The 72,089-nt window shown below is 36.8% G+C and overlaps 1 protein-coding gene across 2 annotated transcripts; it reads right to left on the minus strand.

Annotated features, from left to right (window-relative positions):
• Positions 1 to 28,003: 28,003 nt before the first annotated feature.
• LOC112738438 (BTB/POZ domain-containing protein At1g30440) lies at positions 28,004 to 33,198 on the minus strand. 2 transcript variants are annotated; one of them, XM_025788905.2, is made up of 4 exons: positions 32,017 to 33,198; positions 31,246 to 31,315; positions 29,557 to 30,780; positions 28,004 to 28,882 (listed from the first exon to the last, which is right to left on the minus strand). In XM_025788905.2, the coding sequence occupies exons 1-4, from the start codon at positions 32,073 to 32,075 to the stop codon at positions 28,289 to 28,291; spliced, it is 1,947 nt and encodes a 648-aa protein (XP_025644690.1). In that variant the 5' UTR covers positions 32,076 to 33,198; the 3' UTR covers positions 28,004 to 28,288. The 2 variants fall into 2 exon arrangements, with proteins under 2 accessions (XP_025644690.1, XP_025644691.1); XM_025788906.3 differs by having other exon boundaries at positions 29,557 to 30,760; positions 32,017 to 33,197.
• Positions 33,199 to 72,089: the final 38,891 nt, after the last annotated feature.

Consider the following 72,089-nt stretch of genomic DNA (forward strand, 5'->3'; position numbering starts at 1 on the left):
CAAACTCGCAAGTGCTGGGCGTAGTGACAGACACAAAAGCATTACTGGATCCTATTCCAGCATGATCGAGAACCGACAGATGATTAGCCATGTGGTGACAGCGCATTTGGACCATTTTCACTGAGAGGACGGGATGTAGTCATTGACAACGGTGATGCCCAACATACAGTTTGCCATGGAAAGGAGTATGAATGATTGGATGAAAGCAGTAGGAAAGCAGAGGGTCAGAAGGAACAAAAGCAACTCCATACCTGAAATTCTCACTAACGAATTACATAAGTATTTCCATCCTATTTTATATATTAATTATATTTTAATTATCAAATCTCCATAACCATTTGAATCCGCCTGACTGAGATTTGCAAGATGAAAATAGCTTGCTTCAAGCCGACAATCTTCGTGGGATCGACCCTTACTCACGTAAGGTTTATTACTTGGACGACCCAGTGCACTTGCTGGTTAGTTGTGCAAAGTTGTGAAAAAGAACTAAGATTATGAACGTGCGTATTAAGTTTTTGGCACCGTTACCAAGGAATGAACAATAACGATTTTGTGCACCAAGTTTTTGGCGCCGTTGACGGGGATTGTTCGAGTTTGGACAACTAACGGTTCATCTTCTTGCTCAGATTAGGTAATTTTATTTTAAATTTTAAACTTTTTTCTTTTATTCTTCTTATTTTTGAAAAAAATTTCAAAAAAAAAAAAGATTTAAATTTATTCTATGTTCCTCAGAATTTTTAAGAATGAATTCTAGAGTTTCATCATGATCTGTTGAAGCCTGGCTGGCTGTTAAGCCATGTCTAATTTTTTTTGGACCGAGACTTCCACTTATCATGAAAAGAGCTTCTTTGTCTTTCTCAGCAAAGTAGCTGTTGTATGTAATGTTCTGCTAAAGCTTGGCTGGCCATTGGCCATGTCTAGTATTTTGGACCGGAGCTTTCACTGAAAGCTTGGCTGGCTAGTAAGCCATGTCTAATTCCTGGACCGGAGTTTTAGACTAACATTGCAAGATTCCTGGAATTTCTACTAAAAATTTTGAAATCCTTATTTTTCTTTTTCAAAATAATTTTTGAAAAATCCAAAAAATTTTATAAAATCATAAAACCAAAAATAATTTTGTATTTCTTGTTTGAGTCTAGTGTCAAATTGTAAGTTTGGTGTCAATTGCATGCTTTTAATTTTTCTTTAAAATTTCAAAAACTCATGCATGTGTTCTTCATGATCTTCAAGTTGTTCTTGATGATCTTCTTTGTTTGATCTTTGCAATCTTATGTTTTATGTCTTTTCTTGTTTTTCATATGCATTTTCAATTTGTTAGTGTCTAAACATTGAAAATTTCTAAGTTTGGTGTCTTGCATGTCTTTTTTTTCGTCAAAATATTTTCGAAAACATGTTCTTGATGTTCATCTTGACATTCAAGGTGTTCTTGGTGTTCATCTTGACATTCAAAGTGTTCTTGCATGCATTGTGTGTTTTGATTCATAATTTTTATGTTTTGAATCTTTTTGCTATTTTTCTCTTTCTTCATTAAAAATTCAAAAATCAAAAAAATATCTTTCCCTTTTTCTTCTCATAAATTTCAAAAATTTGAGTTGAATTTTTCAAAAATTTTTCAAAATTTTGTTGTTTTTTATGAGTCAAATCAAATTTTCAATTTAAAAATTCTATCTTTTTCAAATCATTTTCAAAAATCAAATCTTTTTCAAAAATCCAATCTTTTTCATTTTTCCTTTATGATTTTCGAAAATTTTAAAATGATTTTCAAAATATTTTTCTTAATTTTATTTCATAATTTCAAAATCTTTGCTAACAATTAATGTGATTGATTCAAAAATTTTAAGAATTGTTACTTGCCTATTAAGAAAGGTTCAATCTTTAAATTTTAAAATCATATCTTTTTGTTTCTTGTTAGTCAAGTAATCAACTTTAATTTTCAAAATCAAATCTTTTTAATTTCCTTTTCAAATCTTTTTCAAATTATATTTTCAATCATATCTTTCAATCATATCTTTTTCAAAACTTAATTTCAAAATCTTTTTCTAACTTCTTATCTTTTCAAAATTTGATTTTCAAATCTTTTTTGATTAACCACTTGACTTTTTGTTTAATTTTAAAATTCTTATCTTTTTCAAAACCACCTAACTACTTCTCTCTCTCCAATTTTCGAAAATCACTAACCATTTTTTTTAAAAAAAAAACTTTTTAATTAAGTAGTTTATTTGATTTTCAAAATTTATTTTGTATCTCTTTTTGATTTTCGAATTCTAACTACATTTTAAAATAAAAATAAAAATATTTTCCTTTTATTTTATTTAATTTTCGAATTCTTCTCTCTCTCATCTCCTTCTATTTATTTATTTATTTACTAACACTCCTCTCCTACTAAAAAATTTGAACCCCATCTTCTTCTCTGTGTTCGAATTTTCCTCTTCCCCTTCTTCTATTCTTCTCTTCTTCTACTTACAAAAGGGAATCTCTATACTGTGACATAGAGGATTCTTATTCTTTTCTGTTCTCTTCTTTTTCATATGAGCAGGAGCAAGGATAAGAACATTCTTATTGAAGCTGACCCTGAACCTGAAAGGACTCTGAAGAGAAAGCTAAGGGAAGCTAAGGCACAACTCTCTGGAGAGGACCTGACAGAATTTTTCGAAAAAGAAGGAGACATGGCCGAAAATAATAACAATGGAGGAGATGCAAGGAAGATGCTTGGTGACTTTATTACACCTTCTTCTAACTTCTATGGAAGAAGCATCTCACTTTCTGCAATTGGAGCAAACAACTTTGAGCGTAAGCCTCAATTAGTTTCTCTAATGCAGCAGAATTGCAAGCTTCATGGACTTCCAATGGAAGATCCTCATCAGTTTTTAGCTAAATTCTTGTAAATCTGTGACACTGTCAAGACCAATAAAGTTGATCCCGAGGTCTACAGGCTTATGCTTTTCCCTTTTGCTGTAAGAGACAGAGCTAGAACATGGTTGGATTCACAACCTAAGGATAGCCTGAACTCTTGGGATAAGCTAGTCAGTGCTTTCCTGGCCAAATTCTTTCCACCTCAAAAGATGAGCAAGCTTAGAGTGGAAATCCAAACCTTCAGACAGAAGGAAGGAGAGTCCCTCTATGAAGCTTGGGAAAGATATAAGCAACTGATCAAAAGGTATCCTACTGACATGCTTCCAGAATGGAGCATCATAAGTATATTCTATGATGGTCTGTCTGAGTTGTCAAAAATGTCATTGGACCATTCCGCAGGAGGATCTCTTCACGTGAAAACCCCTGCAGAAGCTCAAGAACTCATTAAAATGGTTGCAAATAACCAATTCATGTACACATCTGAGAGGAATCCAGTGAACAATGGGACGCCTCAGAAGAAGGGAGTTCTTGAAATTGATACTCTGAATGCCATATTGGCTCAGAAGAAAATATTGACTCAGCAAGTCAATATGATTTCTCAGAGTCTGAATGGATTGCAAGCTGCATCCAACAGTACTAAAGAGGCATCTTCTGAAGAAGAAGCTTATAATCCTGAGAACCCTGCAATAGCAGAGGTGAATTATATGGGAGAACCCTATGGAAACACCTATAATCCTTCATGAAGAAAACATCCTAATCTCTCATGGAAGGATCAACAGAAGCCTCAACAAGGCTTCAATAATAATGGTGGAAGAAATAGGTTTAGCAATAGCAAGCCTTTTCCATCATCTTCTCAGCAACAGACAGATAATTCTGAACAGAGCCATTCTGGCCTGGAAACCATAGTTTCTGATCTATCCAAGACCACACTAAGTTTTATGAATGAAACAAGGTCTTCCATTAGAAATTTGGAGGCACAGGTGGGTCAGCTGAGTAAGAAGATTACTGAAAATCCTCCCAGTACTCTCCCAAGCAATATAGAAGAAAATCCCAAGAGAGAGTGCAAGGCCATAACCTTACTTGGTGTGGCCGAATGCCCAGAGGAGGAGGACGACGTGAATCCCAGTGAAGAAGACCTCTTGGGATGTCCTCTGGACAGAAAGGAGTTCCCTTTTGAGGAACCAAAGGAATCTGAGGCTCATACAGATACCCTAGAGATTCCATTGGACCTCCTTCTGCCATTCATGAGCTCTGATGAATACTCTTCCTCTGAAGAGGATGAAGACACCATTACAGAGCAAGTTGCTAAGTATCTAGGAGCAATCATGAAGTTGAATACTAGTTTATTTGGTAATGAGATTTGGCAGGATGAACCCCCCTTGCTCACCAATGAACTGAGTGCACTAATGAGGCAGACATTGCCTCAGATGAAACCGGATCCCGGAAAGTTCTTCATACCTTGTACCATAGGCACCATGACCTTTGAGAAAGCTCTGTGTGACCTTGGGTCAAGGATAAACCTCATGCCACTTTCTGTAATGGAGAAACTGGGAATCTTTGAGGTACAAGCTGCAAGAATCTCAATAGAGATGGCAGACAAATCAATGAAACAGGCTTATAGACTAGTAGAGGACGTGTTAGTAAGGGTTGATGGCCTTTACATCCCTGCTGATTTCATAATCCTAGACACTGGAAAGGATGAGGATGAATCCATCATCTTTGACAGACCCTTCCTAGCCACAGCAAAAGCTGTGATTGATGTTGACAGAGGAGAATTGGTCCTTCAGTTAAAGAGGACTACCTTGTATTTAAGACTCAAGGTTCTCCTTCTGTAACCATGAAGAGGAAGCATGAAAAGTTTCTCTCAATACAGAGTCAAACAAAACCCCCACACTCAAACTCTAAGTTTGGTGTTGGGAGGCCACAACCAAACTCTAAGTTTGGTGTTGAGAGGCCACAACCAAACTCTAAGTTTGGTGTTAAGAGGCCCCAACATTGCTCTGATTTTCTGTGAGGCTCCATGAGAGCTCACTGTCAAGCTATTAACATTAAAGAAGTGCTTGTTGGGAGGCAACCCAATGTTATTTAATTATATCTATTTATTTTCCATTGGTATTTTATGTTTTCTTTAGGTTGATGATCATGTGAAGTCACAAAAACTACTAAAAAATCAAAAACGGAATGAAAAACAGCAGTAAAAATAGCTCACCCTGAAGGAAGAGCTTACTGGCGTTTAAATGCCAGTAAGAAGCATCAAACTGGCATTTAACGCCAGAAAGAAGCATCAAGCTGGCGTTAAATGCCAGAAACAAGCACCAGACTGGCGTTTAACGCCAGAACAGAGCATGGAATTGGCGTTAAACGCCAGAAACAAGCAGCAAGCTGGCGTTTAACGCCAGACATGCATTCTAAGGGCGTTTTGCACGCCTACTTGGAGCAGGGATGCTAAGTTCTTGACCCCTCAGGATCTGTGGACCCTACAGGATCCCCACCTACAACACCTCTTCTTCTCTCCTCTTCATACCTTCTCATAACACTCTTCCCCAAATACCCTTCACCAATCACCTTATTACCTCTTCCCCAAATACCCTTCACCAATCACCTTATTACCTCTTCCCCATAAACCCCACCTACCTCCAAATTCAAATTCCTTTCCCTCCCAAACCCAACCCTAATGGCCGAAACCTAACCTTCCCTCACCCCTATATAAACCCCTTAACACTACTCCATTTTCACACATCACAACCACTACTTCTCCCCCTTGGCCGAATACACTCTCTCACTCCATCTACTCCATTTTCTTCTTCTTCTACTACTTTCTTTCTTCTTTTGCTCGAAGACGAGCAAGCCTTTTAAGTTTGGTGTGGTAAAAGCATTGCTTTTTGTTTTTCCATAACCATCAATGGCACCTAAGGCCAGAGAAACCTCAAGAAAGAGGAAAGAGAAGGCAATTGCTTCCACCTCTGAGTCATGGAAGATGGAGAGTTTCATCTCAAAGGTCCATCAAGACCACTTCTATGAAGTTGTAGCCAAGAAGAAGGTGATCCCTGAGGTCCCTTTTAAGCTCAAAAAGAGCGAGTATCCAGAGATCTGACAAGAGATTAGAAGAAGAGGATGGGAAGTTCTCTCTAATCCTATTCAACAAGTCAGAATCTTAATGGTTCAAGAGTTCTATGCAAACGCATGGATCACTAGGAACCATGATCAAAGTATGAACCCAAACCCAAAGAACTGGCTTACAATGGTTCGAGGGAAATACTTAGATTTCAGTCTGGAAAACGTAAGGTTGGCGTTCAACTTGCCAATGATGCAAGAAAATGCACGCCCCTACACTAAAAGAGTCAACTTTGATCAAAGGTTGGACCAAGTTCTCATGGACATATGTGTGGAAGGAGCTCAATGGAAAGTTGACTCAAGAAGCAAGCCGGTTCAATTGAGAAGACCGGACCTTAAGCCTGTAGCTAGAGGATGGTTGGAGTTCATCCAACACTCAATTATTCCTACTAGCAATCGGTCTGAAGTTACTGTAGACCGGGCCATCATGATCCATAGTATCATGATTGGGGAGGAAGTGGAAGTTCATGAGATTATACCTCAAGAACTCTACAAGGTGGCTGACAAGTCCTCCACTTTGGCAAGGTTAGCCTTTCCTCACCTTATTTTCCACCTCTGCAATTCGGCTGGAATTGACATAGAGGGAGACATCCTCATTGATGAGGACAAGCCCATCACTAAGAAAAGGATGGAGCAAATAAGAGATCATGGACCTCAACAAGAGCATGAGGAAATTCCTTATCATGAAATCCCTGAGATGCCTCAAGGGATGCACTTCCCTCCACAAAACTATTGGGAGCAAATCAACACCCCCCTAGGAGAATTAAGTTCCAACATGGGACAACTAAGGATGGAACACCAAGAGCACTCCATCATTCTCCATGAGATTAGAGAAGATCAAAGAGCTATGAGGGAGGAGCAACAAAGACAAGGAAGAGATATAGAGGAGCTCAAGAGCACCATTGGTTCTTCAAGAAGAGGAAGATGCCACCCTCACTAAGGTGGACCCGTTCCTTAATCTCCTTGTTCTTATTTTTCTGTTTTTCGGTTCTTGAGCCTTATGTTTTATTTATGTTTGTGTCTTTACCATATGATCATTAGTGTTTAAGTGGCTATGTCTTAAAGCTATGAATGTCCTATGAATCCATCACCTCTCTTAAAAAAAATGCTTTTAATCACAAAAGAACAAGAAGTACATGATTTCGAATTCATCCTTGAAACTAGTTTAATTATTTTGATGTGGTGACAATACTTTTTGTTTTCTGAATGAATGCTTGAACAGTGCATATGTCTTTTGAATTTGTTGTTTATGAATGTTAAAATTGTTGGCTCTTGAAAGAATGATGAAAAAGGAGAAATGTTATTTGATGATCTGAAAAATCATAAAAATGATTCTTGAAGCAAGAAAAAGCAGTGAATAGAGAAAAGCTTGCGAAAAAAAAAAAAGAAGGCAAAAAAAAGAAAGAAAAAGAAAAATAGCAAGCAGAAAAAGCCAATAGCCCTTAAAACCAAAAAGCAAGGGTAAAAGGGATCCAAGGCTTTGAGCATCAGTGGATAGGAGGGCCCAAAGGAATAAAATCCTGGCCTAAGCGCCTAAACCAAGCTGTCCCTAACCATGTGCTTGTGGTGTGAAGGTGTCAAGTGAAAAGCTTGAGACTGAGCGGTTAAAGTCGAGGTCCAAAGCAAAAACAGAGTGTGCTTAAGAACCCTGGACACCTCTAATTAGAAACTTTAGCAAAGCTGAGTCACAATCTAAAAAGGTTCACCCAATTATGTGTCTGTGGCATTTATGTATCCGGTGGTAATACTGGAAAACAAAGTTCTTAGGGCCACGGCCAAGACTCATAAAGTAGCTGTGTTCAAGAATCAACATACTGAACTAGGAAAATTAATAACACTGTCTGAATTCTGAGTTCCTATAGATGCCAATCATTCTGAACTTTAAAGGATAAAGTGAGATGACAAAACTGTTTAGAGGCAAAAAGCTACTAGTCCCGCTCATCTGATTGGAGCTAAGTTTCATTGATATTTTGGGATTTATAGTATATTCTCTTCTTTTTATCCTATTTGATTTTCAATTGCTTGGGGACAAGCAACAATTTAAGTTTGGTGTTGTGATGAGCGGATAATTTATACGCTTTTTGGCATTGTTTTTACATAGTTTTTAGTATGATTTAGTTAGTTTTTAATATAATTTTATTAGTTTTTAAATAAAAATCACATTTCTGGACTTTACTAGAAGTTTGTGTGTTTTTCTGTGATTTCAGATAATTTCTGGCTGAAATTGAGGGACTTGAGCAAAAATCTTATTCAGAGGCTGAAGAAGGACTGCAGATGTTGTTGGATTCTGACCTCCCTGCACTCGAAGTGGATTTTCTGGAGCTACAGAAACCCAATTGGCGCGCTCTCAATTGCTTTGGACAGTATACATCCATGGCTTTTTAGCAATATATAATAGTCCATATTTTGCCCGAATTTAGACTATGCAAACTGGTGTTAAACGCCAACTTCCTGCCCTATTCTGGAGTTAAACGCCAGAAACAGGCTACAACCTGGCATTTAACTCCAAAAAGAGTCTCTACACATGAAAGCTCAATGCTCAGGCCAAGCACACACCAAGTGGGCCGAAAGTGGATTTCTACATCATTTACTTATCTTATGTAACCCTAGCTACTAGTTTAGTATAAAAACTACTTTTAGTGATTTATCTTTGGATCAATCGTTTGACCATCTTTAGGATCAGACTCATGAGCCAGGAACCCAAGAGATACTCACTCAATCTAAGGTAGAACGGAGGTGGTTGTCAGGCACGCGTTCATAGGTTGAGAATGGTGATGAGTGTCACGGATCATCACATTCATCATATTGAAGTGCGAATGAATATCTTAGATAGAAACAAGCATGTTTGAATAGAAAACAGAAATAGTTGCATTAATTCATCGAGACACAGTAGAGCTCCTCACCCCCAACAATAATTTTTTTTTAAATCCTTATTTTCACTTTTTAAAATTTTTTGAAAATTTTTATAAACTAATAATTGATATCCTGACTAAGAGTTACAAGATAACCATAGCTTGCTTCAAGCTGACAATCTCCGTGGGATTCGACCCTTACTCACGTAAGGTATTACTTGGACGACCCAGTGCACTTGCTGGTTAGTGGTACGAATTGTAAAAAGTGTGATTTACAATTTCGTGCATACCAAGGGAGAGGGCTAGGATCTGAGGGTAAGCGTTAGTTCAATCACCATACCTTTCCTTATTTAGTAAGGGAAAATCGAGTGAGAACAACAACCTTTTTACACCACATTTGAGAAGATCCCAACAAGGATAGAAGTTCCATTTAATCATTCCCCCAGTCAAGGCCTTTTATTCAGAGTATCAATAATTATTCTTAGTTTATCTTTATTGCCTTAATTCACAACTATTTTAATTACTCATTATCAAACTCGACTTTTTGGAAATTTTCTGATTAATAAATTAGCACTCTTTCCTGCAACTCGTTGGGAGACGACCTAGGACTCATACTCCCAGTATTTTATTTCTAAAATTTGTGACAACCCTTTTTAAATTGGTGAGGCAGATCTTAGTGGGTTAAGAGCTATACGTGCAACGCTGTTCTCTTAATTGAAATCTCTTAATTGGTTAACTTCTGCCACGCATCATTCTCTATTCGAGACTTTAGCCTGCCCATTTGTCTGTGGATGATATGGAGTTGCCACTTTATGGTTAATTTCATACCGGACTAGAGCAGAGTCAAGCTGTTTATTGCAGAAATGAGTGCCTCCATCACTGATCAGTATCCTAGGAACACCAAACCTGCTGAAGATATGCTTCTGGAGGAACTTCATCACTGTCTTAGTATCATTAGTGGGTGTTGCAATTGCCTTTACCCATTTAGATACATAGTCTACTGCCACCAGAATATAAGTGTTTGAGCATAATGGTGGAAAAGGCCCCATAAAGCCAATACCCCATACATCAAATAACTCAATCTCTAAGATCCCTTGCTGAGGCATGGCATAACCGTGAGGCAGATTACCAGCTCTCTGGCAACTGTCACAGTTACGTACAAACTCTCGGGAGTCTCTATAGAGGGTAGGCCAGTAGAAGCCACATTGGAGAACCTTGGTGGCTGTTCGCTCACCTCCAAAATGTCCTCTATACTGTGATCCATGGCAATGCCATAGGATTTTCTGTGCCTCTTCTCTAGGCACACATCTATGGATCATTCCGTCTGCACACTTCTTAAAGAGATAGTTCATCCCACAAGTAGAACTTTGCATCAGAAATCAATTTTTTCGTTTGCTGCTTAGTGTACTCCTTGGGTATGAATCTCACAACTTTATAGTTTGCAATGTCTGCAAACCATGGTACTTCCTGAATGGCAAAGAGTTGCTCATCCGGAAAGGTTTCAGAGATCTCAGTAGGAGGGAGGGACGCTCCTGTTACTGGTTCTATTCGGGACAGGTGATCAGCTACTTGGTTCTCTGTCCCATTTCTGTCTCTTATTTCTATATCAAACTCTTACAGAAGCAACACCCATCTTATGAGCCTGGGTTTTGAATCCTGCTTTGTGAGGAGATATTTTAGAGCAGCATGGTCAGTGTACACAATCACTTTTGATCCCACTAAATAAGATATGAACTTGTCAATGGCATAAACCACTGCAAGCAACTCTTTTTCTGTGGTTGTGTAATTCTTCTGTGCGTCATTCAGAACACGGCTAGCATAGTAAATGACGTGCAGAAGCTTGTTATGCCTCTGTCCCAATACTGCACCAATGGCATGGTCACTGGCATCACACATTAGTTCGAATGGTAATGTCCAGTCTGGTGCAGAAATGACTGGTGATGTGACCAGCTTAGCTTTCAGAGTTTTAAATGCCTGCAGACACTCTGTGTCAAAGATAAATGGTGTGTCAGCAGCTAGCAGATTGCTCAGAGGTTTTACAATTTTTGAAAAATACTTTATAAACCTCCTATAGAATCCTGCATGCCTTAGAAAGCTTCTGATTGCCTTAACATTGGCATGTGGTAGTAATTTTTCAATTACCTCTACCTTAGCTTGATCTACCTCTATTTCCTTGTTTGAAATTTTGTGCCCAAGGACAATTCCTTCAGTCACCATAAAGTGACATTTTTCCCAGTTTAAAACCAGGTTAGTCTATTGGCACCTTTTCAGAACAAGTTCTAGATAGTCAAGACAGGAGCTGAATGAGTCTTCGAATACTAAGAAGTCATCCATGAAGACTTTCAGAAATTTCTCTACCATATCAGAGAAGATAGAGAGCATGCACCTCTGAAAGGTTGCAGGTGCATTGCACAGACCAAATGGCATCCTTCTGTAGGAAAATACTCCAGAAGGACATGTGAATGCTATTTTCTCTTAGTCCTGAGGATCTACTGCAATTTGGTTGTAACCTGAGTAGCCATCCAAAAAGTAGTAGTATTCATGACCTGCTAGTCTCTCTAGCATCTGGTCTATGAATGGTAAAGAAAAATGATTCTTTCTGGTGGCTGTATTGAGTCTTCTGTAGTCAATACACATACGCCACCATGTAACTGTTCTTGTAGGAACCAATTCATTCTTTTCATTATGAACCACTGTCATGCCTCCCTTCTTGGGGACAACTTGGATAGGGCTCACCCAGGGGCTATCAGAAATAGGATAAATAATCCCAGCCTCTAGTAACTTAGTGACCTCTTTTTGTACCACCTCCTTCATGGCTGGATTTAGCCACCTCTGTGGTTGAACCACTGGCTTAGCATCATCCTCCAATAGGATCTTGTGCATGCATCTGGCTGGGCTGATGCCCTTAAGATCACTTATGGACCACCCAAGAGCTGTCTTGTGTGTCCTTAGCACCTGAATTAGTGCTTTCTCTTCCTGTGGCTCTAAGGTAGAGCTTATGATCACAGGAAAAGTGTCATCTTCTCCCAGAAATGCATATTTCAGGGATGGTGGTAGTGGTTTGAGCTCGGGTTTAGGAGGCTTCTTCTCTTCCTGAGGAGTTTTCAGAGGTTCTTCTGTTTTCTCTGGTTCCTCCAGATCAGGCTGAACATCTTTAAAAATGTCCTCTAGCTCTAATTCGAGACTCTCAGTCATATTGACCTCTTCCACCAGGGAGTCAATAATATCAGTGCTCATGCAGTCTTTTGATGTGTCTGGATGCTGCATAGCTTTGATAGCATTCAACTTAAACTCATTCTCATTGACTCTCAGGGTTATCTCCCCTTTTTGGATGTCAATGAGGATTCATCCAGTTGCTAGGAATGGTCTTCCTAGAATGAGAGTTGCACTCTTGTGCTCCTCCATTTCCAGCACTACAAAGTCAGTGGGAAAGGTGAATGGCCCAACATTGACAATCATGTCCTCAATTATGCTTGATGGGATTTTAATGGAGCCATCAGCAAGTTGGAGGCATATCCGAGTTGGTTTTGATGACAAGTCATCTTATGCTAGCTTTTCAAGCATTTTTCACTTGTTTCATTAGGTTTTATGCACTTTCTTGCATTGTAAGTAAGTGATTTAGAGTGGATTTGCATGGTTTTGTTGAATCAATCAACCATCCTTTATTTGACACTAAATCATGAGGTTTAAGCTAGAATTAGTTGGTTTTTGAATGAATTATAAACCTTGTAAATTTGGTGATACTTTGATTGGTTGTTTTAATTACTTGTAGGTGAAGAAAAGAAAGAAACAAGGAAAGCGTGCCTATTAAAGCATGGCCCAAGGAAGGAAAAAGCGTTGCGCATTGACAAACCCTATTTTGACGGTTTATCTTGTATTGATTTTAAGGGATTTTATCACCTTTTACCCACATGTATTCAATGAAATAGCATGGTTTTGTGATTGTCTCCTTATTTGTACCTAGATGTGAAAACATGCTTTTAGACCCTTAATTTGATGGTTTTCATTCACCTTTGATTCCATAAGATGCCTTGATATATTTGTTAGTGATTTCAGATTGAAAAGGCTAGGAATGGATCAAAGGAGTGAAGAGGAAAGCATGCAAAGTGGAGAAATCATGAAAAGTCAAAAAAGTTGAACTCGCCCATGGACGCGCGCGCGCACTTGGCGCTTGCGCGCACCTGCGAATCACCCCATGGACGCGTACGCGTGCTGTGCGCGTACGCGTCGGTGCTGGTTTATGATTTCTTAATGAAAACGTGACCAACGAATTCTCAAGGGTTGTGGGGCCCAATCCCAACCAACTTTGGCGCCAAAGATGCTATTTAAAGCCAAGGATTGAAGAGCAAGGGAGAATTCCAATCATTCACACTCATTAGGATTAGTTTAGAAGTAGTTTCTAGAGAGAGAAGCTCTCACTTCTCTCTAGAATTAGGATTAGGATTAGGTTTAGTTCTTAGATCTAGGTTTTAATCTTTGCTTTCTTCCACTTCTATCTCTCAATTCTTTGTTGCTACATTCAATCTTCTTCTATTCTTTTGTTGTAACTTCCTTTATGTTGTTCTTATATTTTGTTGTAGATCTAGTATTGTTCCTTCTACATTCTTCCAATTCAATAAGAGGTAATTCATAATAATTGCTCTTCTTTGCTTTTCTATTGTTGATCTCTTGCCTTTGTAGTTGTAGATTCCTTTAATTCTTGCAATTAATAATGTTTACTTCTATTGCACTCTATGTGTTTGTTGAAATGCCTCTTCTAGATATAGTGTAGATTTTGTTCCTCTTGGCCTAGGTAGAGTAATTAGTGACACTTGAGTTATCTAATCCCTTTGTTGATTGATAATTGGAGAGATTGCTAATTGGTTTGGAGTGCACTAAAGCTAGTCTTTCCTTGGGAGTTGGCTAGGACTTGTGGCTCAAGTCAATTCATCCACTTGACTTTCCTTTAATTAGTAAGGGTTAACTAAGTGGTAGCAACGAATAATTCTCATCACAATTGAGAAGGATAACTAGGATAGGACTTCTAATTTTCATACCTTGCCAAGAGCCTTTTATAGTTGTTAGTTTATTTTCATTGCCATTTACTTTTCATGCTTCTTATCCAAAACCCCAAAATAACTCATAACCAATAACAAGACACTTTATTGTAATTCCTAGGGAGAACGACCCGAGGTTTGAATACTTCGGTTATTAATTTTAGGGGTTTGTTTTAGTGACAAACAACTTTTTGTATGAAAGGATTAGTGATTGGTTTAGAAACTATACTTGCAACGAGAATTCATTTGTGAAATTCTATACCATCAAAAATCCATTCATCAAAATGGCGCCGTTGCCGGGGAATTGCAATGGTGTTATGTTATTGGTTATTGTATATATGTGAATAGTGTGAATATGTTTGCTTTTGTTAGCTCTTGCTAGTTTTAGGATTTAATTTTCTTGCTTCTTATTTGATTTTGTTTTCATTTTCTTCTTGCTATCATGAATTCTCACCTTGGCTATGAGTTTGGTTATCAACATGTTGTAGGAAATGAGGACTATAATGAAGATGTGTATCAAGAATGGGATGACCAAAGGTGGGAGGAGCCATATGCTTATGATCAATCCTCATGGCAACAACCCCCACCAATGCACTATGAAGAAGAGCCATTCTATGATGCATATCAATCCAATGGCTATGGTGAATCACCTTGTGACTTTCAAGAACCACCACCATATGCCTATGAAGCATATCCTCAATATAACTCTCAACCATACTCACAAGCCCCTTCTTACCAACCACCTTCATATGACCCTAATCTATATCCATCCTACCAACAACCATATGAGCCATATGAACCACATATAGAGCCACCACAATTCCAACATCAATATTTTCAAGAGCCACCTCCTCCACATTATTACCAAGATGAACCACCTCCAATATATGAAAATTTTCAACCACAAGAGGAACTCTACCTTCCACCACAACCTCACATGGAAGAATATTCATGTCCATCGATCCAAGACCCATATGATCCCTATCATGATATCCAAGCGGAACAAGAGTCAAGGGATCGTCTCAAGGAAGCATTGGATCAATTTCAAGCAACCATGGAGTGTGTTGTGCAACAAGTGGAAAGAGTGGAGAATATTGAACCACCAAAACTCTACCAAGAAGAACCATCTTCCTACTATGAACCCTTCCCCCAAAATGATGAATCCTTCCATCCACCCCAACCTCTAATGGATGAAACCCTTGGTGTTCTTGTTCAAGGGCAAGAAGAGATGAAAATGGATGTGCAAAATTTCATGGCCACCTTGGATGCGGTAACAAATCAATTAGCCTCCCAATGCTTGAACACTCAAGGAACTTCCATGGCTACATGTGGAGAATCAAATGAAGAACATAGCATGAAGGAGAGATTGGAAACTCCGGTGGAAAATGAGGGAAGTTGCTTTGTATTGGAACAATTGGAGGAAGCTTTAATTGTTGAAGACAAGGAAGAAGTGGTAGAAGACTTAGGAGATGCGGAGCCTCCATGGGAACATAGAGTTGAAGAAAATCCCTCCAAGATGATTGAAATTGATGCTAGGGAGGAAAGTGCACACCTTCCAAGGCATATTCCATATGAAGACTTGGATGGGATAGAGCAAGAATTGAGTTCCCATGGCAATGAAGAGCAAGCATCAAGTCCTAGTGGTGGAGAATCCTTTGAACTTGAAGAACCTTCTCCCGGTGCATTTGAAAATGTTGCGGAGGTAAACTTCTTTCACCCTCCCAATTATAGTTTGATTAAGGGAAAAGGCTTAGATAGTATTAATGAACAAATGATTGAATTAGAGAGATCTTGTGAAGAGGTGGAAGTCCTTAGAAATAGAAGGATGGGAGTGGAATATGCTCTGTCAAGATCGTTGGAAGCATCTTTGCCTAGGTTGTCATCTACCCCTTCACTTGAGTGGGTAAAATTCATTTCTATTAGCTTTATTGTCCCACTTGAGTATGGCTTGCTTGAAACGGATGGTCAACTTAGGATGCTTTGTGGGATGAAGCGTAAGCGAAAGATGTTTCGTGGTTGGCGTTGCAAATCAAGGCTCATTTTGGTTGATACTTCAAGAGTTGAATACAAAGGTGGGAATAGTGCTCAAATAGATAGGTCTAGGAGGATTGTTGGGCATTTCATAGAGAATTCATCTTGTTCACCACCCGGATGGATTAATAATGATGATCAACTTCAAGACAGGTGTGAAAATAAAGTGTGGGATCCCGGATTACAAGAAGAGGATCAACTTTGGGAGCCCCAAGCTTGTGAAGAACTCCATCAAGACTTGGCTCAATCCATGAAGAATCTTGGGGCACAATGGAGAACCAAGCATTGGTGGGAGTTCCAAGATGAATACAAGCACAAGCCACCTTGATGAGGAGCTCCCCATAAGTCCAACTTAAGGACAATAAACAAAAGTGCTAGGTGGGAGACAACCCACCATGGTAAAATCCTTTCATTTTCTCTTTTGTACATATTGATAGAATTAGTTTAATTTCATGTTTTGTTTAGATAGTTGAGTTTAATTGGTAGTTTAGTATGTTAAATAAGGTTTTAGGGTGTTTTGGTAGATGCTTGGAGGTTTAGAATGCTGAGATTGGTACAAAAACAAAAAAAAATTTTAAAAAACAGAGCACCATTCACGCATACGCGTACATGACGCGTACGCGCACTTCAAGCATTTTCGACCATTTACGCGTCCGCGTACATGGCGCGCACGCGTAGATGCGGAAGTTCCACTCCCCGCTAGCAAACCCGAGAGTTAGGCCTTCACTGTGCGAATGTTGAGCCCCAGGCCCAACACCATCCGCGCGTCCGCGCACCTGGCGCGTACGCGCCCATCATGCTGAATTTGCAACACACGCGCAAGCGCACATGCCGCGCGCGCGTCGATTAGGCCACTTGCACTTCTGGTACTTTTACCAGAGAGTTGTGCCAACTCTGGGCCAACAGTAGGCGGCCGGCCTGGCTAGCCATCCACGCAGACGCGCAAGGTACGCGTCCGCGCCCATGCCCACATCCCCATCTACGCGCGAGCGCAGAGTACGCGTCCGCGCCTCGCTCTCTATTCCACCACCTGCGCGCGCGCACCTTGTGTGCGTACGCGCGGATTTCTTTCTCCCATCCACTTTTCTTTTCTTCCCCTCTTTCCATTTCTTCCCTTCTCCTTTCTTCTTCCCTCCTCCTACCCCTCATCCAACACTTCCAAACACCATCAATAACCAATTATTTTAGTTACCTAGTTAATTAGTTAGTTAGTTAGTTGATTAGTTAGTTTTAGTTTAGTTTTCATTTTATTTTCTCTCTTTTCATCATAAGTGTTGGAGTATTGACTTTGTTTACTATACATTGCTATATCCCTTATTGCCTAAATGCTATTTTAGCATGAATGTTTTTAGATAATCTTTGTTGGATTCTATGATTGAGGTTATATTTTGTTACTTGGTTTTGAGTTCTTCATGCTTACCTTTTGAAAAATACCAAGTGATGAGAATTGTCTTCGAGCTTATAACTCTTTTGAATTGCATGTTGTAGCTAGCCACCATGTGATTTGAACCGTATTCTTTGATTAGGCAATCTCTTGATGGATAATGTTGCGCATTTACCTTAATGCATTGTATTTCATGATTATATCCATCCATATGTTTGACTTGAATGCTTTCATGCTTCTCTAATGCTTGTCTTACCTTACAAGCTTACTTAAAGCATCTCAAGCACACTAGAATGAGTACAGTGCATGCTTCTTTTGTGACATAGCTCTTTATACTAATGTGTGTTCTAAACCACGCAATTTAGAATTCACACACTTACTTGTCATTCATGTCACACTGATTCACTCACTCATTTCTAGTGATCTATCTCATTCCAACAATGTATGCTTCTTTGCTTTTATATCTTCTCATCTTATGGTGTTATATTTTTATTTTTCATGAACAATGCACCACAAGCACACATGGAAGCAGAAGAAAGAACATGCAGCAATCTGGAGATTCGCCGTACCCCCTTGCTCATCTTTGAGTGCACCGAGGACGGTGCAAACTTTTAAGTGTGGGGAGGTCGTCCAACCGGTCGGCGATTTTGGGTGACAAATTTCTAATCCCAACACTTTTGCATTTCATTTTAGGTTTTTTGGATTTTTGTTGCATTTTCTTATTTTTGCATATATATACACAATAAGCTTAGTCAAAATAATGAAATTTTCCAAGGATTTCTATCTATAGGGCACCAATTGATTTGAGTGGAAAACTTTTCATAGAACTTGCTTGAATTATATATTTTGTGGAACATGATTTATGAGCTAAGAACACAAGCTTGTGAGATTTGAGCCTAACAGTGTGGTTACATCTTATAACCACTTATTTTTCCTTCTTGTGTGCATTAGTCTTTTTCTATGATTGTAATCTTTGATTTGTTTGATTCTTTATGTCCATTATTTTGTGTATTCATGTATTTATATGATTGAGGCCATCATTTCATTAGCTCACTTACCCAAATGGCCTTACCTTTTATCTTCCTTTGTTAGCCAAATTTGAGCCTACGCTTAACCCATTTATTCTTTAATTTAGCACATTACTAGCCTTAAAGCGAAAAACAATAAATGTCCTTAATTTGGATCTTTGATTAGCTTAGGCTAGTGTGTGTGAGTATCATTCAAGTGTGGGAACCTTGGGACATTGGGTGAATAAAAGGGTAGTTTTGTAATGTTATTGGAAATATTGGGAATTGGGTACATACTCATGTATTGATCAAATGTAAAACCTTATGCATTGAGGTTCTTGTATATAAAAAGAAAAAAAATAAGAAAAACAAAAGAAAAAGAAATAAAAGTGAAAAAGAAAAACAATATGGAAAAGAAAAGAAAAAAATAGAAAAAGAAAGAAAAAAAGAATAAAAATAATAAAAAGGGGACAAAATGCCCCAAAGTGAAGCTCAATAAGATCAATGCATAAGTGCTGTGAAATTAAAAGAAAATGCATGAGTATGTGAAAAAGTGAGAAAATGGGTAGTTAGGTTAGAACTTAATTGTATAGGATGTCATAGGTTAGGTGGGAAGTCTAAGTTTATCAAAAATTCAAATTTTAAGCTCACTTGACCAAATATGCATCCTACCTTGACCCTAACCCCATTACAACCTAAGAAAAAGACCTCATGATAGATGTATGCATGCATGAAATATATGTTGATTGTTAGAAGAAGAACAAATCTTAGAAAGCATGATTAGGAGAGAATTGAGTGAATCAACCCTAAACACTTGAGCGAATAGAGTGCAAACACATCCGGTGAGGGTTCGATGCTCGATTACATGTCTCCACCTATGATCATCTCCTTTCATGCAAGTTTGTGAAAATATTTAATAGCTCAATTCAATTGTGGATTAGACTTGCTAGTCCTTAGCCCTTGTGCATATATGCTTCTTGGGAATTGATTTATTTCGACCAAGCAATTGTATTCATTTAGATAGTTGCATTTAGGTAGATTGCACTTAGTTAGTTTCCATTAAATAAATGCCATGCCCTTTACTTCATTCTTGGTTTAAGCATGAGGACATGCTTGGTTTAAGTGTGGGGAGGTTGACAAACCCTATTTTGACGGTTTATCTTGTATTGATTTTAAGGGATTTTATCACCTTTTACCCACATGTATTCAATGAAATAGCATGGTTTTGTGATTGTCTCCTTATTTGTACCTAGATGTGAAAACATGCTTTTAGACCCTTAATTTGATGGTTTTCATTCACCTTTGATTCCATAAGATGCCTTGATATATTTGTTAGTGATTTCAGATTGAAAAGGCTAGGAATGGATCAAAGGAGTGAAGAGGAAAGCATGCAAAGTGGAGAAATCATGAAAAGTCAAAAAAGTTGAACTCGCCCATGGACGCGCGCGCGCACTTGGCGCTTGCGCGCACCTGCGAATCACCCCATGGACGCGTACGCGTGCTGTGCGCGTACGCGTCGGTGCTGGTTTATGATTTTTTAATGAAAACGTGACCAACGAATTCTCAAGGGTTGTGGGGCCCAATCCCAACCAACTTTGGCGCCAAAGATGCTATTTAAAGCCAAGGATTGAAGAGCAAGGGAGAATTCCAATCATTCACACTCATTAGGATTAGTTTAGAAGTAGTTTCTAGAGAGAGAAGCTCTCACTTCTCTCTAGAATCAGGATTAGGATTAGGTTTAGTTCTTAGATCTAGGTTTTAATCTTTGCTTTCTTCCACTTCTATCTCTCAATTCTTTGTTGCTACATTCAATCTTCTTCTATTCTTTTGTTGTAACTTCCTTTATGTTGTTCTTATATTTTGTTGTAGATCTAGTATTGTTCCTTCTACATTCTTCCAATTCAATAAGAGGTAATTCATAATAATTGCTCTTCTTTGCTTTTCTATTGTTGATCTCTTGCCTTTGTAGTTGTAGATTCCTTTAATTCTTGCAATTAATAATGTTTACTTCTATTGCACTCTATGTGTTTGTTGAAATGCCTCTTCTAGATATAGTGTAGATTTTGTTCCTCTTGGCCTAGGTAGAGTAATTAGTGACACTTGAGTTATCTAATCCCTTTGTTGATTGATAATTGGAGAGATTGCTAATTGGTTTGGAGTGCACTAAAGCTAGTCTTTCCTTGGGAGTTGGCTAGGACTTGTGGCTCAAGTCAATTCATCCACTTGACTTTCCTTTAATTAGTAAGGGTTAACTAAGTGGTAGCAACGAACAATTCTCATCACAATTGAGAAGGATAACTAGGATAGGACTTCTAATTTTCATACCTTGCCAAGAGCCTTTTATAGTTGTTAGTTTATTTTCATTGCCATTTACTTTTCATGCTTCTTATCCAAAACCCCAAAATAACTCATAACCAATAACAAGACACTTTATTGTAATTCCTAGGGAGAACGACCCGAGGTTTGAATACTTCGGTTATTAATTTTAGGGGTTTGTTTTAGTGACAAACAACTTTTTGTATGAAAGGATTAGTGATTGGTTTAGAAACTATACTTGCAACGAGAATTCATTTGTGAAATTCTATACCATCAAAAATCCATTCATCACGCATCAAGAGGCCAAGGCATAGCGCTAACTAATTGAGCGTAGCGCTCTCTATTTGAGTGCTAGAGCAAAGGCCAAGGGAGCAAAGGCATGGCGCTAAGTGAACTCTCTTAACTGAGCGCCCAAGGAACCCAAGAAAATCAATAGCGCTCAGTTAACTAAGTTAACTTTATCGGGTTCCATTCAGAAGAAAATGCAAGGCACAGCTCCAAAATAGAGCCAACCAAGGTTCGAACCTTGCACATGAAGCATAAAAGAAAGCACTACAAGCAAGGAAAATCATAGTGCAGCACACAAAATGCATTCACCAAGGCTCGAAGGGGAAGCTTCCATTCAAAACAAAGGACGCTGCGTGAAGTCTCTTCACTGAGCGCTACTTTGCACTGCTTGGCACAAGGGAAATTGGCTTCAAAATAAACTAAGCAAGGCTCAAAGGTGGGGTCTCCCTCCAAATCAAAAGGGGCGCTGCGTTTAGTGAGTTAACTGAGCGCTACCTTGCACAAGAAATGGGCACAATTGGGAGCCACCATGACTCGAATTGGAGTCCCACTCAAGCATGTAAGCGCTGCGTGAAATTAGTTCACTGAGCGCTATGAGCAAGGCTTGGACGCAACAAAACAAGCCCAAACACAAAGCAAAGGGAGCGCTACGTTAAGTTACATCATTGAGCGCTCCCCTGGAGGTGCCTTGGTCCATTTCCAACTTCAATAGCCATTTTGGATCCAATTATTCACCAATTTGAAAAGCCCACTCCAAATTCTAAAGATCAAAAATAGAAAGTGTATAAATAGGAGTTAGTTTGATTTGTAGAGGACGTTCTTTCTTCTTTTTCATTTTCTAGTTTACTCTTAGCTCATTTTTCATTTTCTTTAATTTTAGTTTTCATTGAGAGCTCTGAGACTTGAGATTGGATCTAAATCTTGCTCTCTAGTTTTCATTTTACTATCTTCTGCAACCTCTACTTTCTGTTTTGGAATTTTGGATTGAGATTGAAGGAATTCTGTTTCAACTCTTGATCTGAAATTCATCTTGTTCTTCTTCTACAAAAATTCTGAGAATTAAGAAATTAGATTTAAATTTCATTTACTGTCTTCATTTACATTTCTTCTGCAATTTATTTTCTGATCGAGCAAAGGAGAATTGAGATCCTGATCTGCTTCCTGAGTTTATTGCACTTCTTGGATCTTCAAATTCTCTTTTAGATTTTACAATTGAGCTAAGTTTCTTTCTGTCTTGTTCTTCAAGCAATTTTCCATTTCTGTTTAGATCTACTGCACTTACTTCATCTTCTACTTCTCTGCTTGATTGCTCTTTACATTTTCTTGCGTCATTTTGAATCCCAACTCCCCAAATCCCTTTAATCTTTCAGCAATTTAAGTTTCACAGCAAATTAGATTCAGTAGTTCACATTTCTTTCACTTTAAGCTTCAGTCATTTACACTTCTTGCAATCTAAGTTTCAGTTATTTACATTACTTGCACTTTAAGATTCAGCTCTTTTACTTCTTCTGCTCTTTAATTTACTGTCAATTCTCCCTCTCCCTTTACTTTCATGCAATTTAGCTTCTGTTAATTACAATTCACTCAAATCATCACTTGTTTGCTTGACTAAACCAGCCACCTAACTAAAATTGCTCGATCCTTCAATCCCTGTAGGATTGACCTCACTCATGTGAGTAATTACTACTTGATGCGACCCGGTACACTTGCCGGTGAGTTTTGTGTTGGATCGTTTTCCACACATCAGGTTTAACTTCATCAACCAAACCAAGCTTTTTGATAGTGGATGCAGGTATTAGGTTGATACTTGCCCCAAGATCACATAAAGCTGTCTTGGTACAAGCACCCTCTAATGTGCATGGTATCATAAAGCTTCCGGGATCTTTAAGCTTCTCTGGTAAGCTTTTCAATATGACTGCACTGCATTCTTCAGTGAGGAAAACTTTTTCAGTTTCTCTCCAATCCTTCTTATGACTTAAGATCTCTTTCATGAACTTAGCATAAGAGGGTATTTGCTCAAGTGCCTCTGCAAATGGAATCTTTATTTCAAGAGTCCTGAGATAGTCTGCAAAGTGGGCAAATTGTTTATCCTGTTTCGCTTGGCAGAGTTTCTGAGGATAAGGCATCTTGGCTTTATATTCTTCAACCTTAGTTGCTACAAGTTTATTTCCTACAGAAGGGGTTGGAGAAGCATGCTTAAGGGGGTTGTTATCAGTACTTGCAGGTGTCTGATCCCTTATTGACGTTTGAACGCCAGAATTGGGTGCTTTTTGGGCGTTTAACGCCAGGTTGCCACCCTTTTCTGGCGTTTGAACGCCAGAATTGGCTATCCTTTGGGCGTTTAACGCCACTTGTTTACCCTTTTCTGGCATTTGAATGCCAGAATCATTCCTCTCTGGGCTCTTACTGTCCTTAGAGGGATTTTGGGCAGTGGGTTGGTCATCCTCTGTCAGTTGTTCCTTTCTTGGCTTTCTGCTGCTTTGAGTTAAGACATTCAATGTCTTCCCACTCCTTAATTGAACAGCTTGCCATTCTTCTGCTATCTGTTTAGATAGCTGCTGTATTATCTGATCCAATTGTGCTTCCATATTGTGGTTAGCATTTTTAGTGTCTTGGAGCATCTCTTTGAATTCTGCGAACTATTTTGTTATAATAAGCAATTGCTGATTGAGTTCAGCAACTTGTTCTTGAGGACTAAGTTCAGTGGATACTGCTTTAGCTTCTTCTTTCATGGAGGACCCACTACTTAAGTATAGATATTGATTTCTAGCAACTGTATCAATGAGCTCTTGAGCCTCTTCAATTGTCTTTCTCATATGTATAGATCCACCAGCTGAGTGGTCTAGAGATATTTGGGCCTTTTCTGTAAGCCCATAGTAAAAGATGTCCAACTGCACCCACTCTGAAAATATTTCAGAGGGACATTTCCTTAGCATCCCTCTGTACCTCTCCTAGGCATTATAAAGGGATTCATTATCCTCTTGTTTAAAGTCTTGGATGTCCAGCCTTAGCTGTGTCATCCTTTTTGGAGGGAAATACTGATTCAGGAATTTGTCTGATAACTGTTTCCATGTTCTTATGCTTGCTGTGGGTTGGTTATTTAACCACCTCTTAGCTTGATCTTTTACAGCAAATGAAAATAGTAATAATCTGTAGACATCCTGATCTACTTTCTTATCACGTACTGTGTCAGCAATTTGTAAGAACTGTGCCAGAAACTCAATAGGTTCTTCCTGTGGAAGACCGAAATACTGGCAATTTTATTGCACCATGATAATGAGATGAGGGTTCAGCTCAAAATTGCTGGCTCTTATGGGGGGTATACAGATACTACTCCTATATGCAGCAGTAGTGGGGTTAGCATATGACCCCAGAGTCCTTCTGGACTGTTCATTTCCACTTAGGTCCATGATGGAGAAAGGGAGATGATGTGGATTGCAAATAAAATATATTTCTATTTTTATTTAATTTAATTAAGGATAAACCGAATTAAAATAGGATAAAATAAAATAATTGGAAACTAGAATATAAGTTTCGAAAACTAAAAGAAAAATATAAAATAAAAAAATTCGAATACTAAAATGATTAATTAATCAAAAAGATTTGAAAAATTTTGGATATGATTTTCAAAAAATTGAAGAGAGAGAGTGGTTAGGGAGTTTTGAAAAAGATATGTCTTAAAAATTAAAGATACTTGTAAAAATAAATAAATAAAAGAAAAGATTTGAAAAAGATATGATTTTAAAATTTTAAAGATTGAAACTTTCTTAACAAGGAAACACCAAACTTAAAATTTTTCAATCAAAATAATAAAATAAGACAAGTAATTCGAAAATTATGAATAAGAAAAGAAAAAAGATTTTGAAAAATTTTATAAAGGATTTTTGAAAAATATAAAAAAAAAAAAGAAAATTGAAAAAGATTTAAAAAGATAAATTTTAAAATTGAAATTTTAACTTGACTAAAAAGAAACTACCAAATTTTAAAATTTTGACTAAGTCAACCTGGGTAATTCGAAAATGATGAGTAATTAAAGGAAACTATATTTTTTTGAATTTAATGAGGAAAGAGAAAAACAATAAAATGACACCAAACTTATAATTTTTAGATCAATACAAAGAAAATAAACAAGAAAACCTTGAATGTCAAGATGAACACCAAGAATACTTTGAAGATCAAGATGAACACTAAGAACAAATTTTGGAAAATTTTTAAGAAAATAAAAACACAAAAGACACCAAACTTAAAAAATTTTATACTTTGGACACTAATAATTTGAAAATGCACAAGAAAAACAAGGAAAGACACAAAACAAAACAAAAAAACTAAAAATCAAACAAGGAAAATAAACAAGAACAACTTGAAGATGAAGAAGAACTAAGAACATATAATTTGAAAAATTGAAAGAAAAATAAAAGCATGCAATTGACACCAAACTTAAAACTTGAAACTAAACTCAAACAGAAGACTCAATTATTAGTGACTCTAAACCAAAAAGATAATGTCGCAACATCGTGGGATCAACATCAACAGGAATATGCTACATCCGCTCTTTCATCCATGTCATCTTAATGGAAAAGCTTTCCTTCTTGTCCTCCGGCTGCCACGGTGCCATGGCTCCTTCTCGCCATCTCTCAACAAATGTGAATATCATACTATTGTCAAAATAGAAGTCCCTGAAATACGTTGCATACTCAAACCCAGCCTCCCTAAGATATGGCATCGGAATCTCAAGAGGAGCCATCGTATGGCTATACCACCTAGGATGAAGCACTCTTGACTACAAACATATATGTCTGAAGTTTAGTTTTTTAACAAAATCAACATTAACAAAAAATCTAACTAATTCAAGTCAATTACAACAAAGTTATTAACTAATATAAACCTACCTAATGTAATAGAATCAATAATAATATAATTCAAAAAAATTATTATACTAACTACCTAACTAATTACCGAATAGACTACTTATAATAGATATAATTTGTACACTAAACTAAATTTATTATTACCTAACCTAAATTAAGAAAATAAATTTAACAAAAATAAAATTGAGATATTAAATTAATTGGTTACCAATCTCATGGTCAAACACTCTGGCAATGTGAGTGGTCGCATTCAATCGGTTGATGTCTACGAAACGTAATTTTATATATATATATATATATATATTATGAATGTATCTCGTCTTCAATGGGGACAAGATACGTTCAAATTGTAGCACGTGCCTTATCCTATCTGTAGTGGCAATACATTCTTAATGTATCCTTACTTATCTTGTCTACACAGCCAACAAAATAAACACATAACGAAATCATCCTCTTTGAGGACAAGATATGTAACAAAAGGGATCATCGTAAATTCTCCTAAACGTGTCTATATCTTTAATTTATAGATTTATTTTATTTATTTAAAAATATCCCACTTCACTTTACTATTTTTTTGTTTAAAATATCTTTTTTTTTTTAATGTGTCTATCTCAGATTAAGATTGCTCTTATTCAAGCTTAGGCTCTGTCTCCTCCCATCTATGCACAATATCGTCGTAAACAAAGTCCAAAAGAATATTAACCGAATTAGAAGATAAGATAAATAAAATAGTAGATTATGGTCTAACTATGCTTAGAATGACTAAGGTGGCTATATTGTTCACCATTCAATGACATAGTGACAAATGTCAAAAGTTACTATGTTAATTTATTTTACTAATGTATTAAACAAAGCTAATCCTTGTTTTACTATGTGCATAACGATGTAATTTCACATTGATTTGTAATAAAAATAAAAAATAAAAAAAAATTAAAAGTATATCATTTGAAAAAGCATACAACCATTATAACATTATTGAAGATAGAGATGGCAACAGAGCAGGGCAGGAGTGGGGGATATCTCCTTGTTCTCCATTCGACACTCTCAGATTTGCTCTCCGTTCTTCATTGTGGGAGAATATTACTCTCCATTTTTCACAGGGTTTCGTTCTCTACGGAGATTCAATTTTTTATCTCTCTTATAATTCTGACTAATTATTAATTTCTATAGAAATAGAGGTATAAGTATCCATCCAATATAAAAACAGCAAGATTTAATACAAAAAGTCTAAACGACAGGACAGTGACTATCCAAATGACAAATGGGAAGCTCAACCTTATTGCACTCTAGAACATAGCAAGCTTTATTAGTGGCCTCCTCATCACAATTCAACTTAACGATTGCTGATTTTTAAAGTTGATCTTCAGTCCTGACATAAGTTCAAACTCCTTAAGCAACCTCCTACTGTTCACCACTTCACCACTGATGTTAGATCACATGAGCAGAATAAAATTGTGTCATCCGCAAACAGTAAGTTGGATAACATGACTTTATCATACCCCACCTCCAAAGGCTTTATGCTACATTAATCTCTAAGCCTAGGCATAATTAGTTTGTCGAGCTTTTAATCTCTTTATATTTTTTCTGTTTTAATTCTTATTTAGTAATATTATTATATTAAAATTGATATTTATTTTTATTTTATATATACTTATCTATCGTCTCCCTCTTTTAATTTTTTTTTCTTCTATTATTATCTTTTTTTTTCTTATTTTTCTATTCTTTTTACTTTCAAATAACTAAAATTACCACTATGACCATTGTATTTACGATTTTGTCGCTAATTAAAAGAAAATCATAATAAAGGTATTTTTAAAAAAAATTTAATTAAGACACTAAAATAACACAAAATAAAAGATTTAAAATAAAAATAAGACAGTATCAAATTTACTTAACTCAAACATTAGAAATTAAAACGGTATTTTATCGCATCGTGGTTCAAGCATGGTCTTCCTCTTGGTCCCGGAGCTTCCGTTTTCGAAAAGTCAATATTTTCTCATTTTCTAAATACTTCGTCGAAGGAGATCGAATTCCTATTTTTATATATTTCGTTCAGATTGTGTTTTAGCCAAACTAGATACGAATAAACCACCGCTCACGGAGTAAGTTTCAACAGATTGGGAAGAGAAAACAAGAATGTACAGAAACTCAGTAAGAAACCAACAAATGTAAGGAGAAAAAAGACACCAATTTCTTTCCATAGACAAATAATAATAATAGTAATACTAATAATATACGTGTTAAAACAAACAAATTCAGTGGAATGGATCTCTAAGGATACATCCCTCGAAATTCAAATAAATGAATTTTGTTGTAGAGAATATTAATAATGTGCATAAAGATTTTATGTGCACGGTGGAAGTGAGAAAAAGAATAAAAAAAAAAAAAAAGCTAGTTCTACGGTTTCAGTTACACACAGACTGGCCTTTGTTTCCAACCCAATTTTACTCGGGATGCAATTACAAAGAAACTGTGAATCCAATATGGCACATTAACATAAAAGCAAATAAAAAAATGTTATTAGTAAATGGACGAGTCGTCACTTAGAAGGAACAATTGAAGAGACCGATGCTTTGTCACTAATAGAAGAACTTCTCTTGTGCTTTGAATGTCTATCCTTCAACTTCTCAACCTTAATATTTCCACTGTGATTATTATTCTTATTGTTACTAACTGATCCTTCTTGAGCACTGCACATTTGAGACTTCATCTTAAACCCAAGCTTCTTAGACACTGCACCCCAAGCGCTTGATCCCTTTGTGCGAGCCAATTTCTCGATTTCCTGCCTCATGTTTGAGCACTCCATCTCAAGCTCAGATACCCTCATCCGCATGTTATCCATTCCAACTTTTAATACCTGGTTTTCCTTCACGGCTGATGCCCAGCCACCCTCGTTAGATCCAACCAAATCACTTCTTAGTTGTCTCGATCCGTCGAGATTATCAGAAACTAGGAAGCAACCCGCGATGGAAGTTCGAAGCTGGAGCTGCTCGAAAAATAGGACTTGAACTATTATTCTGATTGGTAGCCTCTCATTCTGTGCGGCGTGAGTGCAGGCTTCTAATGAGAGCTTCTGGCAGTCCATCAGCCGACACAGTTGCTCTCTCTCAGACTCCACCAACCATGGGTGAGACTGCAGTTGTGACAACAGCATGAAGTCAGTGCAAAATTGTTCGGACTTTGTACAGAAGCATGGTAGTGACAAGGTGCATTTCACAATAGGCAAAATGTGTTAACCTTTTTATTGCCACAAAACCATGTAGCAGAGTGCTAAATGATACATGTAGGCAAAGCAACAAAAATAGTTAACTATAAAACATAAGATGAGATGTTTGGTTTGTTTCTTGTCTTATGTCACTTTATATGTTTATCTATATATGGAGCATCAAAACGTCATGTTTGCGAATGAAATGATAAAAATAATGGTGGTTTCATTATTTCCACTCAAATACCTATTTAAACAAAAACCAAAATTAAACCTAATTAATTTTTTTTCCATTATTAAACAAAATATTACAATTTGATGCAGAACATAAAACACCACCTAACTATCTAGAAAGTGACATAGAAGTTTGTGCTGTTGATACAAGCATACTTGGGGTAGACCATACCCACTCAAATGAAGGAGAGGGAATATATATGAAATAATTGCCTAGATGTGAAGTTCAATTAGAATCATATTGTAACAAACCAATATATATATATATATATATATATAGTAGAACATTTTATGGTAAAATTTAGGTCACAGCCTTTGCATGTTATGCAATGAAAATTAGTTTGTGAGAACTTGCTATACATAAGTACCTTCAAATAAATGTCAATAGCACGATATAAACCATCATCCAAAGGTCTGGCATAATCTGGAACAGCAGCAGCAATTGCTTGAAACTTTTGAAGTTTTAAGTTAACATCTGGTGCAACCTCTGCCAGGTAACCATCAATCAGCTTTGCTACCATGGTGATTGGAGCCAATGAAGGTGATCCAATCAATTGGCCATCATCAACTGAACATGGAGAAGTGGCACCGGTAACCTGATCCGTGGCAAGGAAATGATCAAGAATTCTTTGCACACAATCAACATTGTAAAGTGTCTCCATTGAATATGAGAAACTAGGCATCAAGAGATCCTCCAGATTAGCTTGATCAAGCTGCATACCAATCCGCTTCTCCAAATTTGATATGCAACTGGGGCTCACTTTTAGAATCATAGCTGTTCGAAGTAGACCAAAAAGGAATTTTGTTTGGACCAGGCCCTTTTGCACTGGGAGTAGCCGATCAATCTCTTCCAGCAGAATCTTCTGGTCTTCTTCAGACGGAGGAGATCCCAAAGCCAATGGTGCCAGATGGCTGCTGGTCTCGCCAGAAACCTTACGTCGGTTCAACCCAGGCAGATACTTTTGAGCATAGGAAGCAAGAGAACCAGCAATGATCTCCCGCCTAATTCCTCGAGATTCCATGACAGTTATCAACCTCTTATAAATTGGTAAACTCAAACTTGTTACATCCTCATACCACCAATCTGAACTTGAATTCTTTGGCCTCGCCCCAGTACTTATCCCATTCCACAAAACACTTCCACCAGGGCTTTGCATGGGTCCACCATGCTCCAGCACGGGCCACCCAAATAAATTTGGGTCAGTAGATGCCTTTGCAGCAAGTGATTCAATGCACCTTTTCACAATGTGGAGCTCTTCAGCAAATGGCAGAACATCATCACAGGTTTGAAGTGCTCTGAGAGAGTCTTTCCAATTTCGGAGGACCACTTGATTGAAAAAGGTTTCAGCTTGTGAAACAAGATTACCTTCACCATATTCCTCAGTCATTTCAAGATTCCCGGCAGCGCACCACAGGTACACAACATTTGAAGCTGTAAGTTCAAGTTTCACACCATAGCAGAATTTTGCGACAAGTTCAAATGTCTTGGCCCCACCAGGAATGTCAGGTAGGTGTATGACAGATTCTTCCTTAGACTCAGAAGCTTCTGCAATCAGTCTCTCCAAAACCCCACTTTTAGAGAGCAAAGGGAACTGCATCATGTGTTTGAATTAGCTTATTTATATTCAAGTTTATCAACATCCTTAGATCAAAATGGTACTGAGGGCCTGCCTTTCAGCTAAGAAACTATTTTGTGTAGAATTACAGCACCAAATACAGTCCCTCACTACATTAAATTTTACAAAATGGCCCATGAACACAAGAAAAGATGATAGTTCTTTCTTTTATGTGCAGAACTCCCAAACGATTTAAATTTCAACAATACCAATAGCAACATGAAAATTGACATCATACATCATAAAATGTTAACAAAAATATAATACCCATGTATTAATATAAACATTGCTATGTCTGTCTTCATGTCAACTTCTGCTAATTTTAAGTTAACCAAAACTTTCAGCAAGAACTATAGACCAAAGCAAACTACTACTGATCCTATGGGCAGTACATCAACTAGATATAATAAAAATATATTAAAAGAAATAAACATTATATACCTTATGAAGATGGAAGGACATTTCACCCACTTCAACAACAATGTCACTGGGAAGCCCAGTTGTGCAGAACCTAAAGTCATAAGGGCAATAAAAGAAATGCTTACACATTATGTAAAAGTGGCAAAATTTGAATAACAATTCCAAAAGACACAACACAACAGAGTCTTTTGAAATGGTCTAATTTGAATATCCAAGGCAAGAAAATTATCATCATTGGAAACATTTTTCGAACAAATTCCATTGAGCAGTAATAAAAGAAAAGAATGAAAAAACTTGAAACATAGTAATAAAGTGTGCATCACAAGGCCATTTAAATGGACTGCTGTTGCCTATAATGCAGAAAATACATGCAAATTAAATAAAGCAATAAGCTATGATAATTAGAGGCAAAATCAAATGAAAAATATATGGTAATCTAGACTATCTTAGAGCAAACACTGAAAAAAGGAAGTCATGAAACACTTGTGTGTTTCCATTTTACATGTTGGCTTCAAGTACCAAACCCAACTTCAACATACTTTATCCATAACCAGATAAAATAAGACCTCCACAAAACGAATTATTCATCCTGTATCAAATTACTACAGAACCGTCTTCCTAACCCTAAGACTTTACGATGCACAAACATGTAAACGAAAGATATAACCTACAAAACACAGATAAAAAACATCAACAAAACTGCAAAATCCTTTTTTTTCTTTTCTTTTTCTTTTTTTGAGCTTACGAAAATTACAATTTACCACTCAAACACATCAAGAAAAGGGTGTATACCATGCTTGCCCTTGACGTTGGAAAGCATCAGGTTTGGAACCCAATTTCACACAAGCCATTTCACTCAAATTCCAAGAAACAGATACAACAATTCAGAAACCGAGCTCAGAGAAGATCAGAGGTAAACTGAAACCCAACGAAACCCTTAGATCACTTTATCAAGCTGAATTCCTTAATAAGCACCAAAACTGAAGCTTCTAATTCTGATAAACACAGTGCATTTGGCCCAAAAAGCCCAGAAAAAAAAAATAAAACTTCAAAAAATTCCCCCCACCAACTGGTAGCAAACTTTCCTCTTTCTACAGCCTCGAAATTGATTCAAAATGCAGCTTCTTCCAAATCTCTTCCCCAAAGACAGAACTTTTATAGCACAATTCCCAGCAACACCCCAAATTGGTAGAGTCGATTGCACCTGAAACCCTAGAACAACTCCAGCACAATTTAGTGCATACGCAATTTCCAAAACCACTATGAATTGCAGCGAAAAATATAATCCAACTAGTTTAGGTCAACAACCCCAGTTCTCTTCTTCCCACCCGAAAGAAATTGTAAAAAAAAAAAAAATGAAAACCGAACCATTATAAAAACAAATCAAGCCGCGAGAGACTAGAGTCCAAAACCATCAATTCCTCGTCAAAGAAGCGAGAAAAAGATAAAACAGATGCATAAACTTGTCACTATGCTGGTGAAATGAAAGTCTCAATGGAAAAATATAAGCCCATACGAAAAAGCATTGACGCTATATAACCCAAAATGTTGCATGCCATGCCATGTGTGTGAAAATTGAAAAACGATTTTTTTTTATTTTTTTAAATAATTATAGTACACTATGAGCATAGGGCAATGTGGTGTCATTAATAACATTGGAATCTAAAACACCAAACCCCAGCACATGTGGGGTCCTTGGCTTGAAACACACTCATTGCTCTTTTCTCGAGCTTAGGATCTCTCTACTCCTAATCCAACCAATTAAACTCGATTTGACTTTGTAACAGTTGAAAGATGGAAAACCGTTTGGTAAATTTGTGCTGATTATATTTATCGAATATGGAATGGAAGGGTTTGGTTTTGTTTTATTTATTGCTGGTGTCGGTTTCTTTGTATGAAACACAACAGCTAGACCATGTGCATGCGTTACCAAACACAACTACTGGCAAAGTGTTGTGTGTTGAAAACTGAACCATTTAGATTATTCCCGGTTGCCTTTGTTTTAAGAACAAGTGCCGCACGAGTAAGGGTACTATTAATATATTGATTTAGCTAAAAGAAATGTTCCAACGTTTACAATAATATCATTCATATGAAAACATTTTGAATAAATAACTATTTTTTGCAATAACAAATTTCATGGGCTGATGAATTTATTCAGGAAAAAAATAAGAGAGTGGTTACATATTCAAGTCTTTTTAATAATTAAATATAATTAAATTGGTCAAAATTTAATAAAAATTAGTTTCATTAGTAGAATGTGAATACACGTTTCAACTATATAAATGTTTTAGCGTTTCTCTTATTCTCCTTTTTCTTCTACTTTTTCGCATTTCTATTTGAAGAAAATCTTATGTCTAAGCTGTTCAAGTTGTGATGTTGATGGTTTGATAAACCAGAAGGGATTAAGAGAGGGAGAAAAATAAGTTATTAATGAAAAATCTACTTAAAAATATGTGTTGAGTTATTACACTTTATATACTATATATTCCTTATGTACTCCCACTAAAAACAAAATTATAACAAATAAGCCTGCATCTACTATTGATAAAAAAAATAATATAAATAACACCCTCCCGTAAGCTAGAATTATATAAATCTAACAATCCTAACTTGGAAAGATTAGTAAGAATAAGAAAATCAGCAAGTTGGTCTTTAAAACGAACTGGCATCAAAAGAATGAGACCAGACAAATATTTTTCACGAACAATGTGGCAATCCACTTCAATGTGTTTGGTTCTTTCATAAAGGATGGGATTATTGGCCATGTGAATGGCTGACTTGTTGTTATAGAATAAAGTCATAGACTTTTGAAGCGGCAAACCAATGAAATCCATTAAGAAAGATAACTAACTAGCTTCACAAATGGCAACAACAAGATACCTATATTCAGCTTCTATAGAAGACTTGGCAATTGTGGTTTGCTTCTTACTCTTCCCGCTAACGAGAGAGGTCCAAAGCATGAAGCAATAACCGAACGACGAGTATCGGCACATGTAGCCCAGTCAGCATCGACAAATTCAGTGAGATGCAGATTAGAAGTACAAGAGAAGAATAAACCAGTTGCAGGTCTGCCCATTAAATATCGGAGTACACAGAAGTGGTTGCATAGTCCAAAAACTGGCTCAAACGTCCCACAGCATAAGAGATATCAGGTCTAGTATTTGTGAGGTAAAGGAGTCAACCAATGAGCTGTCTGTAAGTAGTGTTGTTTGTTAAAATGGTACCGGATTCCTTTGAGAGTTTCTGACTATAATCAAAAGGAGTGGAGAGAGGCTTGCAATCTAGATAACCAAAATTCCTGAGAATGTCTATGACGTACTTCCACTGATAAATATAAATTCTAGAGTTAGAGCGTGCTACTTCCTTTCCTAAGAAGTACTTGAGATCACCAAGATCCTTTATTTTGAATTTGTCATCCAAAATTTGCTTGATGGTATTGATTTCGCCAATGTCATTCCTGGTTAAAACCAAGTTATCAACATATACTAGAATTGCAGTGAAGTTTTCGGATTATTTCTTGATGAAGAGGAGATTGTTTCCTCCTCAAATGACGCTTCAGATTCACCCTCAGATAAGACTGGTGAATTGGTAGAAACTCCTTCACCACCCTCAGAGGCTAACTGACGCCGAGCTCGCCTAATACGTTAAATAGTTTTTTCGATTTCAGGATCAAACGCGGCTAAGCTCGGATTCGGTAGTGAACGCGTCATTCAATGAAAGAAACATTGAGCTTATGGTAAATAAAATATATTAACAATTTTAAACTATAAAACTACTAATAATAAAAAATAAACAAATAAAAATAAAATAAGAATGTAATTATGTAAACATAAAAATATTTACACCAACCAATAATTTAGCACACTGTTGCAACTCCCCGGCAACGGCACCAAAAATTGATGGGAGAAAAATCGTCAGTAAAGAATTTCACAAAAATAATCACGTTGCAAGTATAAATCTAAACCGATAATTAAACCTCAATCAAATTTAATTTGTTTGTCACTTAAGCAAACCTAATAAAATTAACCGAAGTATTAAACCTCGGATCGTCTCTCAAGGAATTGCAGGGAAGTGTAGTTTATTATTGGTTATGGAAAAGTATCTTTTTGGGTTTTGAAATAAGGAACAAGTAATGTACAATAACAAGGAAATAAAATAACGACTAAGCAAAGTACTAGCAAGGATTGATAATTGGAATTCCTATCCCCATCATCATAGTCACTTGTGATGGTAATTGCCTTTTGCTATTGATAAACCACTATTTTATGGTTTATATTGTGTTTAATTGTGTGGTTTTATCATGATCCTTACCCATTTATTCATTAATTTAGCATGCATTTATATTTCCTCCATGAAATTATTACATGATTGAAAACTGCTTCCTAGAGACTTTTAATTATGCATTTTAATTCTTCTTTATTCCATTCGATGCCGTGATCTATGTGTTAAGCGTTTCAGGCTTTATAGGGCATGAATGAGTTGGAGATTAGAAAGGAAGCTAGTAAAATGGAAGAAACACAAGAAATTGAGGAGATAACCAGCGAGAAGTGATGCGGCCGCATGGCTCACGCGACCGCGTGAAAGAGGAGAAATCACAGTGACGCGGCCGCATGACTCATACGACCGCGCGGAATGGAAAAGCACAAGCGACGCAGAGGCGTAGACGACGCGAACGCGTGGCAGGGAAAAACGCGAATGACGCGTCCGCATGGATGACGCGATCGCGTGACATGCGCGATCTGCATAATCTGCAGAATTCATTGGGGGCGATTTTGGACCCTATTTTGACCCAGTTTTTGGCCCAGAATAGCAGACTAGAGCCAGAGAACATGCAGAAATCAAGGATAACATTCATTCTATAGAGTTTTTGGAGATCTAGTTTTTTACTCCTCCTCTAGGTTTTTCTCTTTAGACATTCATAGTTCTTAGGATTTACTTTTCGATTACTCTTTGCATTGGGACACTGAGAAGAGTTATTACCTCATCACGACTTCATCATTCTAGTTCATTTTCTTTACTTGGCCTTACTCTTCCATGTTCTTTGCTTTGTTTAATTTTACCATTGGAATATCTTTTTGGATTATTTAATATAAGGATTATCTTTATTTTTTATTAATTATTTTAATTTTTATTTACAATGTCTTTCTTTAATTCCTTTTCATATGCTATGAATTTTACATTCACAATGAGCGAGTAGTTCCCTAACTTAATGGGGAGTTGATTGAAAGGAACCCTTGAGTTGGAAAGCTTAAAAGATAGATTGTAATTGGGTTTATGGTTGGATTGCCTTCTAGTCACTAACACCAATCTCTTTTAAATAAGTGGATTACAACTTGTGAACAGACGTAGCATTCTAACTTGTTTGACTTTTCCTTACCTAGTAAAGGATAACTAAACAGGACAACCATTAATTGTCAATTAATCTTGAGAGTATTCCAACAATAATAGGGATTCCAACTAATCAACTCCCAATCAAGGCTTTTATTTACATTATTAAAATTCTCCAATTTAATTTCCTGCTTACTCAATTCAAACCTTTTTGAAAACCTCTGATTAATAAGATAGCACACTTTTTTGCAACTCGTTGGGAGACGACCTGGGATTCATACTCCCAGTATTTTAATTTTAAATTTCTGTGACACCTTTCTAAATTGATAAGTAGATTTCTGGCGAGTTAAGAACTATACTTACAACGTATATATTTTAACAATTTTAATTCGCCAATTTCTGCCTGCATCAGCTATCACTTAGTTAACCTCTAACAATTGAAGGTAAGTTAAGTGAGAAAATCAACTTGAGTTCACAAGTCCTAATCAAAGACTAGAGTTAGTGAAGCTCAAGCCAACTAGCAAGTTTCAATCACCAACCAACAAGAGACTTTGACAATTTAAGAGTCTCTAATTACTCAATCTGAGCTAAGAACATAAAAAGTTAATTTAAAATCCAACCAAGCGTTTTATCAAATACTTGGTGGGTACAAAATAAAAGCATAGAAAATTAATGAGAGATAATAAAAGCTAAACAACCAATTGCAAGCATCAATAACACAAATTGAAGAAAGCAATCATAAATAAGAAAAGCACAAATTGAATTAATATGAAAACTGAATCTAACATCAAGAGTGCATAAACAAAAGTGGAAAATAATTAAATCAACAAGATAAACTAAAGTGCTAGAATGGTAGAATGTAGAATAGAAACTAAAATAAAACAAGATGGAAATCTGAATTGAAGAAGAAATAAAGCTAAAACCCTAAAACCCAGAGAGAAAAGAGACCCTCTCTTTCTAGAAAACTATATCTAAAACCTAAAATTATGTGAATGAGTGATGTCCCCCTGATTTCCCCACTCTACAGCCTCTAATATGTGTTTTCGGGCTTGGAACTGGGCCAAAAATAGCCCAGAAATCACCCCAGCATCTTCTGTGTAATGCAGCACGTGACGCTCTGTCACACGTATGCGTCACTGTGCAATTTTCTGGTCACGCGTACGCGTCGCTTGTCTGCCGCACCAGTCATGCGTACGCGTCATACCACGTGTGCGTGTCACCTAACTGCAAGGAAACTATGGCAGATTGCATATCATTTCGAAGCCCCGGATGTTATCTTTCCAACACAATTAGATCCGCCTCATTCGGATCTCTGTAGCTCAAGTTATGATCGATTTAGTACAAAGAGGTCAGGATTGACAACTTAGCAATTCCTTCAATTTCTTGTATTCCTTCCACTTTTGCATGCTTCCTTTCCATCCTCTAAGCCATTCTTGCTCTATAAACCCTAAAAACACTTAACAAACATATCACTGCATTGATTGGTAATAAGAGAGGATTAAACATACCAGATTTAAGGCCAAAGAAGCATGTTTTCAATCATAGCATAAAATTAGGAAGGAAAATGTAAAACATGCAAATTCTATGAATAAGTTTGAGAATAGTGGATAAAATCCACTCAATTAAGTACAAGATAAACCTTAAAAATGGGGTTTATCAATCTCCCCACACTTAAACATTAGCATGTCCTCATGCTAAGCTCAAGAGAACCAAAAGAGTGAAGAGGAATGGTGGAATTTATGAAATGCGACCTATCTATATGAATGCAACTATATGCAAAAATACTTCTACCTACTTGGTTAAAAGTAAAAAAATTCACCAAGACAAACATAAATTTGATTCCACTAATTCAAATCACAAAACAAAGTACAAGTAAACTTGTAAGAAGAAAGCTCGTGAAAGCTGAGAACAAAGAATCGAGCATCGAACCCTCACTGGAAGTGTATACACTCTAATCACTCAAGTGTTTAAGGTCCGATTCTCACAATTCTCTATTAACCTTGCTTTCTAAGGCTTGCTCTTCTTCTACCAATCAACAAAAATTTAATACACAAAATACACATATCAATATGTCTTTTAAGGGTTGTAATGGAGTTAGGGTGAATGTAGGATTCTATTTGGTCAAGTGGACTAAAATCTGAATCATTAATTAACCCAAACTTCCCACCTAACTTAGGACAATCCATGTAATCAAATACAAAACCTAAATATCCATTAACCATGTTTTCCACATATTCATGCATCCTAATTTCGAGTACAGTACATATGCATTGCTTTCACCATTTACTTTGGGGCATTTTGTCTCCTTTTATTATTTGCTCTTTTTCTTTTCTTTTTCTCCTTTTTTTCTTTTTTTTCTTTTTATTTTTCTTTTCTTTTCTTTTGTTTTCCTCAATGCATATGATTAAATTATTGAATGCAATAATATGTGCTCAACTATTGCTTTGCACATTTTCACAAGAATATGCAACACCCAATTCTCAAACCAAATATTAGCAAACCCAACTTCCCCACACTTAAATCATGAATACTTTCACTAGTTTAAGCTAACCAAGGATTCAAATTAAGGATATTATTATTTTTCGCTTAGAGTTAGTGATGAGCTAAAGTAAAGAATAAATGGTTAAAAGGCTCAACATTGGTTTACAAAGGATAATGAAAAGGTTAAGGCCATATGGGTATGTAAGCTCAGTGAAACAAGGCCTCAATCATATAAGTGCATACATACATCAAACAATGGAAATATAGAAATAAGCAAGACAAAGATCACAATTTTAGGCTCAAAATCTCACTGGTTTTGTGTGTTCGAGCTCTAAACCATGTTCCAATATAATATTTCTTCAAACAAGTTCAATAAAAATTTTAATTCAAATTAGTAAAATTCTATAAAATAATTTCTTGGAAAAGAATTCATCGCTTCAACCAAGTATTGGTAGAATATACACAAAATCAAACAAACATGCAATCAAACATGCAAATGCAATAAAACTAACAAATTAAACATTGGTGTTGAGAAAGGAAGTAACTAACCCATGGAAGTCGGTATCGATCTCCCCACACTTAAAGATTGCACCGTCCTCGGTGCATGCTAAGATATGCAAGTGGGCGGGTGGCTACAACTAATGCTTTTCTCCAAAGGTTGTACAGATGGACTTGTTTGTCATCCCATTGAGAAGCATTTCCTTTCCCTTCTCGGTGGCCATCCTGAAAGAAGGGAAAGAGGAAGAAAAGTAACCCAGAAACAAAAATAGGAAAATAAAAAAATATGGGTGGGTTAATGCCAAATAATGAGGGTCTCAACTACATGGTAGCTACAACATGCAAATGAGAAAATAGTAGAAGCAAATGGCATATTAATAGTGCAAAAATTGCAACAATGGGGGAGAGAGAATAAGAAGAGTGGGTCTTGAAATACATTATAAGTGCATATCCATGCAAATGGAATACAAGTGTCATAAAAATTTAGCATTGACCTATGAATAATAATACCCAACAATATAAAACAAGTCACTAAGCACCAAAATAATGCAACAGTTGAATAAGAACATTTAACACCAATGGAAAAATAATAAACTTAGAAAAGAAAATAAAAGTATGCACAAATTTAAAATGCAATGAATGAAAGTATGCCAATGTAATATGTAAAAGATAAGGAAAGAGAATAAGGATGAGAAGGGAGGAGAAGAAAGTGAGAAAGGAAGAAGAAAGAGTAAGAAAGGAAAGAAGAAAGAAGTAAAATGGAAAACGGGACGTGACGCGTGCGCATACATCACGCGTGCGCGTGAAAACAGAAACATCCATGTGACCCATAAGCGTCCTCCACGCGTACGCGTGGATGGCCGAAAATGAACACTGACGCGTGAGCGTCGGTCACGTGTACGCGTGACTACTCGCGTGACTCCAGGACCATGGCCGCACAGCTCTCTGTTCAATTCACTCTTTTACGCCAATTTTCATTTCCACGCGTACGCATCGCTGATGCTTACGCGTGGATAGTGAAAAATGCAGGGGACGCGTATGCGTGGGTCACGCGTACGCGTGGTTTGGCTTGTGCGCCCAACACCCCACTAGCACGAGCCTGGCACAACTCTCTGTCCAGGTCACGCGCGCGCGTCGTTTCAGCATGGTTTCAGCATGGTCCAGTTTTGAGCATCGACGCGTACGCGTCTCTCACGTGCACGCGTGACAGCTTTTTTTTTGTTTTATATAATTTAATTTAATTTAACAGGGTACCGAAGAAATGCCAAATATGATTAAGCAAGTGAAACCATAATGTAAATTAAATAAACATAACTAAAAAAGAAAATGTAACTTATTACCAATGTAAACAAAAGAGAAAATAGGAAGAATATACCATGGTGGGGTGTCTCCCACCTAGCACTTTTAGTTAAAGTCCTTAAGTTGGACAGAGCTCCTTGTCATGGTAGCTTGTGCTTGAACTCGTCTTGAAACTTCCTCCAATGCTTGGATTTTCAATAAGCTCCAACAGTTTCAATTGAATTTACCATGCCTTGATGATGTTCTTCACAAGTTTTGAGCTCCCAAAATTGATCTCTTGTATTTCCGAATCCCAAATCTTGTTTCTACACCCGTCTTTAAGTGGATCAGCGTTGTTCCGACCAGGTGGCAAGCAATCCGAATTCTCAATGAAGTACCAAACTCTTCTCTTAGACCCAATCAATTGATCACTAGTCCAACCTTTACATCTAGCTCTTGAAATCTCAACCTTGATGAGCCTTGATTTGCATCTCCAACCACTAAACATCCTTATCTTACGCTTAATTCCACAAAGCTTCCTAAGTTGGCCATCTGTTTCAAGCATACCATACTCAAGTGGGACAGTAAAGCGAATAGAAATAAGTTTTACCCACTCAAATGAAGGAGTAGATGGCAACCTAGGTAGAGAAGTCTCCAACGATCTTGACAACGCATGTTCAACTCCCGTCCATCCTTTTCAAAGGACTCCCACTTTCACATCATTCTCGAACTCACTCAGAGAAGGTTCTTCATACCCAAGGAGTTCATTTACAGATGTAGATTCATCACTAGGAAGACTTGATTCATGATCATCATCACCAAGGGAACTTACTTCGTGATCTATTCCATCCAATTCTTCACATGGAATATGCATTGGAGGTTGTGCACTAGCCTCCTCAACATCAATTTCAATCTTCTTGGAGGAATACTCTACAATTCTAGATACCCATGGAGGTTCGGCATCTCCTAAGTCTTCAACCACTTCTTCCTCTTCAACTATTACAACTTCCTCCACTTGTTCCAATAGAAAGCCACATTCTTCACTTTCCAACGGAGTTTCTAGTGTCTCTTTTATGCTATGCTCTTCTATTGGTTCTCCATATGTAGCCATGGGAGTGCTTTGAGTGTTGACGTGCAGAGAGGCTAAATTACCTACTACCTCAGTCAAGGTAGCTATGAATTCTTGTGTCGTCCTTTGCATCTCTCTTTGCTCTTGAAGAAGAACACTTAGAGTGTCATCCATTAAAGATTGGGGTGGATATGAAGGTTCATTGCATGGAAGGAAAGGTTCATGATAAGAGGGTGGTTCATCATGATAAGGATATAGCGGTTCAACACTCTCCATATTTTCCACTTGTTGCAAAACACACTTCAATCCTTTGTTCTCAAGTTGAGACATGTTAGCCATGAGAGCTTTGTGTGCTTTTCGGCTTTTCACTCGCTCCATTTGATGGATGGTTGCTTGAAGTTGATCCAGTGTTTCCTTAAGATGATCCCTTGACTCTTGTTCCGCTTGGGTATCATAAGTAGGATCATAGTGCTCTTAGGGTGGAAAAGAAAATTCATCTTGTGGTTGAAAATTTACATACATTGGAGGTGGTGGTTCTTGGGAGTAATTGGATTGGAATTGGGGTGGTTCTATATATGGTTCATATGGCTCATACGGAGGTTGGTATGGTGGATAAGGATTAGGATCATATGAGGGTGTTTGGTAGTAGGCGGCTTGTGAGTATGGTGGTTCAAAGCTATGTTGAGGATGGGGTTCATAGGCATATGGTGGTGCTTGTTGGTAACTACAAGGGGTCCACCATAGATATTGGAGTGATATGCATCCTGGAATGGCTCTTGTTCATAGTACATTGGAGGAGGTTGTTGCCAAGAGGGTTGATCAAATCCTTGAGGTTCCTCCCACCTTTGATTGTCCCATCCTTGATGCAAGTTCTCATTGTAGCTTCCATTTCCTACAACATAAGTTGAACCAAACTCATAGCCAAAGTGATGAGAATTCATAGTAGCAAATAGAAATAAAAACTAATAAAAATAAGCAACAAAGTCCTAAAACTAACAAAAACTAACAAATAAGCAAAAAGCAAATGCATACAATAACCAATAATAAGGCACATATTTGCAATTTTCCAGCAACGGTGCCAAAAATTGACGGGCGGAAAAATGCCGGTTAAGAATTTATAATAAAAATAGTGTTGCAAGTATAGTTCTTAACCGAAGAAAATTCCACTTATCAATTTAAAAAGAGTTGTCACAATTTAGAATCAATTAACTGGGAGTGGAATTCCCAGGTTGTCTCCCAAAGAGTTGACAAAAGAGTGCAATTTATTTGTCAGGAATCGTCTGAGAAATTTTGGAAGTTAAAAACGGAAAAATAAATAAATAGGAATTAAGAAAGGAGCAATTAACAAGAGATGTTGTGTATTTAAATGAAAAGCCTTGGCTAGGAGAAGATCAATTGGAATTTCTATCCTTGTTGACTTCCTCAAGTATAATAGAAAAAGGTTGTTGCTTCTGCTTAGTTATCCTCTAACTAATAGAGGAAAGTTAAGTAGGTAATACTAACTCTAATTCACAAGTCCTAATCACCTCCCAAGGAAGGATAGAGTTAGTAAAAATCTAGTTGGCAGTAATTTCCAATTACATGTCAACACTTGAGGATCCCAACTTAAGGGTTTCCTATTAATCAACTCCAAAGCCAAGTTGGGAGCTCTACTCCATTAACATGAATGCCATTTTCACAGACATATAAAGGGAGTAGATGGGAAATATGGTAATTGAATTTAAATTAACAAAAGAAAAATTAAAACTGATAATTAATTCAGAGAAATTATCAAGCAGTGGAAGTAAATATAAAAATAGTTCCTTATATTAATAAATTCAACTTAACAAAATCCAAACATGAATTGGAACAACTAAATGGAAAAGGAAAGAGTAGAGTGATAGAAAAGCAAACTATAGTAATGAAAACTTCAATCGAAGGTAGTAACTCTCTCAAGATCCAATCCAAAAGCATAAAACTCCAAATCTAAGAAAGTGTAGAACCCTAGAAGAAGTAGTGTTTTCTCCCTAGAATTCAAAAACAAAAACTAAACTAAGTGAATGTGAATGCGTGTTGAGTCTCTGCATGCCCCCTGGCTCTAGTCTATGTTTTTGGACCCAACATTCACAGACTAGAGCCAGGGGACAAGCAGAGACTCAACACACATTCACATTCACTTAGTTTAGTTTTAGTTTTTAAATTCTAGGGAGAAAACACTACTTCTTCTAGGGTTCTACACTTTCTTAGATTTGGAGTTTTATGCTTTTGGATTGGATCTTGAGAGAGTTACTACCTTCAATTGAAGTCTTCATTACTATAGTTTGCTTTTCTATCATTCTACTCTTTCCTTTTCCATTTAGTTTTTCCATTTCATGTTCGGATTTTGTTAAGTTGAATTTATTAATATAAGGAACTATTTTTATATTTACTTCCATTGCTTGCTAATTTCTCTGAATTAATTATCAGTTTTAATTTTGTTTTTGTTAATTTAAATTCAATTACCATGTTTTCCATCTACTCCCTTTACATGTCTGTGAAAATGGCATTCATGTTAATGTAGTAGAGCTCCCAACTTGACTTTGGAGTTGATTAATAAGAAACCCTTGAGTTGGGATCCTCAAGTGTTGACATGTAATTAGAAATTGCTGCCAACTGGATTTTTACTAACTCTAATCCTTTCTTGGGAGGTGATTAGGACTTGTGAATTAGAGTTGGTATTACCTACTTAAATTTCCTCTATTAGTTAGAGGATAACTAAGTAGAAGCAACAACCTTTTTCTATTATACTTGAGGAAGTCAACAAGGATAGAAATTTCAATTGATCTTCTCCTAGCCAAGGCTTTTCATTTTAAATACACAACATCTCTTGTTAATTGCTCCTTTCTTAATTCCTATTTATTTATTTTTCCATTTTCAACTTCCAAAATTTCTCAAACGATTCCTGACCAATAAATTGCACTCTTTTGTCAACTCTTTAGGAGACGACCTGGGAATTTCACTCCCAGTTAATTGATTCTAAATTGTGACAACTCTTTTTAAATTGATAAGTAAAATTTTCATCGGTTAAGAACTGTACTTGCAACGCTATTTTTATTATAAATTCTTAACCGGCATTTTTTTGCCCGTCAAAGGGGTCACATGCTTCAGCTGGAGAATCAACGCCTGCAAGAAGTAGAAACTTGCAGAGGTTATGTCGCTGGTATGCCTTATCGGACTTGCGAGTTGGATTGCATTGGGTGCAGGTCAACACTGACAAATGAGCTCATTACCTACGATAGGAATAGGAATGTATCTTCCCCGTTTGCATATTTTGTATTTGGTTCGGTGTTGTGAATTGTTTGTGATTGCTTGAGTGTGTTTGTGATTTTAATTGCTTGTTAATCTGAACTTCTATGACTAGTTATTGTTCTGGGTCCTTGTGCTAGGCTGTAAATTAAATTGAGCTGTGATAATTCTGACATAACTAACTACCCCGACCCTACTAAGAACTTCCCAGTTCTTACCTCCTATTTCCACCCCTTTCAGCTACAAGTGCGAAGGTTTAGTGCGGAGCTATAGGAGCATAGAAGATTATGTTTACAAGTTGAGTTGTTAGATTTTATTTTTCCCTCGTCAATTATTGTTTTTAGTTTTTAGAGGGGTAGGATTTGTTCTTTTTAGAGTCTTGAAATAAGTCTATGTAATGTTATGTGAATATATATATATATATATGGTGCATGAAATCGTGATCGTTTATTCCTTGGTAACGGCGCCAAAAACTTGGTACGCACGTTCATAATCTTAGTTCTTTTTCACAACTTCGCACAACTAACAAGCAAGTGCACTGGGTCGTCCAAGTAATAAACCTTACGTGAGTAAGAGTCGATCCCACGGAGATTGTCGGCTTGAAGCAAGCTATGGTCATCTTGCAAATCTCAATCAGGCGGATTCAAATGGTTATGGTGAATTGATAGTTAAAATATAATTAAAATATAAAATAGGATAGAGATACTTATGCAATTCATTAGTGAGAGTTTCAGATAAGTGTATGGAGTTGCTTTTGTTCCTTCTGACCCTCTGCTTTCCTACTGCTTTCATCCAATCATTCATATTCCTTTCCATAGCAAACTGTATATTGGGCATCACCGTTGTCAATGGCTACATCCCGTCCTTTCAGTGAAAATGGTCCAAATGTGCTGTCACCGCATGGCTAATCATCTGTCAGTTCTTGATCATGATGGAATAGGATTCAGTAATCCTTTTGCGTCTATCACTACGCCCAACACTCGCGAGTTTGAAGCTCGTCACAACCATCCCTTCCCAGATCCTACTCGGAATACCACAGACAAGGTTTAGACTTTCCGGATCTCAAGAATGGCCGCCAATAATTCTAGCCTATACCATGAAGACTCTGATAGTAAATCAGGAGGCTAAGAGATATGCATTCAAGCTTGCTTTCATGTAGAACGAAAGTGTTTGTCAGGAACACGTTCATAAGTGAGAATGGTGATGAGTGTCACATAATCATCACATTCATCATGTTCTTGTGTGTGAATGAATATCTTAAAGAAGAAATAGGCTTGATTTAAATAGAAAAAGAATAGTACTTTGCATTAATTCATGAGGAACAGCAGAGCTCCACACCTTAATCTATGGTGTGTAGAAACTCTGCCGTTGAAAATACATAAGTGATGAAGGTTCAGGCATGGCCATGAGGCCAGCCTCCTAAACACATACAATGATCTAAAGATGTAAAATCCAAGATGAAAATACAATAGTAAAAAGTTCTATTTATATTAAACTAGTTACTAGGGTTACATAAATAAGTAAATGATGCAGAAGTCCACTTCCAGGCCCACTTGGTGTGTGCTTGGGCTGAGCATTGAGCTTTCGTGTGTAGAGACTCTTTTTGGAGTTAAACGCCAGGTTGTAGCCTGTTTCTGGTGTTTAACTCTGATTTGCAACCTGTTTCTGGTGTTTAACTCCAGAATAGTGCAATAGGTTGGCCTTTAACGCCAGTTTGCATCATCTAAATTCGAGCAAAGTATGAAATATTATATATTGATGGAAAGCCCTGGATGTCTAATTTCCAACGCAATTGAGAAAGCGCCAATTAGGTTTCTATAGCTCTAGAAAATCCACTTCGAGTGCAGGGAGGTCAGAATCTAACAGCATCTGTAGTCCTTCTTCAGCCTCTGAATCAGATTTTTGCTCAAGTCCATCAATTTCATCCAGAAATTACCTGAAATCACAGAAAAACACACAAAATCTTAGTAAAGTCCAGAAATGTGATTTTTATTCAAAAACTAATAAAATTATATTAAAAACTAACTAAATCATACTAAAAACTATGAAAAAACAATGCCAAAAAGTGTATAAATTATCCGCTCATCACAACACCAAACTTAAATTGTTGCTTGTCCCTAAGCAACTGAAAATCAAATAGGATAAAAAGAAGAGAATATACTATAAATCCCAAAATATCAATGAAACTTAGCTCCAATCAGATGAGCGGGACTAGTAGCTTTTTGCCTCTGAACAGTTTTGGCATCTCACTTTATCCTTTGAAGTTCAGAATGATTGGCATCTATAGGAGCTCAGAATTCAGATAATATTATTGATTCTCCTAGTTCAGTATGTTGATTCTTGAACACAGCTACTTTATGAGTCTTGGCCATGGGCCTAAGCACTTTGTTTTCCAGTATTACCACCGGATATATAAATGCCACAGACACATAATTGGGTGAATCTTTTCAGATTGTGACTCAGCTTTGCTAAAGTCTCCAATTAGAGGTGTCCAGGGTTCTTAAGCACAATTTGTTTTTGCTTTGGACCTCGACTTTAACCGCTCAGTCTCAAGCTTTTCACTTGACACCTTCACGCCACAAGCACATGGTTAGGGACAACTTGGTTTAGCTGCTTAGGCCAGGATTTTATTCCTTTGGGCGCTCCTATCCACTGATGCTCAAAGCCTTGGATCCCTTTTAAGGGCTATTGGCTTTTTCTGCTTGCTTTTTTTTCTTTTTCTTTCTTTTTTTCGCCTTCTTTTTCTTTTCTTTTTTTTTCGCAAGCTTTTCTCTATTCACTGCTTTTTCTTGCTTCAAGAATCATTTTTATGATTTTTCAGATCATCAAATAACATTTCTCCTTTTTCATCATTCTTTCAAGAGCCAACAATTTTAACATTCATAAACAACAAATTCAAAAGACATATGCACTGTTCAAGCATTCATTCAGAAAATAAAAAGTATTGTCACCACATCAAAATAATTAAACTAGTTTCAAGGATGAATTAGAAATCATGTACTTCTTGTTCTTTTGTGATTAAAAGCATTTTTCATTTAAGCGAGGTGATGGATTCATAGGACATTCATAGCTTTAAGACATAGACACTTAAACACTAATGATCATATAGTAAAGACACAAACATAAATAAAACATAAGGCTCAAGAACCGAAAAATAGGAAAATAAGAACAAGGAGATTTAGGAATGGGTCCACCTTAGTGAGGGTGGCATCTTCCTCTTGAGCTCCTCTATGTCTCTTCCTTGTCTTTGTTGCTCCTCCCTCATAGCTCTTTGATCCTCACTAATCTCATGGAGAATGATGGAGTGCTCTTGGTGTTCCATCCTTAGTTGTCCTATATTGGAACTTAATTCTCCTAGGGAGGTGTTGTTTTGCTCCCAATAGTTTTGTGAAGGGAAGTGCATCCCTTGAGGCATCTCAAGGATTTCATGGTGACGAATTTTCTCATGCTCTTGTTGAGGTCCATGATCTCTTGTTTGCTCCATCCTTTTCTTAGTGATGGGCTTGTCCTCATCAATGAGGATATCTCCCTCTATGTCAATTCCAGCCGAATTCCAGAGGTGGCAAATGAGGTGAGGAAAGGCTAACCTTGCCAAAGTGGAGGACTTTTCAGCCACCTTGTAGAGTTCTTGAGGTATAATCTCATGAACTTCCACTTCCTTCCCAATAATGATACTATGGATCATGATGGCCCGGTCTACAGTAACTTCAGACCGGTTGCTAGTAGGAATAATTGAGCGTTGGATGAACTCCAACCATCCTCTAGCTACAGGCTTAAGGTCCCGTCTTCTCAATTGAACCGGCTTGCCTCTTGAGTCAACTTTCCATTGAGCTCCTTTCACACATATCTCCATGAGGACTTGGTCCAATCTTTGATCAAAGTTGACCCTTCTCGTGTAGGGGCATGTGTTTTCTTGCATCATTGGCAAGTTGAACGCCAACCTTACATTTTCCGGACTGAAATCTAAGTATTTCCCCCAAACCATTGTAAGCCAGTTCTTTGGGTTTGGGTTCATACTTTGATCATGGTTCCTAGTGATCCATGCGTTTGCATAGAACTCTTGAACCATTAAGATCCCGACTTGTTGAATAGGAATAGGTGTGGCAACGGGGCGGGTAGGGGCGGGTTTTTGCTCTACCCGACCCCGCCCCATCGTACAACAACCCGCATAGAACCTGCCCCGCTTCTATCCGCGGGTAGTAAAACATTGAACCCTAACCCGCCCTGCCCCTACCCGCCCCTATAATAATTAAAATTCAATAAATAAAATTAAATTTCAAAATTTATATAACCATTATCACATACATAACATAAATTAAAGTAAAAATTTAACTATGATACAATATTATATATTATATATTAAAATTATATATATTATATATATAGCGGGGCGGGTAGGGGCGGGTATTACCTAAACCCGACCCGACCCCGCCCCTCCCAAGAACCCGCCCCGGTTCGGGGTGGGTACCCGCGGTTCGGGTGGTATTGCCATCCCTAAATAGGATTAGAGAGAACTTTCCATCCTCTTCTTCTAATCTCTTGTCAGATCTCTGGATATTCGCTCTTTTTGAGCTTAAAAGGGACCTTAGGGATCACCTTTTTCTTGGCCACAACTTCATAGAAGTGGTCTTGATGGACCTTTGAGATGAATCTCTCCATCTCCCATGACTCAGAGGTGGAAGCAATTGCCTTCCCTTTCCTCTTTCTTGAGGTTTCTCTGGCCTTAGGTGCCATTGATGGTTATGGAAAAACAAAAAGCAATGCTTTTACCACACCAAACTTAAAAGGGTTGCTCGTCCTCGAGCAAAAGAAGAAAGAAAGTAGTAGAAGAAGAAGAAAATAGAGGAAATAGAGGGAGAGAGTGTATTCGGCCAAGGGGGAGAAGTGGTGGTTGTAATGTGTGAAAATGGAGTAGTGTTGAGGGGTTTATATAGGGGTGGGAGGAAGGGTAGGTTTCGGCCATTAGGGTTGGGTTTGGGAGGGAAAAGAATTTGAATTTTGGAGGTAGGTGGGGTTTATGGGGAAGAGTGGATGGATGTGAGTGGTTAAGGGTATTTAGGGAAGAGGTATGGAGGTGATTGGTGAAGGATATTTGGGGAAAAGAGTTATGAAAAGGTGTAAAGAGGAAAGAAGAAGAGGTGGGGTAGGTGGGGATCCTGTGGGGTCCACAGATCCAGAGGGGTCAAGGACTTAACATCCCTGCTCCATTTAGGTGTAAAACGCCCTTAGAATGCATGTCTGGCTTTAAACACCAGCTTGCTGCTTGTTTCTGGCGTTTAACGCCAATTCCATGCTCTGTTTTGGCGTTAAACGCCAGTCTGGTGCTTGTTTCTGGCGTTTAATGCCAGCTTGATGCTTCTTTCTGGCGTTAAACGCCAGTTTGATGCTTCTTACTGGCGTTTAAACGCTAGTAAGCTCTTCCTCCAGGGTGAGCTGTTTTTAATGCTATTTTTCATTTTGTTTTTGATTTTTCAGTAGTTTTTGTGACTTCACATGATCATCAACCTAAAGAAAATATAAAATAGCAATGGAAAATAAATAGATATAATTAAATAACATTGGGTTGCCTCCCAACAAGCGCTTCTTTAATGTCAATAGCTTGACAGTGAGCTCTCATGGAGCCTCACAGAAAATCAGAGCAATGTTGAGGCCTCTTAACACCAAACTTAGAGTTTGACTATGGGGGCTTTGGTTGACTCTGCAGTGAGAGAAGCTTTTCATGCTTCCTCTCCATGGTTACAGAAGGAGACCCTTGAGTCTTAAATACAAGGTAGCCCTCATTCAACTAAAGGACCAACTCTCTTCTGTCAACATCAATCACAACTTTTGCTGTGGCTAGGAAGGGTCTGCCTAGGATGATGGATTCATCCTCATCCTTCCCACTGTCTAGGATTATGAAATCAGCAAGGATGTAAAGGCCTTCAACCTTTACTAGTCCATAAACCTGTTTCATTGATTTGTCTGCCATCTCTAATGAGATTCTTGTAGCTTGTACCTCATAGATTCCCAGTTTCTCCATTACAGAGAGTGGCATGAGGTTTATGCCTGACCCCAGGTCACACAGAGCCTTCTCAAATGTCATGGTGCCTATGTTACAGGGAATTAGGAATTTACCAGGATCCTGTTTCTTTTGAGGTAAAGTGTGCTGAACCCAGATATTTAGTTCATCAATGAGCAATAGAGGCTCGTCCTCCCAAGTCTCATTACCAAATAGCTTGACATTCAGCTCCATGATTGCTCCCAAATACTGGGCAGCTTGCCCTTGAACAATGTCTTCATCTTTTGAGGTTCAATGAATAATCATCTATCGGTTCTCGATCATGCTGGAATAGGATTCAGTAATCCTTTTGCGTCAGTCACTAAGCCCAGCACTCATGAGTTTAAAGCTCGTCACAACCATCCCTTCCTAGATCCTACTCGGAATACCACAGACAAGGTTTAGACTTTCCGGATCTCAAGAATGGCCACCAATAATTCTAGCCTATACCACGAAGACTCTGATCGTAAATCAGGAGGCTAAGAGATATGCATTCAAGCTTGCTTTCATGTAGAACGGAAGTGTTTGTCAGGCACACGTTCATAAGTGAGAATGGTGATGAGCGTCACATAATCATCACATTCATCATATTCTTGTGTGCGAATGAATATCTTAGAGAAGAAAGAGGCTTGAGTTGAATAGAAAAACAATAGTACTTTGCATTAATTCATGAGGAACAGCAGAGCTCCACATCTTAATCTATGGTGTGTAGAAACTCTACCGTTGAAAATACATAAGTGATGAAGGTTCAGGCATGGCCATGAAGCCAGCCTCCTAAACGCATACAACGATCTAAAGATGTAAAATCCAAGATGAAAATACAATAGTAAAAAGTTCTATTTATACTAAACTAGTTACTAGGGTTACAGAAATAAGTAAATGATGTAGAAGTCCACTACCGGGCCCACTTGGTGTGTGCTTGACCTGAGCATTGAGCTTTCATATGTAGAGACTCTTTTTGGAGTTAAACGCCAGGTTGTAGCCTGTTTCCGGCGTTTAACTCTAATTTGCAACCTGTTTCTGGCGTTTAACTCCAGAATATGGCAGAAGGTTGGCATTTAACGCCAGTTTGCATCATCTAAACTCGAGCAAAGTATGGACTATTATATATTTTTGGAAAGCCCTGGATGTCTACTTTCCAATGCAATTAAGAGCGCACAAATTGGGTTTCTGTAGCTCCAGAAAATCCACTTCGAGTGCAGGGAGGTCAGAATCCAACAACATCTGTAGTCCTTCTTCAGCCTCTGAATCAGATTTTTGCTCAAGTCCCTCAATTTTAGCAAGAATTTACCTGAAATCACAGAAAAATACACAAACTCCTAGTAAATTCCAGAAATATGATTTTTATTCAAAAACTAATAAAATTATATTAAAAACTAACTAAATCATACTAAAAACTATGTAAAAACAATGCCAAAAAGCGTATAAATTATCCGCTCATCAATATACATATAGCTTTGTGGTTAAATAGTTTAAAATAAAAGATCTTCATTTTCTTAATTAAAGGTTTCAGTTCATATTCGCGAAGGTTCAATATTAAATAAACATAGTATATATTTAAAGGAATAGAGGTTAGTAGCGCTCGGACTTTTAGTACGATCATGAGGTGCTAAAAGTTATGGTGTTACATTATGGTATCAGAGCAGTTCATTCCTGTTAGAGCCCTGGGAATGGACTGACTATGCTTCACTGCATACTCTGAGTGTCTATCATGCAGTAGGACTAGTCCTAGTGACAAGAATTTGAGTTTCAGATGCATGATTGTCTATCGATTAATGCTGTTAGTCGAACGTTGCATCTCTCGTGGTATCAGGTATAGCTAACTTAATACTGATAATTTGTGTATACGGAAACACTAATAGATTTTCATAGACAAAATAGAATTAATTGGATTTGCAAATCATGAGGTTTTGAAACGTTAGGAGTTATTTTTCAAAGGTCCGCTTAGTTTTGACCTACGATTCTTGTCGCAAAAGTTGGCACACCATTTCTTGTTTTACCATCTTCATTGGAGTTCTTTGTTTCGGATACCTTTTCTGAACCATGCTTGGATTTCCTTCTTAGCATATTCCATCATTCGCATATATCCTTGCTTGACCATGTTCCTGTACCACTAATAGGCTGGAATTCTTGTCGATTCGAATTTTCTCAAAATAAGAATCTCTTCGTTGCAAGTATTAAAGAACGAAAGATTAAAGGAACTCAAGAAATAAAATAACTAAGAAATGATCAAAATTGGAAATTAATGCAAGTAAAGAGAAGATGAGATCAAAACTAGTAAAAATACTATAAATGCAATAAAGAACCTTGACTTGGGAATACGAGGATCTAAGTAATCCTATCATTGCCATAACCACAACTATGGTAATTATGATGAGTCAATCTCGCTTAGTTAACCCCTAACATCGAGGAGTAAGTCAAACAAGCATAATTGACCTTAATCCATAAGTCCTAGCTAACTTACCAAACTAGTTGATAAAAGGCTAGCTTCAACAGAAACAAGAGTCAACTAACTACCCAAGAATTACCACTAAATGTCGGACATTATGACTCTAGTATCCTAGGAACTCAAATCCCAAGCCAAGGTGGGAAAATCTACTCAAAATCCATAATTGGTATTTTCACAAATACCTTGTGTGCATAAAAACAAAACATAGGAAATTGAAAAGGAAAATAGAAAGCTATAACCAACTTTGCACAAAATCAACAATAAATAATCCAACAAGCATAAAGAAAGCATGAAACATTAAATTCATCAATCAAAACTTCAAGAAACTCAAAATTGCAAATATGAACAAAGTAAACTGAACCAAGAGAAAGTAAAAGTAAAATATGCTATAATTAAAAATGAGATTGAGAATACTTACAATTAAAGAAGCAAAATCCAGGCTTGCTATAAAATGCTATAATGGAAATTGATGAAACCTAAGAGAGTATTCTACTCTACACAACTCCTACTCCTAATAATATGCTAAAAATGTAAAATGTGGCCTCCTACTCTAATTCTAACTAATTAAAGGCTAATTAATGCCTTCATATGTGTTGATATCCCCTTCATATAGCATCCAAATTCAGCCTTCAAGCCTTCCAAAATGGGTCAAAAGCCTTCAGAAATCCCGCAGCACGTGTTGCATTAATGAAATCACGTGCAGGGTCCTGTGTGTGCTTTTCCTTGTTTTCTTCATGTCTTCTCCCTTTTACATGCCTTCTTCCACTTTTGCTTAGTCAATCTTGCCAAAATGACCTGAAATCACTCACAAAATATATCACGGCAACGAATGACATGAAAGTGGAATTAAAATTACTAATTTAAGCACAAAAATGCATGTTTTCACATTTAGGTCCAAAATACAAATCAAACACAAAAGTATGCTATTTTGGTGCTTAAGTGTAAGTTTATGTAATGAAATCCATCCAAATTGAGTCAAAATATATCATCAAATATGGACTCATCAACCACACTACACTTTTTCAATCATTTTTACACGATATTATTTTTCTCATGTTCGAAAACTGAACATCTCAAATCGTTCTGTTTTTCTTTGACATGTCTGAAAAGAAAGATAGTATGAATCTCTTCCATCTTATATCAACTTTCGAGGGCAAAAATTTTTATAAGGTGGGTAAGATGTAACGACCTAGATTTTTAAAAATATAAATATAAATAAGTTATAATTTATTTTATAAATTAGAGTTCCTTATTTTTAGAAATTATTTTATTATAAGTAATTAAAGTAATTTTATAACTATTTAAAATTAATCAAATTCATCTTCTTATATACATATATTTTATGATGAAATATTTTATATAAATAAAACTATAATTCTAATAATTTGTAAGTAATGAAAATTATATGTATATTTTAATTTGAGTAATTGATATTTTTCATTTAAAAATAAAGTTTAGTTAATAATATTATTATCAAGCTAGATATCCACCGATATAAGTAAATATCGGTACTCTTCGGTGAACTTAGCTTTGCTAATACTTCACCGTATATCTTTTATTATTATGTTGCTAATGTCATTTATATTAGTAACTCATATATATATATATTATTATTACTTGTGTGTTAATATATCCAGTTTTTATAATTATCTGTTTAGGATATTTATAACTTGAATCGCTGACTCAACAGCTTAGTTTCTTGACACCCAACCCCTTACGTGTCACCAAGTTATTCAAAAACTATCCTTATCATTTAATCACCATCATCAGCATCTCATTTCTTCCTTTCATGTTAAGAAAGAAAAGATATATATATATATATATATATATATATAGAGAGAGAGAGAGAGAGAGGGAACGTAAGCTCCATGGAACCCGAGAGCTTTCGGCTTTGATTTCTTGAGATCTGTAACTCCAATAAAAAATCTAATCCGATAAAAGTGTTCGTATCTTCCTCCTCTACACGTTGGCATAACTTTTGTTCGGTGGAAGCTGACGGTGACATAGCTCCCATTCCCCTTGAGTTCGGCCAATTGGAGTTCTAGGAGGTACAAGCGATTTCTGAAGTTTTCTTCTTCAACGACTCGGTCAGAAAGCTTTTCTGAAGCTTCCATTGTGTTAATTTCGTAAGGAGGTAGAGTTTCGGTAAATTTTCAACGCATAAATTTGTATTGAATAAGTGATTTGATATTGTGATTGATTGTTGATTAAATTTGACTGAATTTAAGTTGAATTTTTGTGATATATTGTTATTTGTGATTAGTTTGGGGATTGGTCAATTTAAGTGCCACCAAGAATCGATATTTTGATGAATTTGGGGCTGGAATATTGTTGGTGATCATGTGGAATTGGTGATATTTGATGATGACATTGAGATTTAATGAAAAAATGAATTGATGAGTTGATGACATGATTTGAGATATAAAAATGTTTTGATTTTAGAAGCTGTTGAACTTTTAATTGGTTTGATTTTATAAATGTTTTGATATTAGAAATAGTTTTGATTTATTGGAAATGATTTGAAAGAGTTTGAGAAATTTTGTTATAAAATTTAAAACTTTGTTTGAAATGTTATTTAGAAAAGATTGGATTTGAGAAACTGTATTATTTCATTTTTGATTTATTAAGAAAATAGTTATGTTTCGAGTTTAATTCATTTAAGAAAAGTATATGTTTTGAGTTTGATTTATTTAGAAAAGAATTATTTTACGATTTTAAATTATTTAAGAGAGGTATTATGTTTTAAGGTTGATTTAAATATTAAAAGGACTTTTGTTTTGAATTTGACTTAAGAATTTTATTGGGAGGAGTTTTAGTGAACTTTAAAAGTAATTGAATTTTGACTGAATGATTTCCTTTTGCGACGTCTTGGAAAGTTAGAGAATTAGTTTTAAGGATAAAACTGGGATTGGTTTTGGTTTTGAAATTGGTTCAAAACTTTTGATTTGTATGATTTGGTTTTGATTTGATTTAGAAACTTTATTTGATTAAAACAATTTAAGAAAATAATAATTGTAATGAACTTAAGAAAATGAGATTGGCTACCACTCCCCTAAAGTCTGGAGGCCTTGTTGAGGGGTTTAACAAATAAATGGTTTTTCTTTGTCTTTTGGAAGAAGAAATAGTTTACGTAAATTGTTTTAAAGGTTTTGGTGAATGTCACAAAGAGGTGGTTTTAGTTTTAAAAGAAAAAGAGAAGATAAATCGGCACGTGTGATTATGGAAAGGTCACAAGAGGGTGACAATAGTATGGTTAAGGTGACGAAGGATAAATGTTAATAAGCCGTGGGCTTTGTTTGTGATTGTGCGGGGATGCCTGTGAATATGGAATGGCTTCCAGGAGAAGGGGTTACATGTTTTAGCTGGAGAATCAGTGCCTGCAAGTACTTGCAGAGGTTATGTTCGACATACTTCAGCTGGAGAATCAGCGCCTGCAAGAAGTAAAAACCTGCAGAGGTTATGTCGTTGGAATGCCTTATCCGACTTGCGAGTTGGATTGCGTCGGGTGCAGGTCGAAACCGACAAATGAGCTCATTACTTGCGATAGGAATAGGCATGCATCATCCTTGTTTGCATATTTTGCATTTGGTTCGGTGTTGTGAATTGTTTATGATTACTTGAGTGTGTTTGTTATTTTAATTGCTTGTTAATTTGAACTTCTATGACTGGTTATTGTTCTGGGTCCTTGTGCTAGGCTGTGAATTAAATTGAGCTGTGATAATCCTAACTAACTATCCCGACCCTATTAAGAACTTCCCAGTTCATACCCCCTATTTCCACCCCCTTTCAGCTACAGGTACGAAGGTTTAGTGTGGAGCTATAGGAGCATAGAAGATTATGATTACAAGTTGAGTTGTTAGATTTTATTTTCCCCTCGTGAATTATTGTTTTTAGTCTTTAGAGGGGTAGAAAGGGGGTAGGATTTGTTTTTTTTTTTTTCGGAATCTTGAAATAAGTATATGTAATGTTATATATATATATATATATATACCTTTGTGGTTAAGTGGTTTAAAATAAAGGATCTTTGTTTTCTTAATTAAAGGTTTCAGTTCATATTCGCGAAGGCTCAATATTAAATAAACATAGTATACATTTAAAGGAATAGAGGTTAGTAGCGCTCGAACTTTTAGTACGATCATGAGGTGCTAAAAATTAGGGTGTTACAAGTTTTGTGGGTTATCATACAATGATAGTCCTTCAAATAAGTAGGTGATTTCTTGACTCTTTCAGATTTTCTAGTGATGCAGTCATGTGTGATATCGTAATTTTGTGATATAAGTGTATTTTTGGTGTGTGGTATGGTAGTGGGTGCAATAGTGTGTGAGGAAATTGGTGAGTGCATTGAACATGAAAAATGTTCATTTGAATCTGTGAGTGTGGTAGGTGTGGGTGATTGCAAATGATGTATGGGTGGTGTATCATATTAAAAAAGATCAATGCATTGTGGAGTACGAGTGGGTATTGCATGAATGTCAGTGCTAGTGGAATGTGAAAATGGAAAATGAGTTTCATAGAAAGTTACATTTCTAGATATGAAAATTTCCTTTGATTTTAAATCAATAAGTCGAAAACCCTTTGTTCCTAGTTTAAAACCGAGAAAAGCTGTTTTCCTAACTCTTGGGTTTAATTTTATTCTTGAATTTGTTAATGTGGAGGCATATGCAAGAGAACCAAATACTCTTAAATATGAAAGATCAGGTAAATTACCATACAAAAGCTTATAAGGACTAGCATTATCCAGTTTAGTACTAGGCAGCCTATTAATTAGGTGAATAGCGTGAGCAACTGCGTATTGCCAAAAATAATGTGGAATTCCTGATTGAAATAACAGTGCTCTAGTAACACCTAAAATGTGCTGGTGTTTTCACTCTACAATCCCGTTTTGCTCTTGTGTTTCTACACAAGAGGTTTGGTATAAAATGCCAGTTGATGCAAAAAAGGATTTTAGAGTGAATTCTGGCCCATTGTCAGTCCTTATACACTTAACTTGTTTTTCAAACTGTACTCTGACAAAATTCACAAAATTGATAACCAATTATGATGCCTCAGATTTGGTTTTCATAAAAAAAATCCAAGTGAATCAGCTCTTACCATTCACCACAGTCAAAAAATACCTATGTCCTTTATTAGAAGGGACAGAATAGGACCCCAGATATCCATATGAAGTAAGTCAAAACAGTCTTTTATTTCAGTGGTACTAAGATAAAAAGATAATTTCTTTTATTTTTCAAAATGACATGAGTCACAAGGAAGTTTTAAAGCAATACAATCTATAAAAGGTTAATACTTCTTCAGTAAAATCAATTTATGCATGGGTATGTGTCCTAATCTAAGATGTTAAATATTGTTGTGCTCACTATGTGAAGGTGTTGTGGGATGAGTAGTAGTCGTAGTTGCTGATAATGAAGTTTACTTTGTTGGAGGAGGGAGAAAGTGAGAGAATTCTGGTTCTCTACTCATTGTATACAACCCTTCTATACACTTAGCAATGCCAATCATCTGTGACGTGGATCGATCTTGTATCTCACAACACTTATCATTGATTAACAGTTGACAATGTAAGTTTGAGGTTAATTTTGACATAGAGATCAGTTTGAAATCAAACGAAGGAATGTATAAAACATTTTTGAGAAAAATTTTTTAGAGAATGTGATTGTGCCAATGATGGTGCTAACAGTTTTGGTCTCATTTGGCAATATCACATTGATTGGAGAAATGTTTTGAAAACTTGTAAAATCTTTTAAGTCAAAAGTCACATGATCAATTGCACCAGAGTCAATGACCCATAGTGCAGATTTTGGAGTGATAATATTCATAATTCACTACTAGAAATAGGGCTTTTTCAGACGAATTTTGAGACAAAATTGAAATAAATTTCGAACAAATTAGAGACAAATTTTTTCTTTCAAACAAAATTGGGACGAATTTTTTTTGTCCCAAAAAGCCTTGTTGCTAATTTAAATTTTGTCTGAAATTTCGTCCGAAATTTTTTTCAGACGATTTTGCGACAGATTTCGAATAGGCATTTATCTACCAGATTTCTAACTATTATGATGTATTTTAGACGAATTTTAGACAGATTAGCCAAGATAAAAATAACATATTTCAGACAAATTTCAAACATAAAAATATTAATTTTTAGACAAATTTCAAACAAAAAATATACTTTATTTCAGACAAATTTCTAACGAATTTAGTCAAATATAACAATTTTTTTCAAACAAATTTTAGACAAATCAAATATTTCTTTTTAATTAAATTTCAGACAAATTTAATTTAAAAGAATTTACGTATTTGAAATAAATTTCATACAAAACAAAAAATTATTTTCGCACAAATTTTCTACAAATTTAATATAATATTTCAAATAATTTTCATACAAAATAATTTGCTATTAAATAGATAAATATTTTAGAAAAATAAATTGTATTCGATTTGCTTTTTATATAAAGACCATCATAATCATTTTTTTCATATTACATCATCCAAATTCTAAACACATAATAAAATCATGAAAAAGTTAGTTACCATAAAAGAGTTAAAAAATTATTTATTATTAAAATACTTTTGTCCATTGATGAGCAGATAATTTATACCCTTTTTGGCATTATTTTTACATAGTTTTTCGTATGTTTTAGTTAATTTTTATTAGTTTTTATGCAAAAATTACATTTATGGACTTTACTATGAGTTTGTGTGTTTTTCTGTGATTTCAGGTATTTTCTGGCTGAAATTGAGGGACCTAAGCAAAAATCTGATTCAGAGGCTGAAAAAGGACTGCAGATGCTGTTGGATTCTGACCTCCCTGCACTCGAAGTGGATTTTCTAGAGCTACAGAAGCCCAATTGGCGTGCTCTCAATTGCGTTGGAAATTAGACATCCTGGGCTTTCCAGCAATATATAGTAGTTCATACTTTTTTTGAGATTTGATAGCCCAAACTGGCGTTCAAAGTCTGCCTAAAAATTCTAGCGTAAAACGCCCAAACTGGCACCAGAATTGGAGTTAAACGTCCAAACTGGCACCAAACCTGGCGTTTAAATCTAGGAACAGCCTATGCACGTGTAAAGCTAAATGCTCAGCCCAAGCACACACCAAGTGGGCCCCGGAAGTGGATTTCTGCACTATCTGCACTTAGTTACTCATTTTCTGTAACCCTAGGTTGCTAGTCTAGTATAAAAACTACTTTTAGAGATTTATCTTACATCTTTGGAATATCTTTTGATCACTTTGATCTTAGAGACCATTGTACACGTTTGGAGGCTGGCCTCACGGCCATGCCTAGACCTTTTTCACTTATGTATTTTCTACGGTGGAGTTTCTACACCCCAGAGATTAAGGTGGAGCTCTGCTATTCTTGATGAATTAATGCAATTACTACTATTTTTCTATTCAATTCACGCCTACTTCTTTTCCAAGATATACTCTCGTACTTAATTCAATTAAGTCATAATAAAAGGGTGACCCATGACAATCACCCAATCTTCGTTACTCACTTAGCCAAGATCGCGTGCCTGACAACCACAAAGCGGTCTACATGATGTTCAACGTAGTCATTGGATGACGGCCGGAGTATATTCTCTTGGGACTCTAATCAACGATTCACATCGTCTCTCCTGACAACAGAGCATCCGTATCTGAGATTAGAACCTTCGTAGTATAGGCTAGAACCATTGGCAGCATTCCTGAGATCCGGAAAGTCTAAAATTTGTTTGTGGTATTCCGAGTAGGATCTGGGAAGGGATGACTGTGACAAGCTTCAAGCCTGTGAATGTGGGGCGCAAGTGACAGTGTGCAAAAGGACAATGGTCCTATTCCGACGCTAGCAGGAACCGACAGATGATTAGCCATGCGGTGACAGCGCATATGGATTTGTTTTCATCCGAGAGGATCATACAGCTTGCCATGGAAGGAGGTAACGCATGGTTGGAAGAAGGCAGTAGGAAAGCAGAGGTTCAGAAGCAACAAAGCATCTCTATATGCTTGTCTAAAATTCCCACCAATGATTTACATAAGTATTTCTATCTTATTTTATGTTTTATTTATATTTTATTTATCAAAACCCCATAACCATTTTAATCCGCCTGACTGAGATTTACAAGGATGACTATAGCTTGCTTCAAGCCAACAATCTCCGTGGGATCGACCCTTACTCACGTAAGGTATTACTTGGACAACCCAGTGCACTTGCTGGTTAGTTGCATCGGAGTTGTGAAGAAGTGTTGAGATCACGATTTTGCCATACCAAGTTTTTAAATCACAATTTTGTGCACTATCCATAAATGTAATCAAACTAAAATAAGAAATAAATACTTAAACTAAAAACAAAGAAAGCCTTTAAAAAGGTCAAATATCATGAATAAAATAAAATTTACTAACTAATTCACCTAAAAATTCCTTAATCTAAATAAGAAAAAACATATACTCCAAATATCAATCATTCATGTTATCATCACTAGAGCCTGTCCCAAGCTCATCTTCCGTAGGATCAGACAAGGTTGAAGGAAGTGGGAGATTCAACTTTTTATACAAAGCATGAATTGTCTTTTCAGTAGAACCAATTCTTTTCTGTTGAACTTTTAGTTGACGTCCTTGATCTTTTAACTTGTGCTCAGCATCTTTCAACTTAACCTTTTGCTCTTCATTGATCATTTCTTGCTCCTTTGCCTTTTCTTTCCACATGTGAAATTCTTGCTCAATATTTAGATTGTCTTTGGATGTCTCTGAACAATTTCTGGAATCCAACTTTGAAGAGAGATCTAAACCAAAAGAACCTAAACCAAAAGCAGCTTTCTTTTGTCACAACTTCATTCCAAATAGTATAATCATCTGGTATATTTAGGCCTTCCTTAGATGCCTCAACATCTCCCTCATTATCCAAAGATAAAGCTACTTGAGAAAGTTCTGTCTTTCGCTTTTTAAATTCACCCTACAAAATCAATTCATGTTAATCGCAACTAAATATGCCATGAACAAATACTAACATATAGTGAAAATTAGCAGTTGAAAAAAACAAAAAGAAGAACAAATTAGCATCACATACAATGACTTTCTCAGATCTTTCATCAATCCAACTTTAGTCTTTTTTGGTGTGGCATTTAGTATAAACCTCCTCTAGAGAAGGTTTTACTCCCGTAGCTTTCTCCTATAATATAACAGTTTTAATCGATAGGAAAGAAAAAAGAATAAGAAAATATTACACATAATAAGAACTAGACTAAAAATAAACTATTTTTATCTTACCATTATGCGTGCATATTCACCCATAGATATGGAACCACCAGTATGCATGGAACTTCCAGCATTTGATGCTCGATTCACAGTATTTGCTGTTGACCAGTTCTTAAATTTTGAATCTGTAGCAAAATAACATAATAATTGACGCCAAACGGGTTCAGGAATATATTTTGGTACATGGTTAGGGTCTTTTGAATAATTGAGTCTCTCCTGATTGATCAACGATCTTAATCAAGCACTCCCTTTAATCTAAAAAATTTGACGAATTCTTGCATTGTGTTGAGGTTCCCACATACAATTTTTCTATAAAAGAAAACAAACATATACATTGAATTACCCACTATGTATAATATCAAAATAACAAAAAAAAAATGATAATAAATACTTACCTTAAATTCAGTAAACCACAAATCTCACATTTGCTCACTGGCATGTCCCCAGGAAGGGCAGAATTCCGAAAATTTGCTTTTATTGGCATTTGTTACACGATGAACAGCAGTACATGGATTAAACCTATAAAAAGTTCAAATAATGAGTAATTACATATGTATTCATAATAAAAACAATATAGAGAGAACGTTAAAACACAAAAGTGATTGTTGTACTTACTTATTGCCAAAAAGCACTATTTTCAAGAGCCCTTCTTGAGTGACAAGTTCACCTTCTTGAGCAAGAGATTCATCTTGATGATTTTCATCCGATGAGTGAGCATGATGTAAATTTCGTTCATTATTAGGAGCATTATCAAATGACTGAGGTTGGATAGGTGAATACTATGGTGATTCAGCTGGTGATGGTGATGGTGATGGTGTATGATCGGCATGTGATGAAATGAATTTTTGACGGTTTAGAAATTCACTAAAGAAGTCTCGTTGTAAAGTATAGTTTCCAAACCAATCAATAATCTTTTCATACAAAAGATTCTTTGTCACTAGTATAAACTCTTAAATTTATAAACCGAAGTATTGAACCTCGGGTCGTTCTCCCTAGGAATTGTAATGAAGTGTCTTGTTATTGGTTATGAGGTATGTTTGGGGTTTTTGAGATTTTAGACAAGAAATGTAAATGGCAATGAAAGTAAACTAATAACTATGAAAGCTCTTGGCAAGGTTATGAGAATTAGAAGTCCTATCCTAGTCACCCTCCTCAATTGTGACCACAAATTGTCCATTGCTACCACTTTGTTAACCTCTAATCATGGAGGAAAGTCAAGTGGATGAATCAAGTTGATTCCACAAGTCCTAGCAAACTCTCAAGGGAAAGACTAGCGTTAGTGGTATCCAAATCAATTAGCAACTTCTAATTATCGATCAACAAAGGAATTAGATAACTCAAGCGTCACTAATTACTCCACCTAGGCCAAGAGGAATAAAAATCTATACTAAAATCCAACCAAACATTCCATCAAACACTTGGGAGGCACAAAAGAAAAGTATAGTAAATTGATAACAAGAATAGAAACTAACAATAATTGAATGTGAGAAATCAACAACAACAATCAAAGAAAACAATATCTACATGAATTACCTCAAATTGCATTAAAGGAAAATAGAGTGAACAAAAGTAGATCTACAAGCAAAGTAGAAGATAGTAATAACAACAATAGAAGAATGATGAATGTAACAACAAGGAATTAAGAAGGAGAAGTAGAAGAGAGCATGAATTAAAACCTAGATCTAAGAACTAAACCTAATCCTAATCCTAATTCTAGAGAGAAGTGAGAGCTTCTCTCTCTAAAACTAAACTAAACTAGCCTAAAAGTGTATGTATCTATCATGGTGCCTTCCCTCTATTCCTTTGTCCTTTTAGCTCTTTTCCCACCAAAAACTCAGCCCAAATGGGGTTGAAACCCTCCAAAATCGCCAGGAACATGTTCCTCTTTAAAAATCACGTGCGGTCATTGGCGCGTACGCGCACAGTGTGCGTGCGCGCCCCTGAAGAATTTCACGATCTGTGCAAAAGTGCATAGTGCACGTGCGCGCGCATGGGCTTTTCCAAATTTTTAGCTTTTCATGATTTCTCTATTTTGTATGCTTTCCTTCCACTCCTTTGATTCTTTCCTTGCCCTTTTCAACCTGAAATCACTAGCAAATTAAAGGAATCTAGTGGAATCAAAGGAAGATTAAAACTATCAAATTAAAGATCTAAAAAGCATATTTTCACATCTAAGCTCAAATACAGAGACAATCACAAAATCATGCTATTTCATTGAATAAATGTGAGGAAATGTTATCAAAATACTCTAAATTCAACCCAAGATAAACCCTACAAAGGGGGTTTATCAACCTCCCCACAATTAAACCAAGCATGTCCTCATGCTTAAACCAAGAATGAAGCAAAGGATATGACATTGATTCAATGCAACTAAATCATCTAAATGTAACTATCTAAATGGATGTAACTAACTATATGAATGCTAATGCTTGGTCAAAACAAATCAAATTCCAAGAGAATACATGTAAGCTCAAAGGCTCAAACTATGGGAATCAAACCCAAGCCACAATTGTATTGAATTATCAAAAGAGTTTACAAACATGCATGAATATAGGTGATAATGGCGAATACATGTAATTGAGCAATCGAACCCTCACCGGATGTGTATCCGCTCTATTCACTCAAGTGTCTAGGGGTTGATTCACTCAATTCTCTCCTAGTCATGCTTTCCAAAATTTGTTCTTCATCTAACAATCAACAATCATTCAATGCATGCATACAAGTATCATGAGGTCTTTTCCATAAGGTTGTAATGGGATTAGAGTCAAGGTAAGGATGCATATTTGGTCAAGCGAGCTTGAAATTTGAATCTTTGATAAGCTTAAACTTCCCACCTAACCTATGACATCTTATACAATTCAAAACTATCCTAACTACCCATTTTTCACTTTTTATCATACTCATGCATTTTCTTTTTATTTCACAACTCATATGCATCGATTTTATTGAGCCTTGCTTTGCTTTGGGGCATTTTGTCCCCTTTTTATTTCTTTTCTTTTTTTCTTCTTTTTTTTTCAAACTATATACAAGAACATCAATGCATAAGGTCTATACATTTTAATTACCACATGAGCATGTACCCAATTCCTAATATTTACAACAAAAATAAAAAAAATTACCCTTTTATTCCCCCAATGTCCCAAGATTTCCCACACTTGAATGTTACTCACACTCACTAGCCTAAGCCAATCAAAGATCTAAATAAAGAACATTTATTTTTTTTCGCTTAAAGGCTTGTAATGTGCTAAATTAAGAACAAAGTGGGTTAATCGTAGGCTCAAATTGGCTAACAATGGAAGATAAAAGGTAAGGCTATTTGGGTAAGTGAGCTAAGTGAAATGATGGCCTCAATCATATAAATGCATAAATACAAGAAATAATTGGACATATAGAATTAAACAAACCAAGGATCACAATCATAGGATGAGAACAATTTCACACAAGAAGGAAAGTAAGTGGTTATAAGATGTAACCACACCAATAGGCTTAGAACTCACAAGCTTGTGTTCTTAGCTTAAAAACATGATTCACAAAGGTATGATTCAAGCAAATTCCACAAAAAATTTTTTTTAATCAATTGGGGTGGTGCCCTCTAGATAAATTCTTTTGAAAATTCTATCATTTTGACTAAGCATATCCTAAATGCAATGTTGTGACTAAGAATTTCTAAAATCCCTTAGTTTACGCTCTTTTCTAATCAAAACAATTTCTTTTATGCACAAAGGGTTTAACTAAGTTTTCAATAATTCAAAACATTTTTCAAATCACAACCACAAGGCTAAAATACAATATATACAATGAAAGTGTGTAACAACCAAAATAAACGTATCCATACTAGCAAATATATACAATAATCCCAAAATAGTGCAAAGTAAAGTAAAACAAGAAGAACTAAGTGATAATGTCCGAAAAGTGTTCACCAAATCTACCGACAGCAATGGCGGTGACCTCCCCACACTTAAGATGAAGCATCATCCTCGATGCTACTGATCGGGCTCATGGTGAGGGGCAACGGTCACATCTACGTCCTGCTGGATCTCAGAATGTGGCACTGGCTCCTCAACATGCTGTGGAGTATCCTGGGTAGCACTGGCTCCTCAGCATGCTCCTCTGCATGCTCGGCCTCATGCTCTGCCCCATGCTCCTCCTCATGATCTGGCTCGTCAGAAGCGGAAGAGTTCGGGAGAGGGGGTAGCTCAATGCCCTGGGATACAAACACCTGGTCTATGCGGTCGAGATGTTGCATGAGACGACGCTCGCTGCGCTCCATGAAGCGAAACAGGCGCTGTACGAGCAGGTATATCGGCTCAGGTGCTGGTGGTAGAGGTACTGCTGCTGGTGCTGTAGAAGAAGATGGTCCTGCTGCTGTTGTGGAAGATGAGGGTCTAGCTGCCTCGACTACTGCTCTAGCTCGAGAGCGGCACCTGGAAGGGGGCTTCTCGTGCACCCACCCACCCCACAGGATAGTAACTTCCTTCTCATCCTCGTCTGGGGGTGGTAGAATCGCATCATCATCCCTCCATGGGGCGCCAGCCAACTCAACCATCCTAGTGACCATGGTGGGAAATGGCAGTAGGCCACGGATGTGAGCGCGCCACATACTTCTCCTGATCAGCCGCGGGATATATACCTCCTTTCCCTCCATCACAGCCAATCAGAAGAAGCATATCTGATGCACGAAAACTTGTCTCTGAACAAATTTTCCTCGGCAAGTATACCGAATTGTCATCAAGTAAAAACTCACAACAGAGTGAGGTCAAATCCCACAGGGATTGATTGGTCAAGCAACTTTAATCAGAGGAATGTTCTAGTTGAGCTAAGCAGAAATGGAGTTGAGATTTGTAGAAAAGTAATTGGCGGGAAAGTAAATAACAGAACATAAATGACGGAAAGTAAATTGCAGAATCTTAAATGGGGATTTGGGAAGATGAGCATAAAAGTAAATGGCAAAAAATAAAGAGAACGGGTAAGATCAGAAATGGGGGATTCATTGGGCTCAGGAGATGTTGTATTCTCCGGATCAAATTTATTCTCATCTCTTCCTCAATCAATGCATTCATTGATCTCCTTGACAATCTTAAGTGATTGGATTCCAATTCCTTGGCAACCCAATCTCTCAAATCTTGATCAATAGCCAATTCCTTGGTCTAATTGCTCATGAGAACAGATGAAGTATGGCCACTGATTATACCATATGTATTCCCAATTCAAAGTGTTGGTAGGATTATACGTCACTATATCCATCCAAACCCCAATTTAGTCCAACATGAGAAAGCATTTCTAGCATGATCTCTTCATTCCTCTTCCATGGTTCCGAAGAGATCCAAGTATGAATAGCTTCTTTTCCAAGACAACTATCCAATTGGATGAAGATCGAAAGCCTTCTAGGAAAATCAAGAGAAAAGAAAGAAGAAGAAGAATGAAAACTATTATTGATCCATCAAATTACAACAGAGCTCCCTAACCCAATGAAAGGGGTTTATTTGTTCATAGCTCTGGGAATGGAAAGCATAAATAAAAAATACATTCTGAAAATCAAACTAGAAGTTGCAGAGAAAGTAAATTATACAGAGTGTAATTCTCCAAAATGCTCCAAGCTCCCTTCCTAGTTCAAAACTACTCCTATATATACTACACTTCTGATCTTCTAGTTGGCTCTCCAAGTCTTGGATATGGGCCTTTGGATCTTTAGTTGAAGCAGTTACAGTCTTCAGTGGGCTTAGCTTTGCTTGCAGAGAGAAAGTGAATCAGGCATGGTAGCAAGTTAGTTGGGACGTTAGTGGTGTTAACGTTAAGTGTGAATTTGGGTTCGAAGATGTTAGTGACGATAACCTTTTTCAATAACGTTCCAAACCTTAATTGACTTACGTTAACTTAAACGTTAGTGGCACTAACGTGACCGCTAACGTTGGCTTTTGGTCCTTCGAAAACGTTATTGGCATTCACCTTTTCCAATAACGTTGCTTATTGCCCCCTTTCTCCACGTTAGAGTTCACGTTAGTATAACTAACATGACCCTTAACATGGGCATGCCTAAGCTTTGAGAGCGTTAGTGACACTTACCTTTGTCACTAACGCTCCAAACGCCCCTCTTCCCACGTTAGAGTTCACGTTAATTGCATTAATGTGACCACTAACGTGGTGGTGATTGCCATCTCCAACGTTAGTGACAAAGGTGAGTGTCACTAACGTTGGCCCATCATTTCTTTCCTCCATGTTAGCTTCCACGTTAATGTAATTAATGTGGCAACTAACGTGGGCAATATTGGCTTAGTCTAACGTTAGTGACAAAGGTGAGTGTCACTAACGTTGGCGATTCCTTGCTCCTCTTACGTTAGAGTTCACGTTAATGTAATTAACGTGACTCTTAACGTGGCCAATTATGCCCTTTTGGAACATTAGTGGTATTCACTTTTACCACTAACATTGGAGCTTCCCTTTTCCTCCACGTTAGCTTCCACGTTAATATAATTAACGTGGCCACTAACGTGGGCTATGATGGCTTTCGAAGGCGTTATTGGTGATCAGTTTTTCCATTAACATTGCAAGCTAGTTCCCATTCCACGTTAGTGGTTACATTAGTTAGACTAACGTGGCTACTAACGTGGCTCTTCCTTGCTTTCTTTGTCCTGAAATCAAGCAAATAAAGTGCATCAAAGCTTGGTTCTAAATCATGAGATCATGCATCATCCATTTTATCATTCAATTCATGCATAATTCTCATGAAATCATGTAAAGTTCACAATGTTTGCTTGAATCAAGATGTAAATGAATATCTACCCAAAACTTGCTTATTTACTAAGAAAATGCATGAAACTACCCTAAAACAGTAAAGAAAAGGTCAGTGAAACTGGCCAAAATGCCCTGTCATCACAACACCAAACTTAAAGCTTGCTTGTCCCTAAGCAAGTACTGAAACATCAGAATGATGAATGAAAGAACAAGAGAAATAAGTTCTTATTTCAGAAGTAAAGCTCTTGGTTTATGGGGTTTCATGCATAGCAACTTAGGTTCATTCCCTTACTGGTTTCCAGGTCCTTATCATGCTCTTGAATACTTGCTTGATTGCATCCTATGAGATCCTTATTCTTTGATCCTCCCCCTTTTTTTTTCAGGGTTTATTGCATCATTATGCTAAGTGCTCTGTGAGGGGGCGACTCTTTAAAGTAAGCTTTCAGCCAGTACTCCCGAACTAGTTGGTTCAAGGTTCTAGGTGTTGAAACACCCCTAAGGACTTACTCCCTCAAGTCTCTCTCCCCATACATGCACACCACAGGCACATGGTTTGTTATTTTCTTTCCTTGAGGCCTTGGTGTCCAGCACCTCTTTGGGTTACTAAATATTCTGTAGCAAGGTTGCTCTTGATAGTGGATTTTCAGTGGGTAATCCCGGGTTAGTTAACCCAAGTTACCAAGTGATGAAGCACTCCTAAGAACTTATTCATCCAAGAAAATCCTTGGTACAAGATCACCACAGACACATCCCTCAAGATTCAAACCCTTGGTGCCTAGCCTTATTTCTTATTATTTTTCTTTCTTTTTCAAACTCTTATTGTTCTTTTTCTTTTTCTTATTAGGATCTTGTTGTTTGGCTAATCTCATAGAATGTGCTTCAATGATGTTCTTCAATACACATAAGTGCCCTCATACCTTATAGGTGATCCAACTTAGCTAATCTATTATCCCACCACAAACCTTAAGGACTTATTTTACCACATGAACTCTACTCTAGTTTCTTTCATAAGATTCTCTTTCATTAAATTCAAAGGGCAAGCATACAAGTAAGTAGGATGAAAATGAAAACAGGTAACTTGGACCAGCACACATAGACTTAATAACTGAAAATGCTAAAGGCAAAATTGAAAATTCCTAAGCTACTATGGAAGCATGTTCTATTTCATACATGATTTTCCTTATTTAGGCTTGAAAAAGATAAAACAAAGAGGGAACTCCACCACCTTTTACTCATGGAGATGCCCATGCTCTCTCTCTTGTTTGTCCTCTTTGTGTCCACTTGTGTTTCCTTGTATCCGTGTCATTCTGGCTCTTTTCCAATCCTCAAGTGCTTTTCTTACTGATTCATGACTCCTTTCAACTTTTTCTCTTTCTTCTCGTGCTAATTCATCCTTCACTTCTTCATATCTTGTGATTCCCGGATGCAATATAGGAAGTTGTCCGACTAAGTATCCGAGCCTGGCTTGAGTGTTCACATGATGTCCAGTCTCACTCATGTAAACTCCTTCTGAGAATGCCCTGTATTCGTCAAAGAGTTCTGCCTGTTCTATTTGTTTCCGATGCATCTCATGTATGTGTGCACCTTGATGTGCTTGGATGTTGATTAACTTTTGGATGGCTTCTTGTTGTTGATCTTGCTTTTGATTTATCCTTTGGAAAGATTCATCCCATTGTCTCCCTTGTTCCAGTTGCTGCTCCATCAATTTCTTTTGGCACTCCTCCTGTTGATTCATCCATCTGGAGAGTGATTCTTCTTGGCGGTTCATCATTTGTAGTTGAAGCTCTTTCTGTGCCCCTTGATTCTCCACGTATTGTCTAGATAAGCCATCAATGGCTTCCTGTAATTGGTGCATGTCCAAAGTGGCTGGGGCTTGCTCCTCTGGGTCTTGTCCTTCTATAACTTGATGGGCTGTCCTCTTTCTTAGCCTTCGTTGAGGTAGAGGAGATGTAACAGAATGCATCCATCGAACAGTAATTAGGATGCCCGCTTTTATCCATTCGGGGTTCTCATCTTCGAACACCACCCCAGCCCTGTCACACAGATGGAAAATAGTGCTGGGGTTGCCTAACCTTCCCCCAGAATCACTTTTCTCAGCCATCTTCCTAATGCCTTGGGCTATGAGTTTATGCACCTTGATCTCTCCCCCTTTAAGTATACATTGCACCATTGTTGCTCTCTAAAGATTCACCTCTAAGTTGTTTTCGGCAGAGAGGATGGATCTCCTTACAATCTCGAACCACCCCTTTGCTTCGGGAGTGAGGTCCCCTCTCTTGATGAACTTGGGCTTCCTCTGGGAATCTTGTACCCAATCAGCTCCTTGTACGCAAATATCTTACACAATCTGGTTATAATTGGGGCTGCTATCTATTTTGGACTGAGAGCTCTCTTCTGTGAATGGTATGGTTCGTAGCTTTAATGCCCTCATGATACTCATGGGACTAAAATCTACAGTCACTCTTCTTACAAAGCTTATATAGGACTCATCTGCCTTATC

Source organism: Arachis hypogaea, chromosome 13 (assembly GCF_003086295.3).
Source record: "Arachis hypogaea cultivar Tifrunner chromosome 13, arahy.Tifrunner.gnm2.J5K5, whole genome shotgun sequence".
In the NCBI taxonomy this organism is placed as follows: Eukaryota; Viridiplantae; Streptophyta; class Magnoliopsida; order Fabales; family Fabaceae; genus Arachis; species Arachis hypogaea.

What these genes read in the sequence shown, in the direction of transcription:
- LOC112738438 (XM_025788905.2), bottom strand. Translation starts at nt 32,075, where the DNA reads ATGGCTTGTGTGAAATTGGGTTCCAAACCTGATGCTTTCCAACGTCAA. An exon ending in CAACGTCAAGGGCAAGCATG is followed by an intron (nt 31,316 to 32,016) that starts GTATACACCCTT and finishes TTATGACTTTAG; the next exon opens with GTTCTGCACAACTGGGCTTC. An exon ending in CTATTGACATTTATTTGAAG is followed by an intron (nt 28,883 to 29,556) that starts GTACTTATGTAT and finishes TCACAACTGCAG; the next exon opens with TCTCACCCATGGTTGGTGGA.